This window comes from Neoarius graeffei, chromosome 4 (genome assembly GCF_027579695.1).
Source record: "Neoarius graeffei isolate fNeoGra1 chromosome 4, fNeoGra1.pri, whole genome shotgun sequence".
Taxonomy (NCBI): Eukaryota; Metazoa; Chordata; class Actinopteri; order Siluriformes; family Ariidae; genus Neoarius; species Neoarius graeffei.
The window spans coordinates 63,469,874-63,531,911 of record NC_083572.1 but is presented as its reverse complement, the minus strand read 5'-3'; the positions used below and the strand labels follow the sequence as shown (position 1 = coordinate 63,531,911).

General features: G+C 41.1%; 2 protein-coding genes across 2 annotated transcripts; one reads left to right on the top strand and one right to left on the bottom strand.

Annotated features, from left to right (window-relative positions):
- Window positions 1–6,819: 6,819 nt before the first annotated feature.
- LOC132885132 (CD9 antigen-like) lies at window positions 6,820–38,334 on the top strand. Its single transcript, XM_060919463.1, has 8 exons — window positions 6,820–6,978; window positions 19,368–19,470; window positions 30,908–31,005; window positions 31,577–31,651; window positions 31,743–31,829; window positions 31,918–31,983; window positions 37,680–37,763; window positions 37,853–38,334. Exons 1-8 carry the CDS (start codon window positions 6,910–6,912, stop codon window positions 37,916–37,918), a joined length of 648 nt encoding a protein of 215 aa, XP_060775446.1. The 5' UTR covers window positions 6,820–6,909; the 3' UTR covers window positions 37,919–38,334.
- A 613-nt stretch (window positions 38,335–38,947) lies between these two features.
- Window positions 38,948–44,908, bottom strand: slc25a55a (solute carrier family 25 member 55a). The gene is made up of 10 exons (XM_060919462.1): window positions 44,811–44,908; window positions 44,161–44,262; window positions 43,275–43,400; window positions 42,578–42,633; window positions 41,355–41,445; window positions 41,136–41,254; window positions 40,776–40,968; window positions 40,533–40,687; window positions 40,383–40,458; window positions 38,948–40,108 (listed from the first exon to the last, which is right to left on the bottom strand). Exons 2-10 carry the CDS (start codon window positions 44,178–44,180, stop codon window positions 39,949–39,951), a joined length of 996 nt encoding a protein of 331 aa, XP_060775445.1. The 5' UTR covers window positions 44,181–44,262; window positions 44,811–44,908; the 3' UTR covers window positions 38,948–39,948.
- Between the last annotated feature and the right edge of the window lie 17,130 nt (window positions 44,909–62,038).

Here is a 62,038-nt window from a genome sequence, read left to right as displayed (position 1 = left end):
AGAACATGCAAACTCCACAGAGAAAGGCCCTCGCCAGGCTCAAACCCAGAACCTTCTTGCTGTGAGGCGACAGTGCTAACCACTACACCACCGTGCCACCAAAATCAGAAATCCATTATCTCAAATTATTAGAATATATCATTTTGAGTTTGCGTAAAACAGTATAAATACAGTGTATCTCTCGGTATAGTTCAACACACAACCACAATCATGGGGAAGACTGCTGACTTGACAGTTACCCAGAAGATGATCATCAACACCTTCCACAAGGAGGGTAAGCCACAGAAGGTCATTGTTGAAAAGGCTGGCTGGAAAAGGTACACAAGCAAAAAGGATGACCGCAGCCTTGAGAGGATTGTTAAGAAAAGTCAATTCAAGAACTAGGGAGAGCTTCACAAGGAGTGGACCGAGGCTGGTGTCAGTGCATCAAGAGCCGCCACCACACAGACATCTTCAGGAAAGGGGCTACAACTGTCGCATTCTTCATATCAACCTACTCCTGAACCAGAGACAATGTCAGAAGTGTCTTCCCTGGGCTAAGGAGAGAAAGAACTGGACTGTTGCTCAGTGGTCCACAGTCCTCTTTTCAGATGAAAGTAAATTTTGCATTTCATTTAGAAATCAGGGGTGGCACGGTGGTGTAGTGGTTAGCGCTGTCGCCTCACAGCAAGAAGGTCCTGGGTTCGAGCCCCGGGGCTGGTGAGGGCTTTTCTGTGTGGAGTTTGCATGTTCTCCCCGTGTCCGCGTGGGTTTCCTCTGGGTGCTCCAGTTTCCCCCACAGTCCAAAGACATGCAGGTTAGGTTAACTGGTGACTCTAAATTGACCGTAGGTGTGAATGTGAGTGTGAATGGTTGTCTGTGTCTATGTGTCAGCCCTGTGATGACCTGGCGACTTGTCCAGGGTGTACCCCGCCTTTCGCCCATAGTCAGCTGGGATAGGCTCCAGCTTGCCTGCGACCCTGTAGACGGATAAAGCGGCTAGAGATAATGAGATGAGATGAGATTTAGAAATCAAGGTCCTAGAGTCTTGGGGAAGAGTGGAGAGGCACAGAATTCAAGGTGCTTGAAGCCCACTATGAAGTTTCCGCAGTCTGTGATGATTTGGGGTGCCATGTCATCTGCTGGTGTTGGTCCAATGTGTTTTATCAAGTCCAATGTCCGTGCAATTGCCCACCAGGAAATTTTAGAGCACTTCATGCTTCCAGCTGCTGACAAACTTTATGGAGATGATGATTTCCTTTTCCAGCAGGACTTAGCAGCTGCCCACAATGCAAAAAATACCACCATGATATTGCTGTGATTGATTAGCCAGCCAACTCACCTAACTGGAGCCCCATAGAGAATCTCTGGGGTGTTGTCAAAAGGAAGATGAGAAACACCCAACCTAAAAATACAGATACACTGAAGACCACTATCAAAGCAACCTGGGCTATCAAAGCAGTGCCACAGGCTGATCACCTCCATGCCACACCACACTGATGCAGTAATTCATGGTAAAGGAACCTCAACCAAATATGAGTGTATAAATGAACATACTTTTCAGAAGTTGGACATTTCTGTATTGTAAATCCTTTTCTGATTGATCTTAGGAAATATTCTAATAATTTGAGATACTGGATTTCTGATTTTCATGAGCAATAACCCATCATCAAAATAAAAACAAAAAAGGTTTGAAGTATTTCACTTGACATGCAATGAATACGGACTATATGAAAGTTTCCCTTTTTGAATTAAAAAATGAAAAGAATTAACTTTATTCCACAATATTGTAATTTTTTTAGATGCACTAGTATTCTTTGATGACTCAGCAATCGGCACAGGATTCCCTGTTCATTTGTCACCATGAATTGCAGACCAAAACAGTACTAATCACAGTGTGAGATTTATGCCAGAGCATCTAGTGGCTTGATTAGGAATGTAATTTCTTTTTCCGGATTTACTTTAACAAGATAAATAATCTTATATGTAATTATTCATGGAAAAGCTACCACGGGAAAAAAGATTAATGAAATTAATTTGATTTGAGGATTCAATTATAATCACACAAGTTTATCTATAATGTATATTTTATAATCTAACAAGTCTATCACTCTCGAAATGGAAAGCCAGTGTAAATTTATGGCAGGCACATCATCGCCCCCTAATGCTGCTTCGTCACATTTGGTTGTAAGGAAATTGATTTCCAGAAAAGCCATACTGTAGGTTTGGATCGTTGAATATTCATTGTTGTATTTTACTTCTCTGTGCACTCAAACTTTGAAAGTATTAAAGCCAACATCAGCAGAAAACATGTAAAGTTGTTTGCAAGAATTATAACTAGATAGATACACTACCGTTCAAAAGTTTGGGGTCACTTTGAAATTTCCTTATTTTTGAAAGAAAAGCACTGTTCTTTTCAATGAAGATCATTTTAAACTAATCAGAAATACACTCTATACATTGCTAATGTGGTAAATGACTATTCTAGCTAAATTCTACTAAATGTCTGGTTTTTGGTGCAATATCGCCGTATAGAGGCCCATTTCCAGCAACTCTCACTCCAGTGTTCTAATGGTACAATGTGTTTGCTCATTGCCTCAGAAGGCTAATGGATGATTAGAAAACCCTTGTACAATCATGTTAGCACAGCTGAAAACAGTTGAGCTCTTTAGAGAAGCTATAAAACTGACCTTCCTTTGAGCAGATTGAGTTTCTGGAGCATCACATTTGTGGGGTCGATTAAATGCTCAAAATGGTCAGAAAAATGTCTTGACTATTTTCTATTCATTTTACAACTTATGGTGGGAAATAAAAGTGTGACTTTTCATGGAAAACACAAAATTGTCTGGGTGACCCCAAACTTTTGAACGGTAGTGTATACAGTAAATATCTCACACATGTAATGCAAAGCAAAGATGCCTTCAAAAATAATGAAAAATTAAATGAGAAAATAAATAAAAAAGCTTTATTTTATTAGAAACATAAAAAAAAATTCTGCAACATTGAAGTTTCTGAAATAAATGTTTAAAAGTCTGCGTTTTTCTTCTTTACTGACACATTAATGCTGAAGGCATAATATAGGCATTTAAATATAGGAATTTAAGGCAACATTTACTGCATATAAAAAAAACCTTCAGGGTTTATTGGGTTATTGATCTGTGAAGAACATTTGATATGTTGAACCACTAGGGGGCGACTTACTCCTGAGAAAAGGTTCAATTCTGTCACACTTTGGGGAAAAAAATTACAGGATAGGAAACTTAATCAAGATTTATAAAATAAAGTTATTATTTGACCAACTTTGTGACACTTTCTATAATAAGATTAATCCTGTGTCTGAGGTACAAACAGATGATACATGTTCTCTAGGTTTAAACATATTAAAAGTATAAAAAAAATAATATTTTTTTGAAATGGTGGCTGGGTTTCCTTTGTGCTTGTCTATTCCTTGACACAGTATGTGTTCTAGCAACCGTCAAGCAAAGACAATCAAGACACAATTAAGTTGACTTGTGCGATATATAATACCTTCAATTACTATTCATGTCCTACAGTCTCAGTAGCCTCACTTAAGCATTGTGTATGGCTTATCACTTGTATGTAATTAAATTTCGGGTAGGGAAACAGGACTTTTGGCAGTTGACAAAAAAAAAATCAAAACAAAATAATTCATCAGCTGTGCAAGTAAAGTGTTTCTGAGGCTCTGTGAGATGAAACAAGTTGATATTCAAAACTTTATTAGGAACCCCTGGACACCTGCTCATTCTTGTAATTCAGTCAGCTAGTCATGTGACAACAGTACAATGAATAAAAGGATGCAGATACAGGTCACAAGTTTCAGTTAATATTAACATTAAACATCAGAATGGGGAAAAATCGTTTAAAAAAGTAACTTTGACTGTGGCAAGATTGTTGGTGCCGAACATAGTGGATAGAGTATTTCATAAACTCCTGGGATTTTCAGCACACAACAGTCTCTCAAGTTTACACAGAATGGTGCAATTCTCTCCAAATGGAGAAAACTTGGAACAGTGGTGATTCTTATTAGAAGTAGCTGTCCTACTAAAATTCCTCCAAGAGCACATCCAGGAAGGAAGAATAGAAATCCAGACATACATCTAAGGAACTGCAGTCTTTGCTCATCTCAGATAAGGTCAGTGGTTTTTTTTTTTTTTTTTATGTTGTGTGGATAATTTGCTGCTTCAGGGCCTGGGCAAGTTGCCATAAATGATAGAGCAATGAATTCTGCTGTTTACAGGAAATCATGAAGGAGAATGTCTGATCATCAGTCCATGATCTAATGCTCAAGCACAACTGGCTTATGCATCACAAGAGCAAATCCACCTTTAAATTTTTTTTAACTCACCTGCCACTGCCCATTCTGGAAAGGACCTCTTTTGCGCTATACTTTGTGGCATGGATTCCACTAGGTGTTGGAAACATTCCTTTAATATTCTGGCCCATGTTGACATGACTGCATCACATAATTGATGGAGATTTGTCAGTTATATATGCTTCAAATCTCCTGTTCTACCACATCATAACCATGTACTATTGGGTTCAAATCTGGTGACTCGGGAGGCCAATGAAGTACACTAAGCACATTCATGGAATCAGTTTGAGATGACTTGTGACATGACACATTATCATGCTGGATACTGACATAAGTTGGGTAAACTGCAGCAATAAAGGAATGCATGTGGTCAACAACAATACTGACATAGGTGGCATTCAAACAGTGCTCAACTGGTATTAAGGGACCCAGTGTGTGCTAAAGAAACATTCCCCACACCATTACACCACCTCCACCAGGCTAAACTATTAATACAAGGCCATTTGGGTCCATGGACTCCATGGGTCCCTGCTGTGGATACCAAATTCTGACACTACCATCTGCATGTTGCAACAGAAACTGAGATTCCAATCTTTTGACAGACATACATTGTCATGTTTTTATGAACCTGTACCCACTGTAGCCTCATATTCCTGACTAACATGATGTAAATGATAAGCCATGTGTGCGGCCCATATGTAACTTTCTCATCTCATTATCTCTAGCCGCTTTATCCTGTTCTACAGGGTCGCAGGCAAGCTGGAGCCTATCCCAGCTGACTACGGGCGAAAGGCGGGGTACACCCTGGACAAGTCGCCAGGTCATCACAGGGCTGACACATAGACACAGACAACCATTCACACTCACATTCACACCTACGGTCAATTTAGAGTCACCAGTTAACCTAACCTGCATGTCTTTGGACTGTGGGGGAAACCGGAGCACCCGGGGGAAACCCACACAGACATGGGGAGAACATGCAAACTCCGCACAGAAAGGCCCTCGCCGGCTATGGGGCTCAAACCCGGACCTTCTTGCTGTGAGGCGACAGTGCTAACCACTATACCACCGTGCCGCCTATGTAACTTTAACTAACCTATTATCTTAACATAAATTAACAAAAAACAAAACAAAAAAGTCAGTTTGGGCCAGTTTAATACCAATGAATATATGTGTGTGTGTGTGTGTGTGTGTGTGTGTGTGTGTGTGTGTGTGTGTGTGCGTGCGTACGTGCGTGCGTATACACATATAAACTGACACTCAAGTGCCAGTTTTTCAACTATACCCACAGTGTACATTAATTGGCTATTATAGTCATTTTATCATTTTATCAGGTGCACCTCCCACAGACATCAACTTCATAGATATATCTTCTGACTGGAGCCCACCTGCAACTATGCACAATTTGTCAGCCACTTTTCACTCCATCTATATCCTTGAGTGCTGTAGGACTGGCCATGAATATGTGCTAAACAGTGGTTCTCTGGTGGTGGTGTCTTTCCATTGATGGATAAGGCATGAGAGGTCTGACAAGCTGTGCATCTCAGCAGAGTTACATTAGTAATTATATATACCTGAAAGTGACCTGTGTGTTAGGTGTGCTTGAAGGGGAAATGAATGATGATATGAGCTGGATACAAAATAAAATATTAACAGTTTCCATTGTGTGTAATGTTTAACTCCAAGCCTAATTAATGGAGTGAGAAGAGAATGTGAAGTGTAGTGTGTGTGTGAGAGAGAGTTTAGTGTATAATGCAATGACATTAAAGACATTCTATTCCATCCATCATCTGTAGCCTACCCCAGCTGACTATGGGTGACAGGCGGGGTACACCCTGGACAAGTCACCAGGTCACTGCAGGGCTGACACATAGAGACAAACAACTATTCACACCTATGGTCAATTTAGACCAATTAGCCTAACCTGGATGTCTCTGGACTGTGGGGGAAACCCATGCAGACACAGGGAGAACATGCAAACTCCACACAGAAAGGCCCTCATCGGCCGCTGGGCTCGAACCCAGAACCTTCTTGCTGTGAGGTGACAGCGCTAACCACTACACCACCTTGCCGCCCTCTATTCTATTGTCCAGGGAGAGAGAGAGAATTTTGTGTGTAATGCAATGCCAATATGCAATGACATTAAAGATATTCTATTCTATTCTATTCTATTCTATTCTTCAGTGTGTGTGTGTGTGTGTGTGTGTGAGAGAGAGAGAGAGAGAGAGAGAGAGAATTTTGTGTGTAATGCAATGCCAATATGCAGTGACATTAAAGATATTCTATTCTATTATTCAGAGAGAGAGAGAGAGAGAGTGTAATGCAATGTCATTAGCAATGACATTGAAGATATTCTTTTCTATTCTATTCCATTCCATTCTATTCTATTATTCTATTCTATTATTCTATTCCGTTCCGTTCTGTTCTATAGCGCAGGGAGCAGTGGGCGGGGCTTACAGAACGGTGTCGCCCGCGCTCGTGCTGTTAGGAGGAGACGTGCTCAGTGAGGCTCATAGTGACTTTTCACCTCGATCGAGTTGGATATTAATCCTGCGACTTTAAAACAAACAGAGGCACGGGGCACGAAAACCGGCAAAATGAGCAAAGTGCAAGGAGGCACGAAATGTGTGAAATACCTGCTTTTCCTCTTCAACTTCATATTCTGGGTGAGCCTTTCACTCCTAAACCATTTCAGATGGAATAAACTGGTATTGAGGGAAATGACAGGTGCTGTAGGCTGTAAGTACACCAGGCTGTAGGTACACCAGGCTGTAGGTACACCAGGCTGTAAGCTGTAGGTACACCAGGCTGTAAGTACACCAGGCTGTAAGCTGTAGGTACACCAGTAAGTACACCAGGCTGTAGGTACACCAGGCTGTAAGTACACCAGGCTGTAGGTACACCAGGCTGTAAGCTGTAGGTACACCAGGCTGTAGGTACACCAGGCTGTAAGCTGTAGGTACACCAGGCTGTAAGCTGTAGGTACACCAGGCTGTAGGTACACCAGGCTGTAAGCTGTAGGTACACCAGGCTGTAAGTACACCAGGCTGTAAGCTGTAGGTACACCAGTAAGTACACCAGGCTGTAGGTACACCAGGCTGTAAGTACACCAGGCTGTAGGTACACCAGGCTGTAGGTACACCAGGCTGTAAGCTGTAGGTACACCAGACTGTAGGTACACCAGGCTGTAAGCTGTAGGTACACCAGGCTGTAAGTACACCAGGCTGTAGGTACACCAGGCTGTAAGTACACCAGGCTGTAAGCTGTAGGTACACCAGGCTGTAAGTACACCAGGCTGTAGGTACACCAGGCTGTAAGTACACCAGGCTGTAGGTACACCAGGTTGTAGGTACACCAGGCTGTAAGCTGTAGGTACACCAGGCTGTAAGTACACCAGGCTGTAAGTACACCAGGCTGTAGGTACACCAGGCTGTAGGTACACCAGGCTGTAAGCTGTAGGTACACCAGGCTGTAAGTACACCAGGCTGTAGGTACACCAGGCTGTAAGTACACCAGGCTGTAAGCTGTAGGTACACCAGGCTGTAAGTACACCAGGCTGTAGGTACACCAGGCTGTAAGTACACCAGGCTGTAAGTACACCAGGTTGTAGGTACACCAGGCTGTAAGCTGTAGGTACATCAGGCTGTAAGTACACCAGGTTGTAGGTACACCAGGCTGTAAGCTGTAAGTACACCAGGCTGTAAGTACACCAGGCTGTAGGTACACCAGGCTGTAGGTACACCAGGCTGTAAGCTGTAGGTACACCAGGCTGTAGGTACACCAGGCTGTAAGCTGTAGGTACACCAGGCTGTAAGTACACCAGGCTGTAGGTACACCAGGCTGTAAGTACACCAGGCTGTAAGCTGTAGGTACACCAGGCTGTAAGTACACCAGGCTGTAGGTACACCAGGCTGTAAGTACACCAGGCTGTAGGTACACCAGGTTGTAGGTACACCAGGCTGTAAGCTGTAGGTACACCAGGCTGTAAGTACACCAGGCTGTAAGTACACCAGGTTGTAGGTACACCAGGCTGTAAGCTGTAGGTACACCAGGCTGTAAGCTGTAAGTACACCAGGCTGTAAGTACACCAGGCTGTAGGTACACCAGGCTGTAGGTACACCAGGCTGTAAGCTGTAGGTACACCAGGCTGTAGGTACACCAGGCTGTAAGCTGTAGGTACACCAGTAAGTACACCAGGCTGTAGGTACACCAGGCTGTAAGTACACCAGGCTGTAGGTACACCAGGCTGTAAGCTGTAGGTACACCAGGCTGTAGGTACACCAGGCTGTAAGCTGTAGGTACACCAGGCTGTAAGTACACCAGGCTGTAAGCTGTAGGTACACCAGGCTGTAAGTACACCAGGCTGTAGGTACACCAGGCTGTAAGTACACCAGGCTGTAAGCTGTAGGTACACCAGGCTGTAAGTACACCAGGCTGTAGGTACACCAGGCTGTAAGTACACCAGGCTGTAGGTACACCAGGTTGTAGGTACACCAGGCTGTAAGCTGTAGGTACACCAGGCTGTAAGTACACCAGGCTGTAAGTACACCAGGTTGTAGGTACACCAGGCTGTAAGCTGTAGGTACACCAGGCTGTAAGCTGTAAGTACACCAGGCTGTAAGTACACCAGGCTGTAGGTACACCAGGCTGTAAGCTGTAGGTACACCAGGCTGTAGGTACACCAGGCTGTAAGCTGTAGGTACACCAGTAAGTACACCAGGCTGTAGGTACACCAGGCTGTAAGTACACCAGGCTGTAGGTACACCAGGCTGTAAGCTGTAGGTACACCAGGCTGTAAGTACACCAGGCTGTAGGTACACCAGGCTGCAAGCTGTAAGTACACCAGGCTGTAGGTACACCAGGCTGTAGGTACACCAGGCTGTAAGCTGTAGGTACACCAGGCTGTAAGTACACCAGGCTGTAGGTACACCAGGCTGTAAGCTGTAAGTACACCAGGCTGTAGGTACACCAGGTTGTAGGTACACCAGGCTGTAAGCTGTAAGTACACCAGGCTGTAAGTACACCAGGCTGTAGGTACACCAGGCTGTAAGCTGTAGGTACACCAGGCTGTAGGTACACCAGGCTGTAAGCTGTAGGTACACCAGTAAGTACACCAGGCTGTAGGTACACCAGGCTGTAAGTACACCAGGCTGTAGGTACACCAGGCTGTAAGCTGTAGGTACACCAGGCTGTAAGTACACCAGGCTGTAGGTACACCAGGCTGTAAGCTGTAAGTACACCAGGCTGTAGGTACACCAGGCTGTAAGCTGTAGGTACACCAGGCTGTAAGTACACCAGGCTGTAGGTACACCAGGCTGTAAGCTGTAAGTACACCAGGCTGTAGGTACACCAGGTTGTAGGTACACCAGGCTGTAAGCTGTAGGTACACCAGGCTGTAAGTACACCAGGCTGTAAGTACACCAGGTTGTAGGTACACCAGGCTGTAAGCTGTAGGTACACCAGGCTGTAAGTACACCAGGCTGTAGGTACACCAGGCTGTAAGCTGTAAGTACACCAGGCTGTAGGTACACCAGGCTGTAGGTACGCCAGGCTGTAAGCTGTAGGTACACCAGGCTGTAAGTACACCAGGCTGTAGGTACACCAGGCTGTAAGTACACCGGGCTGTAGGTACACCAGGCTGTAAGTACACCAGGCTGTAGGTACACCAGGCTATAAGCTGTAGGTACACCAGGCTGTAGGTACACCAGGCTGTAAGCTGTAGGTACACCAGGCTGTAAGTACACCAGGCTGTAAGCTGTAGGTACACCAGGCTGTAAGCTGTAGGTACACCAGGCTGTAAGTACACCAGGCTGTAGGTACACCAGGCTGTAAGCTGTAGGTACACCAGGCTGTAGGCTGTCAGTACGCCAGGCTGTAAGCTGTAGGTACACCAGGCTGTAGGCTGTCGGTACACCAGGTTGTAAGCTATCAGTACACCAGGCTGTCGGTGCACCAGGCTGTCGGCTGTCAGTACACCAGGCTGTCAGTACACCAGGCTGTAGGCTGTCAGTACACCAGGCTGTCGGTACATCAGACTGTAAGCTGTTGGTACACCAGGCTGTCGGTACACCAGGCTGTAGGTACACCAAGCTGTCAGTACACCAGGCTGTAGGCTGTCAGTACACCAGGCTGTCGGTACACCAGGCTGTAGGCTGTCGGTACACCAGGCTGTTGGTACACCAGGCTGTAAGCTGTCAATACACCAGGCTGTAGGTACACCAGGCTGTCGGTACACCAGGCTGTAAGCTGTCAGTACACCAGGCTGTAGGTACACCAGGCTGTCGGTACACCAGGCTGTAGGCTGTCGGTACACCAGGCTGTTGGTACACCAGGCTGCTAACCGGTACACCAGGCTGCTAACCGGGCTAGCAGTCACACAGGTATATGAACTGCCTCTGTCTGTGGGAGAGTCATACTTCCAGCTCATCTGTTTTCAGACTTGTAATCAGCCTTCTGAAAATAATTTCCTCCTCATTTCACCCTCTCAGTAATAGTAATAGTAGTGACAGAAATTCAGTCTCGTGCTAATTGGCGTCCTGGTGGTTATGAGGTTTAATAGTAACTACAGCTCTGTGACTAGCTCTCACAGCTTGTGTAATTTTCACCCTTCACTTAATTTTCTGGGTTTTTTATTTAATTCATGAGTTGCAAACTGGTTATTTGTGACAGAAGGGCTATGACAAGACATATTTGTCCATTTTTGGTTTTATTTGTATTATTTTATGACAGAACTGACTGTTATGACTGTTCAGTATGAATTCTACTGAGAGTTTTTAGCATCTGGAAATTTTCACAGAGCCCCGATTTTGAAATTCCTCTTCCTTTAACACTGAAAAATCCCCGTGTTACATTTTCAGCTATAGCGTTTAGGGGCAAGCAAATGAAGTGAAAGCATGAACACAGCACTTTAGATGTTAATTCACCACAGGGGATTTTGATGTGCACTTTCTCACTGAAGTCCAGGATATTGCAGTCCTTACAGCTTTCTCACAGCACTGCTTCACTTTGACAAGGAAGAAACTGTATAATAAAGGGGAAATGGTCTATTTTCTGTACATTTGCACAACTATTTCCTGGGTGGTGACTGGCTGTCAGTTTACTGTGACATTTCCTTCTTTCCTTTTTCATGGGCAGCATGGTGTTGTAAGTAGTTAGCATGGTCGCCTCACAGCAAGAAGGTTCTGGGTTCGAGCCCAGCGGCTCTGTGTGGAGTTTACATGTTCTCCCTGTGTCTGCGTGGGTTTCCTCCAGGTGCTCCGGACATGCAGTTAGGTTAATATGGGATGGCCTTGGGCTGAGGTGCCCTTGAGCGAGGCACCTAACTCCCAGCTGCTCCCTGGGTGCTGTTAGCATGGCTGCCCACTGCTCTGGGTATATGTGTGTGCATGTGTGTGTTCACTGCTTCAGATGGGTTAAATGCAGAGAGGAATTTCACAAGTGTGTGATGAATAAAGTTGTGCTTTCTTTCTTAACTTAACTTTGTAGTCCATCAAAGTCAGCCAGTCCCCATTGATGGCTCATCTTTTTAAAATAATGATATGCCTATGCCAAGGAGTGCATTCACATGAGAAATTATAAATACATTGACATTCCACCTCAATTGCACCATAATTGCACATCATTGGACATTAATTAGGTTTAAATGATGGTTGACTGTAGATTAAGTGCCAGCCACTAAGGTTGTACAAGCAGTGGATACTTAGTGCCGGTCCAGAGCCCGGATAGATTTCCTGATCCAAAATCAGGAAGGGCATCTGGTGTAAAAACCTAGGCCAAATCAAATATGCAGAACAGATCCGCTGTGGTGACCCCTAACAGGAGCAGCCAAAAGAAGAAGAAGATTTATTAAAGAGCAGTCTTTAATTCGCTAGTGTTTGTTACATATATACTTAGCTTATGGCTTTAAAATGGAAAGTTAATTTCTGATATTGTTATTAACCATTTAGAACCGTTGTATCCTTTGCATACTGGTAACCTTGCGTCCAGAATTTATTCACTAATTTTTCATCTATCATTTAGGTTATTTCAGATTTTAATCCTGATTTTGTGAGCACTTAATTGCTATTATGTTGATGTTGCAATATTTTCTGTGTGTTCTGTCTAATTTTGTGTAAATAGGTCACAGGTATAAGCTTATTAAGTATTGAGGTCTGGCTTTTTGGGAAGAAAAAAAAGATAATCTAAAATGACATCCAAAAAGCCAGTGTCCTTAATATAGCTTGTAGTTTTGAGTTCAGAACCAGTTGGAATCCACTTGAGATTTTTTTTTGTGTGTGGTTTCAGTTAAAACATTTTAATGTTTGGCCAACAAATATCTGGTTTACCCATATGAAGCATTGTATTGCAGCAATACAGTGATGTACCCAATAATAGAGTATCGTGATCCGGCAAGTCACATGTAGTCAAGTAAAAAATAGCTTTTATTTTGCCTACGACTGATGGAAACTTCATGGTTCACTTCTGAGCAGTTTTACTTTGCCTAAAGGAGTCATGCTTTTTTTATTTAAATGAATCATCACTGTCTTTTAGAAATCTTTTCACTTAAGAGATACAATTAACATGTTCAACTGCCGTTATTCTTTGTAAAGTAACTAGCTACTTTTATCTTCTGTGAGTTATTTGAGTATACACTAATCTGCAGAGGTGTAACGAGTTCTAAGTTATACTCAGTTAAAAGTAACGCTACTATGGTGAAATTATACTAAGGTAAAATTACTTGTATAAAAATCTACTCAAATAAAAGTAAAAAGTAACTTACTTAAAATGTATTTTGGGGAAGAGTTACTCCGTTCCCTTTTTTTTTTTGGTAATATACTGGGTGGTTGGTGATGTGCAGTTTCATTATCCTCTAGGACCTTTCCCACACAGTGCAGACAGGGCAGGAGCATGTATATAACACATTACTTTTTAAATTTCAGATCACCTTTTTCTTACAGCTGGAATTTATTACATTCATACAAAGCTTTTCATATTGACATTGGATTAAAGCACATTTCTTACTTACAAATATGTCTAAAGATAAAGTTAGAAACTGTTTGAAAGGATACACATTAAGTCATAGTATTTACTTTATAAACAATTGATCTCATCCCATTTCCATATTGTAAATTATAAGCATGGTACATGCAGGGTGCACATGTAACTTTCATTTAGTCTGACCATACATTAATAACTGAAATAAATTGAGCAATGTTATGCCACCTCAACTGACAGCCAAGCTGATGGATTTTTGTACCATGTCATCTTAAGAATAGAAATGATAACAGAAGAAAACTTTTAATCAATCAATCAATCAATCAATCAATCAATCAATCAATCAATCAATCAATCAATCAATCAATCAATCAAAATAGCAAGCTGATGTTATTATGGGAAAGTTTACGTTGCATTAAAATGTTGATTCCCATCATTTATACTCCTACACAGCACTACCTCTATCAGATCTGAGATCAAATATAGACAAGAACGTGACATCAGCCTGAAGTAGTTTTGGCAGACCATGTTTTTTGGGAAAACAATGTGGTAAAATTGACTGGTGGCACATAGGAGATAGTGATCATCATCACGCCTCACAGTTGCTATGTTGTGTTCTGCACCCTCAACAGTAAAACACACCCACACATTCATTTATGCTAGCTACAGTGTAGGGGAAGGGAGTGCAAAACACAGATTTTATGGCAGCTGTAGGGACTTTCTATCGATATAAATTACAACCTCATATCAGCAAAAGTTTGGATGGTATGGAAAATGCAAATTTAAAAAGAAAGAAAGCAGTGATTTCTAAATTTACTTTGACTTGTATTTCATAGTAGACAGTATGAACCAAAGATATTTCATGTTTTGTCTGGTAAATTTCTTAACATTTGTTAATATACACTACCGTTCAAAAGTTTGGGGTCACCCAGACAATTTTGTGTTTTCCATGAAAAGTCACACTTTTATTTACCACCATAAGTTGTAAAATGAATAGAAAATATAGTCAAGACATTTTTCTGGCCATTTTGAGCATTTAATCGACCCCACAAATGTGATGCTCCAGAAACTCAATCTGCTCAAAGGAAGGTCAGTTTTATAGCTTCTCTAAAGAGCTCAACTGTTTTCAGCTGTGCTAACATGATTGTACAAGGGTTTTCTAATCATCCATTAGCCTTCTGAGGCAATGAGCAAACACACTGTACCATTAGAACACTGGAGTGATAGTTGCTGGAAATGGGCCTCTATACACCTATGGAGATATTGCACCAAAAACCAGACATTTAGTAGAATTTAGCTAGAATAGTCATTTACCACATTAGCAATGTATAGAGTGTATTTCTGATTAGTTTAAAGTGATCTTCATTGAAAAGAACAGTGCTTTTCTTTCAAAAATAAGGACATTTCAAACTGACCCCAAACTTTTGAACGGTAGTGTGCATCCATTCCTGCATTTCAGGCCTGCGACACATTCCAAAAAAGTTGGGATGGGGGCAATTTAGGACTAGTAATGAGGTAAAACAATTGATGGCCTAGTCTTTGAGGAGCAAATATGGGCCGAGAATCTCCAGTTAGACAACAAATGCATGAGAAAATTATTGAAATGTTTAAAAACAATGTTCCTCAAAGAAAGATAGGAAGGGATTTGTATATTTCACTCTCTGTGGTGCATAATATCATTAAAAAAGTTCAAGGAATCTGGAGGACTTTCGGTATGTAAAGGGCAACAGAGCAAGCCTAAGCGAAACATGGAGAATATAGAATTATGGAGACTCAGTGGTGCAGTTGGAAATCTCAGGATATGATACCTCCATCCACTGAGTAGGATCATTAATCCTTTCTAATATTCGGGTAAAAGGACACTGTCCACCAATACCGTGAAGTTTATCTAAATACTGACACCAGTCATCAGCCACCAAAGTACTAATGCAACTCTCCTGATATGTCATTGCAACTATACTTTAACCATATATTACATTTTAATGTATTTCCTTGTCAAACACCTGCAGACTCCATTAGCTGCATTCAAATTCATGACAATTCCTGGATGATTGTTCTGATCACATCATTTCCTGGCATGTAGTTCATGGAGACGTTTTTTTTTTTAAACTTTTTGATGGAGGCAATTTATATTGCAGTGGAATAAAATACCTCAAAATAAACAGGCGTAAGTAAAAGCAAAATTACAGTTTAAAAAATACTCAAAAATTATAAGCAAAGTAAATATATAATATATTTGACAAGGGCAAAATTGTGATGGCTAGATGACTGGGTAAGAGCTTCCCCAAAATAGCAGGTCTTGTGGGGTCCCAGTATGCAGTGGTTAGTACCTAACAAAAGTGGTCCAAGGAAGTACAGCTGGTGAATTGGTGACACGGTCATGGGCACCCAAGGTGGCCGGGTGCGTGTGTATCGCTTAACCGAAGAAAATGGCACCAGGATGCACTTAAGGAAGAAGATAAGTGGACAGAGGCAGTGTGATACTCTGGGCAGTGTTTTTCTGGGAAAGCTTTCGTTCTGGCATTCATGTAGCTGTTATTTTGACATACAGTGGTGCTTGAAAGTTTGTGAACCATTTAGAATTTTCTATATTTTTGCATAGATATGACCTAAAACAACATCAGATTTTCACACAAGTTCTAAAAGTAGATAAAGAGAACCCAGTTAAACAAATGAGACAAAAATATTATACTTGGTTATTTATTTTTTGAGGAAAATGATCCAATATTACATATCTGTGAGTGGCAAAAGTATGTGACCCTCTAGGATTAGCAGTTAATTTGAAGGTGAAATTAGAGTCAGGTGTTTTCAATCAATGGGATGACAATCAGGTGTGAATGGGCACCCTGTTTTATTTAAAGAACAGGGATCTATCAAAGTCTGATCTTCACAACACACATTTGTGGAAGTGTATCATGGCACGAACAAAGGAGATTTCTGAGGACCTCAGAAAAAGCGTTGTTGATCCTCATCAGGCTGGAAAAGGTTACAAAACCATCTCTAAAGAGTTTGGACTCCACCAATCCACAGTCAGACAGATTGTGTACAAATGGAGAAAATTCAAGACCATTGTTACCCTCCCCAGGAGTGGTCAACCAACAAAGATCACTCCAAGAGCAAGGCGTGTAATAGTCGGCGAGGTCACAAAGGACCCCAGAGCAACTTCTAAGCAACTGAAGGCCTCCCTCACATTGGCTAATGTTAATGTTCATGAGTCCACCATCAGGAGAACACTGAACAACAATGGTGTGCATGGCAGGGTTGCAAGGAGAAAGCCACTGCTCTCCAAAAAGAACATTGCTGCTCGTCTGCAGTTTGCTAAAGATCACATGGACAAGCCAGAAGGCTATTGGAAAAATATTTTGTGGACGGATGAGACCAAAATAGAACTTTTTGGTTTAAATGAGGAGCGTTATGTTTGGAGAAAGGAAAACACTGCATTCCAGCATAAGAACTTTATCCCATCTGTGAAACATGGTGGTGGTAGTATCATGGTTTGGGCCTGTTTTGCTGCATCTGGGCCAGGATAGCTTGCCATCATTGATGGAAGAATGAATTCTGAATTATTACCAGCGAATTCTAAAGGAAAATGTTGGGACATCTGTCCATGAACTGAATCTCAAGAGAAGGTGGGTCATGCAGCAAGACAACGACTCTAAGCACACAAGTCGTTCTACCAAAGAATGGTTAAAGAAGAATAAAGTTAATGTTTTGGAATGGCCAAGTCAAGGTCCTGACCTTAATCCAATCGAAATGTTGTCGAAGGACCTGAAGCGAGCAGTTCATATGAGGAAAACCACCAACATCCCAGAGTTGAAGCTGTTCTGTACGGTGGAATGGGCTAAAATTCCTCCAAGCTGGTGTGCAGGACTGATCAGCAGTTACCGGAAACATTTAGTTGCAGTTATTGCTGCACAAGTGGGTCACACCAGATACTGAAAGCAAAGGTTCACATACTTTTGCCACTCACAGATATGTAATACTGGATCATTTTCCTCAATAAATAAATGACCTAGTATAATATTTTTGTCTCATTTGTTTAACTGAGTTCTCTTGATCTACTTTTAGGACTTGTGTGAAAATCTGATGATGTTTTAGGTCATATCTATGCAGAAATATAGAACATTCTAAAGGGTTCACAAACTTTCAAGCACCACTGTATACCACCTGCCTACATATTGTTTCAAACCATGTACACCCATTCAACAGTATTCCCTAATGGCAGTGGCCTCTTTCAGCAGGATAATGCACCCTGCCACACTGCAAAAATTGTTCAGGAATGGTTTGAGGAACGTGACAGTTCATGGTGTTGAGTTGGTCTCCAAATTCCCCAGGACTCAGTCCAATAGAGCATCTGTGAGACATACTAGACAAACAATTCTGATTCATGGAGACCTCACCTCGCACCTTACAGGACGTAAAGGATCTGCTGCCAAATACCACAACACACCTTCAGAGGTCTTTTGAAGTCCATGCCTTGATGGGTCAGAGCTGTTTTGGTGGCACAAGGGGGACCTACACAATATTAGGCAGGTGGTTTTAATGTTATGGCTGATCGCTGTGTATTATTGTACAGTATATGGTTTCACATACCTCAGGAGTTACATGGCTTAACTATGTACAACAGTAAGGTTTATTTTTACAGTTCCAGGCTTTGAATGTCTGTTAGAATAAAGGTTATTTGTATTATGTAGAGGAATGCATCAGATTCATGTGAATTCTGATTTTATTCAACGTCATGTTATTTTCTACCCAGCCACCGAACATAAACAGACTTGTACATTCTCTGGCATAATGATTTTTATCATCAAACTAATGAAGTGATCACATTAGATTGGCTCAAATGGTCATTGTAAGAATGCTGTAATGAGGGGTTTTGTTGGAGTGATTGGTTTTCTCTGTACTGATGTCCAAACAATAGACAGCGACCCCTTTGTCTTGAAATTTGTATGATAGAGAAGTGAACTGTTGTCTTGGCAGCTTGGCATAGTGGCTTGGTAGGGTGAGTGTCAGGGCTGGAGAGTTCCAGCAGGAGTGACAGTGGAGGCCTGTGAGACTGGCACAGCCTGCATGTTGATGATGACAGTGGGGGAGTGGCAGGACGACCTTAAATGAAAGGTTTCCCCTTTGCTCAGAATGCTACTCTTTGCTTAATCACTGATTTGTTTTGTACTCTGTGAGGAAGGCTCGAAATGGTATTCTTTGGTATTCTGTGTCCTAAGTTTCAAGTTGTTAGGAAAACGGAAGCACAACAGGACAAGCCACAGAATATATCCTAATCCATTTCAACTGACGTTGTAAAGTCGTCTGTGAGTTGAAACACTGCAGACAAAGTCCAAGTGCGCTTGGGTTGAGAGTTTGTGTTTAAAAACTCTCCCACAGACAGACTAAACAAATACTGCATGGTATTTGTTATAAAATTTTACAGTTCTAATAGAGCCAGTGAGCATTAAAAAAAAAAAACCTTACATTTTTTGAACCTCCCACTTAGGGGTTTTTGACAAAAGAACTGTAAGAGGTTGATGGAGAGCTAAAAGGTTTGAATCTAAACTTAACTGCTTGTCATCAGTATTTACAGCAGAACAAACAGTTTCGAAGGCAACGTAGCACTAATCTTTTCTATTAGAGAGTTGATGGATAAATGATAAGAACTCAAAAATTCACTCGTTTGGATTTCAGCCTGGTTTTGCCAGCCACCACAGCATTTATTACTCAAATGTGAATAGTAAATTTGAACGGTACTACTGACTTGACAGAAGACAATCATCAACACCCTCCACAAGGACGGTAAGCCACAGAAGGTTATTGCTGAAAAGGCTGGCTGGAAAAGGTGCACAAGCAACAGGGATGACCGCAGCCTTGAGAGGATTGTCAAGAAAAGTCTATATATATATGCGCAAACTATACACACAGTATATAGGATAATTTAGTGTTCTCTAGTCTAGGCATCATGTTGGAAGTAGATTATATTGCTTCACTATCCAACTATTCGTATTGTGTCCAATAAATAAATGTGTCAGAAGGAAGATGATGATGCAATCTCAAAACTGATAGCCATAACCATTTCTCATGTTGTGTCCAGCTCTCTGGTTCATTGGTGTTAGCAGTAGGACTGTGGCTGAGGTTTGATCCTAGTATATCCTCATTACTGAAAGAAAATGGAGTTCCCCAAACCTTCTTTTTTGGTGAGTAGCATACAACTTTTACATTAAAGACCTCTCTAAGCAAAAAAAAAAAAAGTTATGCTATATGAAAAAGAATGTTATGATGTAACATAATCACAAAGTCAAGTATATTATACCTTTTCAGATCTTCTATGGTGATTTTCTGGGATTAACTTGGGATTTTAAGTGGCATACTTAAGTATGTTATATAAAGTATATTAGCTATACTTTAGTATGTTATATAAATTTGAGACGGGTCAAGACTAGTCAGATTGCATCCAAATTCAATTTTGGTGTGGTCAGCTCACAAGGCACCTCATAGTTTGTCTCAAATGGGCTATAAAAGCCATCATGTGAGTGCCGGTATTATTATCAAAGAACAAGAAGCTGCAGCCCCATTAGGGCGACTGATATCCACTGAATTTCACAAAACATATATATACTGACTGCTGTTTACTGTGGCGAAACTACATGACCTAAAGGTGTCATTGAAGCCCATGATGTCTGCTATTTTTGTACGTTGATACATTTTCGTGGTCAAGCTGCATGATGGTGTGGTGTGGGTGGGTGGGTGGGGGGTTGGGTTGGTTGGTTTGGTTGGGTTTTTTTTTTACATCCTGCACTGGGCCCCCTATTTATATCTATCTCTATCTATTGATTGTCTATAAAATCTACAGAATGTCCAAAAAGTCATGAACCGATAAGAGTACCAAGAAGTACCAATACTTCTTGGTATGAGAAATACCAGTCTCTCACCTTTTATCCAATGTTGCTGACATTTTTCACCTGTAAGGAAAAACACATATAAAAATATGTGCAAATAAATAAATAAATAACCATGCATGCTCATGTAGTTTAACTCCCATTGGCTCATCACGTTTTTCGATAACCTTTATGACCTTCTGATGGCCAAATGAACTGCATAATGCTGACGGATAGTTCACTGATTAACAAACAGGGAAAAACAAACTGGATGGGATGCCAGTACATACATACATTTACACACTTGTTCAAACTTCACTAAAAGAGCCAGTTTTAGCATAGCCAATCAACTGGCAAAACTGGCTTTTTTTTTTTTTTTAGGGTGGGAAGAAACCAGAGGAAACCCACACAGCCATTTATGATACATACAGGACACTTTTTCGATGGAATAAAGACATGTATTCTATTCCCTTCTAGTGGGGTTCATTTATTTGGTTTGATAGGATGCAATATCGTTAGCATCTCGCTTATCCTACATGTATTATGCCACTCTCCCCAATGGAGAATGAGCGTGCAATATTGTTACACTATTGCACATTGTCAAGACAACATGACCTGACACGTCAGAGCTGATGCGAATATCCAATGATAAAACTTTTCTGCTGCGCATGCACACAACCATTTCTTTGTCCTCCAAGGAAAAAGACGAAGCTAATCCAGTGCTACTGCTAGGATTAGCTGTGCTATAATTAGGCACTAAATAAATAAGCAAACTTAAACTAAAGACGGTGAACCCCCGAAAGGCTACCAAAATTTCATTATATATTCTTTACGCATATTTACAAAAGAAAAACATACCAATGGACAATGAAAAAACTCGAAAAGAGACACGTCAGAGACATAAAACTTCTGTGCTAGTGAGTGACTGTGACAATTTATAAATAAAAATGGCTGCGAGTTTCGATCATTAAAAGCAGAAGATTTACATGGGTGCAAGTTTTCCGGCATGTGCCGGAAGCTCCGTTTTTTTCGGTTCTGAAAAAGTCATTTTTCCAAATCCTGTAAATCCGTTGAGATTTTCGGGGGGGGGGGGGGAGGTATAGGGGTGGCCCTCTCACTGTCTCACTCTCAGCGTATTACCGGGTTACCGCGGTACTGCACGAGACAAATCTTTTCATCTCGTCTTCGCCACAAACCTCATTCAATTTATACGCCGCTCACCGACGAGCGGTCCTGACTAGCCCGTTGTTTCACGGTGTTATACATGTGTGATATCATGTGTCACGCACGTATCTGCTTTTATAAACATGTTTTTTTTTGACATTTGATTACCTTTCAATTATTAAATAAAAGTAAGGTAGGTCTTGCAATAAGTTTGTTAGCTTTTTTATCATCTTTTCTAATGTGATTGTTAGGTTGAAAACTCATTTGTAGTCAGTAATGGATTATAAAATATAGATATTTCGTTTATGGAAAAGCTGAATCTGGTTTTTTCTAAAATCCAGGAGTTTCTGAGGACATCAAGACATGTGGCCCCTTATTTTTAAGTCTGACTGTCAGACTTTTCAGGTTTTTGAAAATTTTATACTTGCACCCATGGATTTAGAGAGAATTTTGGCTGCCAGGTCGTGCCATTGTGTGTAGCTGTCGATGTTGATTTTAAAGTAAATTACACAGGGAAATGAATACTTAAGGATGGATGAAAAATACTGTGGCGCGCATGTGTGGAAGAAGAGTCTGGAGACAGAAATCCTGTTTTCTCAGTCGTTAGCCTGTGCTACTAGCCCTCGATAGCACTGGCTTGACTGCGCTAACGTTGGCCTTCACGAACACTACTGCTGAACACTACACCAGCTGGAAGGTGAGTATGCTAATATGAAGAGAGTGTGTATGTATAATAATAATATTGACTGGCTTTTTTTCATGGTCTATTAGATATATTCTATTCAGCTAGCATGATATCGAACTCATCTTCAACTCATTCAATAGCATACAGTGGTGCTTGAAAGTTTGTGAACCCTTTAGAATTTTCTATATTTCTGCATAAAACATGACCTAAAATATCATCGGATTTTCACACAAGTCCTAAACAGAGATAAAAAGAACCCAGTTAAACAAATGAGACAAAAATATTATACTTGCTCATTTATTTATTGAGGAAAATGATCCAATATTACATATCTGTGAGTGGCAAAAGTATGTGAACCTCTAGGATTAACAGTTAATTTGAAGGTGAAATTAGAGTCAGGTGTTTTCAATCAATGGGATGACAATCAGGTGTGAGTGGGCACCCTGTTTTATTTAAAGAACAGGAACCTATCGAAGTCTGATCTTCACAACACATGTTTGTGGAAGTGTATCATGACACAAACAAAGGAGATTTCTGAGGACCTCAGAAAAAGCGTTGTTGATCCTCATCAGGCTGGAAAAGGTTACAAAACCATCTCTAAAGAGTTTGGACTCCACCAATCCACAGTCAGACAGATTGTATACAAATAGAGGGAATTCAAGACCATTGTTACCCTCCCCAGGAGTGGTCGACCAATAAAGATCACTCCAAGAGCAAGGCGTGTAATAGTTGGCGAGGTCACAAAGGACCCCAGGGTAACTTCTAAGCAACTGAAGGCCTCTCTCACATTGGCTAATGTTAATGTTCATGAGTCCACCATCAGGAGAACACTGAACAACAATGGTGTGCGTGGCAAGGTTGCAAGGAGAAAGCCACTGCTCTCCAAAAAGAACATCGCTGATCATCTGCAGTTTGCTAAAGATCACGAGGACAAGCCAGAAGGCTATTGAAAAAATGTTTTGTGGACGGATGAGACCAAAATAGAACTTTTTGGTTTAAATGAGAACCGTTATGTTTGGAGAAAGGAAAACACTGCATTCCAGCATAAGAACCTTATCCCATCTGTGAAACATGGTGGTGATAGTATCATGGTTTGGGCCTGTTTTGCTGCATCTGGGCCAGGACGGCTTGCAATCATTGATGGAACAATGAATTCTGAATTATACCAGCGAATTCTAAAGGAAAATGTCAGGACATCTGTCCATGAACTGAATCTCAAGAGAAGGTGGGTCATACAGCAAGACAATGACCCTAAGCACAGAAGTCGTTCTACCAAAGAATGGTTAAAGAAGAATAAAGTTAATGTTTTGGAATGGCCAAGTCAAAGTCCTGACCTTAATCCAATCGAAATGTTGTGGAAGGACCTGAAGCGAGCAGTTCATGTGAGGAAACCCACCAACATCCCAGAGTTGAAGCTGTTCTGTACGGAGGAATGGGCTAAAGTTCCTCCAAGCCGGTGTGCAGGACTGATCAACAGTTACCAGAAATGTTTAGTTGCAGTTATTGCTGCATAAGTGGGTCACACCAGATACTGGCAGCAAAGGTTCACATACTTTTGCCACTCACAGATATGTAATATTGGCTCATTTTCCTCAATAAATAAATGACCAAGTAGAATATTTTTGTCTCATTTGTTTAACTGAGTTCTCTTGATCTACTTTTAGGACTTGTGTGAAAATCTGATGATGTTTTAGGTCATATTTATGCAGAAATATCGAAAATTCTAAAGGGTTCACAAACTTTCAAGTACCACTGTACCAGCTGAATGGATTATATCTGATAGACCACTCAAAGCCAGCCAATATTATTTAAATATTTCACTCAGCTCCGCGATGTATTTCATATGAAAAATGTGAGTTTTTCAACACAAGAAGATAAACTTTATATCCTCAAGCCAACGTGTGATTCTATTTTATTGTATTGACACATTCACAAACAAAAATTTATGAAAACAATTAACTGATTTCCTCACAAGTGACACAGAGAGATTTACTGTATGTCACGGTTGCCATGTAGCTCGTATGAAAAGTACTCATGTCCATGTAATAAATCCATGTATGTATGTATGTATTATATCGCTGTATACTGACCTGTGACTGAATCTGAAAAAATAAGGCATATATAATGACAGGACTAATTAACTGCTTTAATGTATGGCAGAGCCGCTGTAATGGGGAATGGAGGGTTAACATTGGACTCAGTCATCATGAATAAATCACTTATAAATCCAGCAAATGGCTAAAGGGTATTTCTCAAAGACATTACACATAGCGGTGCCCTGTGAGTTACAATGGGATCGTTTTCTTATTGACTCTACTCAGAGCTCTCTCGGAGGACTTGGAGGACTGCTGAGGACCTCTATCTACTTACCTCATAAATCTTTATCTGTGGTCTCTTAGTCTTCAAGTTGCAAAAAGGTGGTTTATAAACTAGTTTTACATTTCATGTTGAGAATTGTTAAGGTTTCAGTTCGGCTTGGGGTTCAGGTTGTAGAAGTGCACAACCAGTAAACAGTTGATAACTTCAACAAAATAGACTTGATGTCAAAACTCTAATGAATTTCCTGGTTACACAATTGCACTTTTTGACCATAGAGCACACAGTTATAGAAGCGAGTTATTTATTTATGATCACACAATTTGTTATCACCCAATTGCAGATGGGTTCCCTTTTGTCTCTGGTTCCTCTCAAGGTTTCTTCCTCATGTCCTCTCAGGGAGTTTTTCCTTGCCACCATCACCTAAGGCTTGCTCATTATGGATAAATTTATAAATTCATAAACTTAATTTCTGTTAAGATGCTTTGTGACAATGTCTATTGTTAACACTATGCAAATAAAAATTTAATTGAATTCAAGGGCACTTGTAGTTACTGGTTGTGGGTTGGCAAATGCACTTCTGTGTTCTGTACAAATCAGGCTAACATATCAAAATGAGAACCACAGATTTTTTTAATTTATTTGTTTATTTTAAGAGAAGTGTGGTTTTCGGTGTGGGTATGAAGTAGGACAACTGTAGTAAAGCTGTTTGCAAGATATTTACAAAAGGTTCTTGTGTTAATATTCTATGATGTTACACATAAAAAGACAGGGAGTAGTCAATAGCCAGTGCCTGAGACATTGGTGCTAACAACTATGAAAACACTGAGCTAAAGAAGTAAGTAATTAACTAATGAGTAGCTCTTATTTTACAACCCCAAATCAGAAAAGGTTTAAATTTACTTTGACCTGTATTCCATTGCAGACAGTATGAACCCAAGATATTTCGTGTTTAATCTGGTCCACTTAATTTCAGCTGATAATATGCATCCATTCCTGCAACACATTCCAAAAAAGTTGGGGGGGGGGGGGGATTTAGGGCTAGTAATGAGGTAAAACAATTAAATAATGATGTGATTTGAAACAGGTGATGTCAACAGGTGATTGTCATCATGATCTGGTACAAAATCAGTATCCAGGAAAGGCCTAGTTATTGAGGAACAAAGATGAGCTGAGGATCTCCAGTTTGTCAACAAATGCATGAGAAAATTATTGAACTGTTTAAAAACAGCGTTCTTCAAACAAAGATGGGATTTGGATATTTCACTCTCTACACTGCTTAATATTAAACATTTAAAGAATCTGGAGGAATTATGTGTGTAAAGGGCAAGAACACCTGTGATCTCTGATCCCTCAGACGACACTGCATCAAGAACCATTATTTATCTATAGCTGATATAACCACATGGACTCAGGATTACTTTGGCAAACCTTTATCAAGCACTACAATATGGAGTTACCTCCACAAATGGCAGTTGAAACTTTACTGTGCAAAAATGAAGCCTCATGTTAACTGTGTCCAGAAGTGCCATCGACTTCTTAGGGCTTGGAAGCATCTGGGATGGATCATCACGCAGTGGAAACGTGTATTGTGGTCAGATGAATCAATATTCCAGGTCTTTTTTTGGAAGAAATGGATGCTATAAGCATGGGACAAGTGGGACAAAATAACACCTGAAATGCTTCATCACTTGGTGTCTTCCATCCATCCATTATCTGTAGCCGCTTATCCTGTTCTACAGGGTCGCAGGCAAGCTGGAGCCTATCCCAGCTGACTGTGGGCAAAAGGCAGGGTACACCCTGGACAAGTCACCAGGTCATCACAGGACTGACACAGAGACGAACAACCATTCACACCTACGGTCAATTCAAAACCACCAATTAGCCTAACCTGCATGTCTTTGGGGGAAACCGGAGCACCCGGAGGAAACCCACGCAGAGAACATGCAAACTCCACACAGAAAAGCCCTTGCTGGCCACTGAGCTCAAACCCAGGACCTTCTTGCTGTGAGGCGACAGTGCTAACCAGTGAAATCGGAGCACCCGGAGGAAACCCGCGCAGAGAACATACAAACTCCACATGTTAGCACATGTTAGTTGTTAGCACCAATGTCTCAGGCACTGGCTATTGGCTACTCCCTGTCTTCTTATGTGTAACATCATAGAATATTAACACAAGAACCTTTCATAAATATCTCGCAAACAGCTTTACTACAGTTGTCCATCACCGTGCCACCCCCACTTGGTGTCTTTAGTCCCTAAATGTCTTTTAAGTGTTGTGAGAAGGAATGGCAATATTACAAAGTGGTAAATGTCTTACCGGCCCAAATTTTTATTTTTTGAAATGTGTTGCAAGAATTAAAATTGAAATGTGTGGGTTTAAAAAACAACAACAAAAACCTGAGGCAAAATGTCAAATAATGTGCTGTTGTGTTGTTTTGAGTGCAATACTGGTCAAAGATTATTTACATATCATTGTTTTCAGTTTTAATTTCAATTTCAATATACCTTCCCAACTTTTTCTGTCACTTCTGTTTGCTTAATATTTATGCGTATCAGAAGTGTTACACGGGCAGCATGGTGGTGTAGTGGTTAGTGCTGTCGCCTCACAGCAAGAAGGTCCTGGTTCGAGCCCCGTGGCCGACGAGGGCCTTTCTGTGCGGCGTTTGCATGTTGTGTCCGTGTGGGTTTCCTCCGGGTGCTCCGATTTACCCCACAGTCCAAAGACATGCAGGTTAGATTAACTGGTGATTCTAAATTGACCGTAGGTACAGTATGAGTGTGAATGGTTGTCTGTGTCTATGTGTCGGCCCTGTGATGACCTGGCGACTTGTCCAGGGTGTACCCCGCCTTTTGCCCGTAGTCAGCTGGGATAGGCTCCAGCTTGCCTGCAACCCTATAGAACAGGATGAAGCGGCTAGAGATAATGAGATGAGAAGTGTTACACTACCACAGCAGGTAGCGTTGCCCTGTTACAGCTCCATGGTCCAGAGTTCAATCCTGAGCTTGGTGTTACTGTCTGTGTGGAGTTTCATGTGTTCTGCCCAATTATGGGAATGTCTGTGTGAATGGCATTCCCCATTTTAAGTGGGAAAATAGTAACTGGATGGTGTTGCATTGGCATACTAATTGTGGTTACCGCATAAATATTATCAGAAGGTGTATAAAACCAGACCACATAGAAAGCTTGAACATGATGACACAACATTCCTCTCAGGTGGCTGTTTTTCCATTTGTTAACCTCTGTTTGCTATGGAGCTCATGGTGTTATTAAGGTATTGTTTCTGTGTTACTGACACCCACTAATATTCATACTTTCTCAGAGGTAATTCCCATAGCATTTGATTATTTGAAAAAGGCATCATCATAAATTGCTGTGGCTATATGCAGTGCGAAGCTGTGTATCTGAAATCCACAAGTAGTATTTATATAGGCTAAAATGATGGCTGCTTCTAGTGCCAAGTTTTCTATCCCTGTGGCAGTAAGAATGTAAAGAGAGTAGCTGAAGCCTGATGTTTTCAGCTGTTATACTCACAGTGGACTCATTTTATTCGTCATCATGTTAAAAGGAAAACTAAAGCTCAGTGCCTCCCCTGAGTTTTAATTAGACTAGGGAGTGAAGTGCCTGAAGCCCTTTCTCAGCGGCTATCTAATGTAAATGGGAAAATGACTTTGCGTCCTTTTCCTATACCTCTAGCTGAGATGTTTTTTCTTGAAGACTGTCCTTGCTTGATTTGTTGGAAAAGACAAAGACAGCGATACTTAATTATCCATGATTTAGATTTATTTGGTTAAGGTGAGGCTTCATTTTCACTAAGGTAGTTATACTTCTGTGTGTATCTCCTTTAAGGTAATCAGTTTGTGCTTTTCATCAGTGATTGCGGTTGTATTTGAGTCTAAATGCTATGCAGATGATGGCAAGGTGTTGCAGTTACAGATTTGATGCCACCGTAGCAATAGTGTCCTCAAAGGAATTTCCATCGGAAGTGCAGACTTTTTTCTGTGGACTGCGCTGGCAAGAGAGAATTGTTGTTATGGTTGTTATGGATGTGATCACTAATGGCAGAGGGTGGGGCAGATGGGGTCATTTAGCAAGAGGTGAACAATGAGGAGAATATATCTCATCTCATTATCTGTAGCCACTTTATCCTGTTCTACAGGGTCGCAGGCAAGCTGGAGCCTATCCCAGCTGACTACGGGTGAAAGGCGGGGTACACCCTGGACAAGTCGCCAGGTCATCACAGGGCTGACACACAGACAACCATTCACACCTACGGTCAATTTAGAGTCACCAGTTAACCTAACCTGCATGTCTTTGGACTGTGGGGGAAACCGGAGCACCCGGAGGAAACCCACGGGGAGAACATGGAAACTCCGCACAGAAAGGCCCTCGCCAGCCACAGGGCTCGAACCCAGACCTTCTTGCTGTGAGGCGACAGCGCTAACCACTACACCACCGTGCCGCCCGAGGAGAATATAATGCTTCAGAATGAAATGTTGCAAACACACCATAATCCAGTGGTAAAATAAAGAAAATTCCTCAGTTAAATCAAACTAAAAGGTGCAGTTGTAATTTCTAAGATTCAGTCAACAAATTAATTTGTCTGAATGTTGACCACACTGGAAAGTGTGTTGAAAAGCTTGGTTTTAACCAAACTAATTTTGTTCTGAAATCCTGATTCAGCTGGGTAGGGAGCTGGCAGAGAGTGAAAATGTGGACCCTGATGAATAGGTTGAGAAACTCTGTAGGATATAGGGGTTTGTCTCTAAGAACAGTACAGGTGAAGCTTGTGTTGCCCATATTAAGCGAGAATGTTTTCTATATACAAAGACTGTTTTGTGCTGCCCTGTATCAATGAGGGCCTTTGACTTTTTTGTGGTGCCTGTGTTGAGAGGAACCCTGTTTTACATACACCAGTAGCCTGTAGCACAGCAGACTCACTGCTGCTACAATACTTCTGCACATTATGGTCCCTGGTGGAAACATTTATTTATGCAGGGGGAAGTACATAATATTCAAACTGAAACTCATTCTGCCTTTCTGTCAGCCATTACCCACTAAATGCTTAAAAAAGCCTGTTCCATTGTTATTGACTTCACCGCAAATGCCTGGTAGAATTACAGCTCTTATATATAATGGTAGGGGAGAGCGGGGAGACTTGGGACAGGGAGACATGGGACAGTTTGTATTTCCATAAACTAATTTCAACCACTCAGGTTTTAGATTACATCAAAAGTTAGATATTGTCCCTTACAGTAACCTACTTCCTTTGTAGCCATGAAGCTGGACACTGCAGTAAGGTCTGTGCAGTTGGATATTTTTGTCAACCAAAACTTGTATTTTCTATTTCACAGTCCACCTCTATTCTGTGGTGTAATGTCTGCTGGTGAATTCAGGATTTGTTAGGAATTAAAGTATGTAGCCTAGAGTTAGCATATATAGTATTATTTATTAAACTTTAAATTATGGGGAAAAACATTTAAGAATTTTTTTTTCAAAATGGCCAGATGGGGAGAGTTGGGACAGTTCGTGTTACAGGTTTTTTTTTTTTCTTGTGGTTTACAAATATAAAATTGTTTTAAATTTATTTGTTAAAAATGTGTGAGTGTACCTACATGAGGATTAAACTTATTTCATTCCTTTTTGAGAATGGAACTGTTTTGTCTCATCAGGTTTTGGGTAAACTGACATTTTTCTTTCTCTGTACCAGCATTGTATGTTCATACAGTTCATATGTTACAAGTTCTGATAATAAATAAAAATGAAATGTGTAGGCCTGTATTTTATTTTTGTTCCAAGTCTCCCAACACAATGTCCCATATCTCCCAATGTCTCATGTCTCCCCACAAAAATAATGACAGAAAAAGTGAAGCCTGAAGGCCAGTACATGTCACAAGCTGAGAAACTAATGTTGTGGCAAGACGGTATAGTAAATTCTGTTTAATGCAATATGAATGTGAAGCTACCTGCAAAGAATTTCACACAATCTACAAAAGCTGAAAACTTGTCCTAAGTCTCCCTGCTCTCCCTTATATATTGTATTACTGGTAAAGGTAGGCAGATGGTGTTTGTTCCTCTTTTTAATTTCTTGTAAATCATATCTGGTTTTCACCTTTGTGACCAACCATGAGAAATTTCCGAGTGTGAGTATTTTATAGATGAAAGGTTCAAAGAGAAGAAATATTAATATACAGAATTAACTAAAATTAGGGCTAGGTAATATGACATCCATACCACAATAAATTACATCTCTGTTTGTGTTTTTCATTGTTAAATATTTTTTTGTATATGACATCATAATCATAATGGAGTTTTTTTCTGCTTAGTTATTCAGATGGTTTGTAAATAGAACCATCATACAATATTGTGTGTCATGTCAAGTATCAGTAAATAATATTTTTGTCACCCATCTGAAATACACAGAACTTTGTGGCTCTAGCATAAAGATGTATAAATGTCCTTTTGCTGCCGACTTCTGGTGAGATTTTGAATTGCACAGATGTATTCACTGGAAGGGAATTTATAGAAAATATGAGATTGTACTTCTCTAAGGTCTCCAGCTACCTTCTCTCTCTCTCTTCTGTTTCCAGCTGTGTATATTTTGATTGGAACAGGAGGAATCATGATGCTCGTGGGGTTTTTTGGGTGCTGTGGAGCCGTGAAGGAGTCACCATGTCTTCTGGGACTGGTGGGTAAGAGCCATGTACCGCTCCACTAATCACAGCCATTCAAGAGTTTGCTATACAGACCTGTTTTGTTTTTAATTTAGTTAATTGTGGATGGGAGTCCAAGAAGCAAAATTGTCTGTTCTCTGGGTGAGATAACTGTCTCCCCTGTCAGTAGAGACACTACCCAGTCAAGTCTGTCTGTGAGCTCATTTATGCAGAAGAGGGCAGTTAGTGCTTTCCTGTGAATGTGACGAGGATAAATTTGTAAATTCATATGTTTAAAACTTGTATCCAGAATTTATATATTTCTGTAAGGCTGCTTTGCGACAGTGTCTATTGTTAAAAGTGTTATACAAATAAAGTTGACTTGAATTGATTCGTTATGCTGCCCTGTGATGTAACATGAACAATTTTTTGAAAATATGTGGTGGCTGGTTTCAAGTGTCTTGGAGGGAAACATATGCTAGTCCTTATGCTTACTGGTTGGTAGTTGTTGTGGGATAGGGAAAGAGTTAGTTAGTGGGTGAGAATTGGGAGAAAATAAGGGTAACAAAACCTAAAGTAAACGTGAATTTCCTGTCTGTTCTCTAGTTCTTTTCCTGTCTATTGATCATTTTTGGTGCAGAAGTGGCTGCAGGAATTTTTGGCTTCTTGAACAAAGATGAGGTAATTTACTTCCTGTGTGACTCAAAAATGCTGTTGTCTCCGTGCTAATGATATCTAATGACATATGGATGCTCTGTCTTACATGTTTCAGATTATTAAGGAGGTTCAACACTTCTACACTACCTCCATCAGTGGAAATGGCAATAGCACCACAATCACCTCCATGTATCATGATATTGTATGTGTACCATTTTATTCCTAAACTACTACCATAGCTGCTTTAATTCAGGATTTCTCACTCTATTCCCTGTGTTACTCTTTTACAGCTTGAGTGCTGTGGAGGCCGAGATGGAAAATCTAATGAATCGCTGTGTCCTGATAGTAATACCAAGGTATAGTGATGTTATGCTTGTAGCAGCATTATGTAGGAATTTTACCTTAGAATATCAGCTTCAAAATCATTTTTACTGGTATACTGACCTGTAATAGGAAGAATGGTTTGACGTCCATTCCGAGTCCACATCCGGTTCGTCAGTTATAACACTATGTAACTCTGGTGGTGCGTCCACCAGAGAGATCTGCGTAATGCTTTACGGGACCACATCACACATCAGCAAGAGTGCTCTGAGAGCACAATATCCTCCACTGGCAACTATGCCATAACTCTGGTAAAATACAGCTGAATTGAACAAAATTGCAATATACATATTACCGACATATAACAATGCCTCTTGTCAAGTTTCGTGAAATTCCTCCAAAAATTGTGAGAGGAGTTGATTTCAGAAGGTGAGGACCCTTCCTGGGACAGACAGACATCACCACAACATAATCTCCCTTCGGGCCTTTTGGCCAGCGGGGGATAAAAATTGTGAGGAAAATTGATTTCAGAAAGCAAGCACACCTTGATGAAATTGCCAAAGTACAAGTTTGTTAATAATCAAGGGCATAACTCTGGTAAAATTTGCCCAAATTAAACGAAATTTCAATATGCGTATAACTGTCATATAACAAAGCCTTTTGCCAAGTTTGGTGAAATTCCTCCACAAATTGTGAGAGGAGTTGATTTCAGAAGAATGTACACCCTCATGAAATTGTCAAAGTACAAGTTATTTAATCAAGGGTCAAAACTCTGGTAAAATTTTCACAAATGAAATTAAATCGCAATATGCAATATCCGTCATATAACAAGGCCTTTTGCCAAGCTTCGAGAAATTCGTCCAAAAATTGTGAGAGGAGTTGATGTCAGAAGGCAAGCTCACCTTCATGAAACTGTGAAAGGACAAGGTTGTTAATCAAGGGTCACAACTCTGGTAAAATGCGACTGAACTGAACAAAATTATAATATGCGTACTACCAACATATAACAATGCTGCTTGCCATGTTTTGTGAAATTCCTCCAATAATTGTGAGAGGAGTTGATATCAGAAGGAAAACACACTCATGAAATTGTCAAATTATAATTTTATTAATCGAGGGCTGTAACTCTGGTAAAATGTGAACGAATTGAATGTAATTGCAATATGCATATTACCGACATATAACAAAGAATCCTGCCAAGTTTCGTGAAATTCCTCCAACAAATGTGAGAGGAGTTGATTTCAGAAGGTGAGCACCCTTCCTGGGACAGACGGAATGAATGAATTAATGACTCCATCCCCCTTTGGGCCTTTAGCTGCCGTGCTATAGCTCATGTTTTTGAACTTGCTTGATGTTTGTCTTGGTTCGCAAAGTTGTTGACTCAATAGTTTTTGATCATAAGTCAAGTCAGTCCATTTTGACAGAGGTTTAGCTGCCAGCTTTCTCAAAGCACTGTTGCAAACTTGCTAGATAACACTCAGACATCAGCACTGGTAATGTGTTCTTGTATTGGTTGCTGTCCAGCTTTGTTGGTGAGCTTGCCACCCAAGTTTGCATCACTTTGTTTCGGGGCATCCAGGTTTATTAAGGTTAATTTAGTTAACTAGTTGTTCATTGTCTGTTAGCATCCCCCAGCATTAGATATGTTGGGGTTTGTACAGTTCTGGTTATGGTAGTTTATGATACTACTCTTCTGAATTGGGTGCAGTACTTGTGCAAACTTTGACTACAGCGCGGCAAACAAAATATCAAAGCATGCATGCTTCAAGACAAAAGTAATGATCTGTCTCACAAATAATGGGAAAACAATGACAATCTGACAGCAGAGTGTACATCCCTGCTAATGTTATTTGTGAAAGATATAGACTGTAACGTTATCAGTGTTATCCCTGTCTCATGAAGATTTGTAGTTTTTCTGGATGATTAAATCATCTAACTTCAGTCCTGTCTCAGGCTAGCACGCAAATAAATAAATTAATCTCAAGCCAAAACCTTTGGTTAGTCTTTGTCAATCTCATGCCACATAAGCATTGAAAATGTACAACCTTGCAAACCTGTCTCATCTAGTTTGTAATAAATTACACTGCCCAATGTATATTATGTGCAATATGTACCTATATCATGTTGCCAACATTTTATTCAATTACACACATACTCCATATTTAAACACTTGGCAAACAAAATGCTGAAAATGCTGAAAATTCAGCAAAACTAAAAGTTTGTCATTCTTTTTTGTTATTCTTTTTATGTTAGTATTCATCTTCAGTGTCACAATAAATAAATCTATGTAGTCATATTTGTGTAAAATCTTGTAATATTATCGTCAGCCCTGTGATAACCTGGTGACTTGTCCAGGGTGTACCCCGCCTCTCGCCCATAGTCAGCTGGGATAGGCTCCAGCTTGCCTGTGACCCTGTAGAACAGGATAAGCGGCTACAGATAATGGATGGATGGATGTAATATTACTCTACCTTGTTAGTCGATAACTACCTTGTTATGGTTCTTTGGCTTCTGGCCTTGTTTTTGCTGGTTCCATATTCAACTGGTTCAATTTGTCAAGAAATGCTCAGGTACAGCTCTCAAAGCATGATTTGTATTTATGACAGTGGCCTAAAAGTGATTTTACACTCCACAACTGTAGGGGGAGCCCAGGGTCATCCATCCATCCAACGTCTATACCGCTTATCCGTCCAGCTTGCGGGGGAAGCTGGAGCTAATCCCAGGTGGGGTTTGCCCTGGGCAGGTTGTCAGTCTATCACAGGGCTAACACAGAGACAACCAACCATTCTCATTCCCATTTACACCTATGGGCAATTTAAAGTAGCCAGCTGACCTAATCCACATGTCTTTGGACTGTGGGAGGAAACTGGAGCACCCAGAGGAAACCCATGCAGGCATGAGGAGAACATTCAATCTTTATAATTTCAGTTCCTATCTATTAACTTCTTCTTCTTATTAATAATAATAATAATAATAATAAAGAAAAAGGGGCGGCACGGTGGTGTAGTGGTTAGCGCTGTCGCCTCACAGCAAGAAGGTCCGGGTTCGAGCCCCGTGGCCGGCGAGGGCCTTTCTGTGCGGAGTTTGCATGTTCTCCCCGTGTCCGCGTGGGTTTCCTCCGGGTGCTCCGGTTTCCCCCACAGTCCAAAGACGTGCAGGTTAGGTTAACTGGTGACTCTAAATTGACCGTAGGTGTGAATGTGAGTGTGAATGGTTGTCTGTGTCTATGTGTCGGCCCTGTGATGACCTGGCGACTTGTCCAGGGTGTACCCCGCCTCTCGCCCGTAGTCAGCTGGGATAGGCTCCAGCTTGCCTGCGACCCTGTAGAAGGATAAAGCGGCTAGAGATAATGAGATGAGATGAGATAAAGAAAAAGATTTAACAAGCTGAAATGACATTAAGGAAAACATTTCATTGACTATTAGGAACACTCTTCCTAAAAAATAGGGACATAGAATTTTAAATCTATTTAAAGTATTTAATTTTAAATGAATTAAAGCTCTGAGATGTTAGTTTTGTTTAATAGGTAAGTAGCCATTTTATCCTCAGATAATGCTTGAAATACTTGAAATACTGTTTCAGGCCATTTTCTCCAGCAAATGAAGTGAGAGCTTTCTATGCCATAAACTATGTTGGTGGATATTACAATTAGAATTTGGCTAAAAATGATTTGAATCACTATTTGAACCTTGTGTTACCACTGCTTGTCTGCTTGGGTTTCCTCCAGGTTCTGCATAATGCCCTGTGATGGACTGGCATCCATTTCAGGGTGTATTCTCACTTCATGGACAGTGTTTTTGGGAGAAGCTCTGGGTCCTCTGTGACCCTTAGCAAGATAAAGCAGTTACTGAAAGTTTGTGAGCGAGTGCTGATTTCCTTGTATATCAGAAGTGTGGGGAGCACATCAAGATTTTGTCACGAGACCAACATTTAATTGAGATTGTAATGGTCCACTTATGATAACATCATATGTTGTTGCACAAGCTCTCTCTCTCTCTCTCTGATGCATGAGCAACGTGGGTTAGGCATGCTATTTTTTCAGCAGATTCAAGATTGCTTTATTGTCATTGTGTAAGACGCACAATGAAATTCAGTGCACTGCCTTGCGAAATGGTCCTCAATATATACATAAAAGAGATTTACATAAAAGATACAAGATTTACAAACATGAAGATGGACAGACATAAGGGTTTACAAATTTACAAGATATGGACAAAATTTACAAGCAAGAAATATATACAATGTACAGACATTCACATAACATACACTGAGCACTTGTGAAGGCTATTGCTCTTGGCAATAGGTATTGCACTGGTAATACAGTGGATATAAAAAGTTTACACACCCTGTGAAAATGATAGGTTTTTCTGATGTAAAAAAAAAAAATTAGAACACGATAAATAATTTCAAAACTTTTCCCACCTTTAATGTGACCTGTAACCTGTATAATTCAATTTAAAAACAAACAAATCTGTTAGGAGGAAAGACATAAAAAATAAAAAATGTACAATAAGCTGGTTGCATAAGTGTGCACACCCTTAAACTAATACTTTGTTGAAGCACCTTTTGACTTCATTACAGCATTCAGTCTTTTTGGGTAGGAGTCTGTCAGCCTGCCACATCTAGACTTGGCAATATTTGCCCACTCTTCCTTGCAAAAGAACTCCAAATCTGTCAGATTGCGAGGGCATCTCTTGTGCACAGCCCTCTTCAGGTCACCCCACAGATTTTCAGTTGGATTTGGGTCTGGGCTCTGGCTGAGCCATTCCAAAACTTTTTTGGGGGTCATTGTCATGCTGAAAGATGAAATTCCTGTTCATCTTCAGCTTTCTAGCAGACACCTGAAAGTTTTGGGCCAAAATTGACTGGTATTTAGAACCGTTCATAATTCCCTCCACCTTGACTAAAGCCCCTGTTCCAGCTGAAGAAAAACAACCCCAAAACATGATGCTGCCACCACCATGCTTCACCATGGGTATGGTGTCCTTTTGGTGATGTGCAGTGTTGTTTTTGTTCAACCTTGGTTTCATCAGACCATAACACATTTTCCCACATGCTTTTGGGAGAGTTGATGTATTATAACTTAAACTGTTGATGTATATAACTTATATGAATATAACTTTCATTGTCCAGTGGTCAAGTGTTTGAGATACAATGCCTTGCACTTCTGATCAGGTTCCCTGTGGCGGTACACGTATGTCATTCGTATGTTCAGACATCCTACGGTCATGAAATCCATCAAAAATCAGGTCGATACATTACCATATCCTCTTAAGTATTGTAACTCTGCTATGACCACTCACGACAGTGTTTATGTACACAAAAATACATAGCATTCCTTTACTTATATTGGCCTAATTAACTCTTAGTAACTCCAGTAGATGGCAGTGATGGCCATGTTTATGAGTGATAAGTACTGAGACGTGAAAGGGAGGGAAACTCAGCAGAGAGAAGAGCACCAAGGACAGGAGAAGCATGTAGAAATGTTAAAAGGAGAGGGAACTGATGGCAAGATGTTTCTTGTGTCACTTGACAAAAGCTCCAGTGTTTTATTTACATCAGGTGGACTGTCAGCTGGCTGCTCTTTTTAAAATCCTCGGTTTCTGTAGGTCACTTGTTCATAACGAACAATAATGTTAGAGCACCATATTAAGGCCTGACAAAGTCAGTATTACACATTTAATCAAGAAGAACACTCAAATAATTCAATCATTTTATCCCCCCCCCCCAGGACTGCTTCAAAGCCATAGAGGATTTTTTCAATGAGAAACTCATCATCATTGGATATGTGGGTATTGGCATTGCAGGAATCATGGTACGTATATGGAACTGTCTGCATATAGTGCTGTAATGTGTGGGGGGCCATGTCTTATCATTCTAAAATGTTACTGGTTTTATGTGCAGATAATTGGCATGATCTTCAGTCTGGCTCTATGCTGTGGTATCCAGAGCAACAGGGAAGTCATATAGATGCTTACAGGCTTCATCCTTCAGACTGAACAGGCCTGAACTCACTGTGCAAACGCATTTGAAAGGCGCACGGAGTAGGATAAGTGCAGCTAATTCTCTTTTCTTTGTGTTTTGTGCTGAATTATCACAGCATGGATTGAGCCTGTAACCAAATTAACATGTCCTTATTTTAATTATCTGGGAGACCAGTTATGATTATAACTGGATTTTTATGACCAGTTTAGACATTACCAAGCAGAAGCTTGGGCAATGTTCTATTTTTCCTCTTCCTCTTTTGCTTTATATGCAAGAAGACTGGTAATGTAAATAGTGTATGTAAAGCACAGGTTCTGCTTATCTGTTGACTCCTTGGAATGTTTAATGTGCAAATGTACTCCATGTTTGCTGTAGTAATACAGAGCTTTATTCAACCTAAATGTAAGTGTTCAGGTGGTTTGTAAGCAATTCATGTTCATTCTACCATATTGCAAAATCATGATTTGAAGATGACCCCACCAGCACAGTATTGAGGCATTTACAAATATCAGTCACACAGACACGAAATTGCCAGGGTGGTTGTAGTGTGAAAACCCTTGCCCTGCTAAACTGTCCATCTTTTCTAAAATGTCTTACACACTCCTTATAAATTCTTTCATGAATGCATCAGCACTGCCTCTATACGGATAGTTTATTATTTATTAAATCAGTTAATATTAACCACAGCTTTGTAGGGATAAATCATAGTATTGTAGTTCTTTATTTACAAGCACAGCATGGGTTAATTAATACCTGTATTGCACATTTAGTCACATGCCTTTCTTACCTAAGCATGCTATGGATGTGATATGCAGTTGCGCACCTGTTTATTTATATAAACACTAATTTTATAAATAAATGCGCTTATTTCTCCTAAAACATTAACTTACTTCATACTTTAGCCTGTTTCAGGGACAAAATCCCCTACTGCAATGATTTCCATAGCTGTTTTGGTAAAGCAGTTTCTAAATGCTACCATTTTTCAGGGTTTTTAATTAATTAAAAAAAGGCACATTTTGTAGTAACATGTTCAAATTTATTTTAAATAGTTTGCAAATATAGTACAAAATGAACTAAACACTTGAAATTACTGCAGTCTTGATGTTTCACTGAAAAGTCATGGTTTATGCTGATTACCAAATAAAAAAAAAATTAAAAAAAGTTATTAAAATGTGGGAGGCAGTGTGCTCTTTTTTTTGGGGGGGGGGGGGGGGGAATGGATGGATTTACACATTTTAGGTCATGGCAGTGATTAAGAATAACAGAAATAACATGGTTTGCTTCAAGTACAGTTAACCATCATGGGCAGTTAACACCATAGCATGGATCTTCTATAAAACAAGAGGGGGTGGGGGGGAAAAAAAAAAAAAAAAAAAAAGAGAGCTTCAACTGCTCCATAAAATCACAGTACTGATTTCATCAAAAACTAGAAAAAGCACTCCGAGAGCACAGACCTCCACCAAGAACCCCTAAAAAAAAAAAAAAACGGGATCCAGAAGGTGATCTGGATCACTGCCAAAATTTAATGGCTTGTTACTTGTGCCCAGTCACACCTCTGGAAAAAATTTCAGAGCAATCCATTCATAACTTTTTCCATAATGTTGCTAACAAAACGCTACCGAAAACAACCTTGGTGGAGGTAATAAAAATTCACAGTTCAGAAACTTTTTTTGGGGGGGGGGGGTAACAGCACAGTTGTAGCTAAATATAGTGAACATCAGAACAAAGTCAAGTAATCCAGCACACAAATACATGACTGACAAGACAGGAAAAAAAAAAAAAGTTGTGCCTCCAAAGCGACACCATCCTCCCTCACTGAGGGGAAATGCTTACAGATCCTTCTAGAACGAACGATCTAGAGCACCATTTCACAGATGCACCTCCTGGAAAAAGCCCTTACCAACAAGTGCACAGTATTGGCCACAGCCACATAAGTGAGTGAGCAAAATCAGACAGGAAGTGCAGTAAGGCCAGACATGACCGCATGTCTCATGTCCCCAGTTCAGGAAATTTGCTTAAGGAGAAAGGAAGTTAAATGCTCTTTGGCTCAGAATGAATTCACCAACTCCAACAAAATACATAACTTGAGCAATGCCAAAGAGAGGGGCAATCACAAGCGCCCTGCAGCCTGCCCCCTTCAGGAAAGCAGATGGTCCTTCCTTCTTCATGACCTTGCTATAAAAATGAAAGAACAGCCACAGTTCATGAAACCATTACAAGGAAACACAATGAGACTGCAAAAAACAAGCATTAAATTAGAGATAACCTGTTTAAAATATTAATATTGTCTCAATGATTTTAATGTCCCAGTATAGCAGAAACATTTCTGCTAGTTTTCCTGCTCCAATTTCCCATCCCCTGAATATTATATTGACCCAATACCAAACCAGCATCTTTATTAAAGATGGAATTTTTTGAATAATCTTTAGTTATTAGTCGTTCAACTTACCTCACACAGTCAAGAACTCCATTGTAGGTCTCTTCATTAGCACCTTTATTCAAGGACTGAAGCCTGGTTTTTACCACTAAAACAAAACAGGAAGTGAGCTTGTGTAGAAACAGGAAATAGCAGGGTAACACCACACACATCCTTACTCACCATCACATGGGTTAACTGCAACAGCAGCAGTCGAACCAGCTACACAGCCAGCCATGAATGACCAATAGAATGGCACCACGTCATCTTCAGAACGCTTACCCAAACGGTTAATGTTAGCGAAAAGAGGAAAGTAGACAATGGAGAAGGGCACATCTCTGGAGAAAGACAGGGGATAATCATCACACAAATGTGTCACAGATTGCCAAGAGGTACTAAAAACACATCCAGTACACACATGCCTACCTCATGAGTGTTGCTCCTAGCCCTTTGTAGAGACCTTGGATGCCCTGTGTGTATAGCAGCTCTTTAGCTATCTGCGTTGCAGAGATGGTTTGGGCAGCAGAACCTGGCACAACATTATAGGAGCGGCTCAGCACAGCGTTTGTCTTCACTAGTTTGTTGTGAGCCAGAATACCAGGCATTCTCTGCTGAGCAGCTACAAGGAGAACGTCAATTATACAATGACGTTAATTTACAAATATTTTCTAGAATAGTACACATAGGCAGGCACACAACCGGTACAAATCAACCTAAAAAAAGGTCAACTAGTGGCTTTATGTTTAAAAAAAAAAAAAAAATTTTAAAAACACCCCACAAACGTACTTAGTCTTCCAGCATCTTGCAGCTGAATTTTCAACATCTCCATAGGAGTGGTAATGATGACTTGGCACATTCCTGCACCACAGCCTGCTAACATTTCTTTAAACACTGTCAACCCCTTCCTGTAAAACAGCAAGTGTTCTGTAAAAAAAATGGTCATGGGATGCTACATGTATAAAATCATTGTTCCCAGAGTTTCTTAAAGAATTGAGAATTGCATACCCATTCTTGGCAAGGTGGTGACGAAAGTAGTCATTAGCTGCCAGCTTGATGGCCTTTTCAGGTGTGACAAGAGCAAGATTCACTGCAGCACCTAAAAGACAAACACACAACAGGTTCGCCAAGAGTAGCAACAGATTCACATACACATTTCAGAGAACCCATTCCCCACCACCATCATACCAAAGACAAACAGAACCATGTTATATATAAATAAAAACTCAGATTAGTAAATATCCAATAGGATCAAAGCAAAACTCATGTCTATGGAATGACCATGGAGGGGGATTTGGCATAATAAAACAGAACCAATAAAACTGAATACAAAAAAATAAATAAATAAATTTCAGAGAACAAATGAGATTAGAAACCAGAAAAGCAGGAAGAGAAAAAACAGTTTAAGATCCTTCTGCCTTAAAGAGCAAAGGACAGTGGCAGATAATGTAAAGCCATATGTACAAAATTGGTGGGAGAGAAGTAAATAAAAAATCAATCAAGATAGTTAGAAGGGAATGTAGTTCTACAGTACATAGCCAAGGGAATTAGTAATAGAGGGAGGGAAAAAAACAAAACAAAAAGACAGTAAACAGAGATCAGAAGCTATAAAAACAAAGGAGCAAAAAGTATTCAAACACATTGTGCCTAATTGTAATAGAGCAGAGCGTAAAGAACCATGATAAATGATTTGCCTCCAGCGTGGCTGCGCCTTAAATCGGCTAGCCTTCACTATCCCAGGGGGGACCCATGTCTGTAACATGAAAAAACACAGATGCAAACAGCATTCCTCACATCAAGCAGCAACCCAATACAAACATGGGTTGTTAAGCTCAAAGTTCTGCTACCTCAAGTTCAGTTCATTCCAGAACTACAAAGCACACTCCAGTAGGGTTTGTGTCCCTTAACAAGTCTACAATTTAACTGTTAATGAAGTGCAACAAATTACCTCTAGCCACTGTACAGTAGTGGGCATTGTGGTTTGTACATCTACATGGATACATGCATACGCTACATAGATCCATCTTACCAACCACCGAAAGTTTTTTTTTTTTTTCCCTACTGTAGAATAGCATAAAAATCAGGTAATCAATTCTGTCATTATGAACCACAGGCAAGTGGATTTGACCACAGCTTAAGTGTTAAAGCCATAGGCTACTATAGCTTAAAGATAATGATCATTTGTTTTTAACATTCATATGGTGAAATGCTCAATACAGAATGATTCTTACCTCTGTATACACCAAAATACCCCTCTGAGCGCACCGTTTTGACAAGACAATCCATCCTTTAAAAAAAAAAAAACCCACACAAGGTTAAACTGCAATCAGTATTCAAAGACCATGTCATAACAGTCATGCTTAGTTATACACAAATTACAACCTGGTCCCAGGCTTTTAATGAGAATTTCAGCTTCTGAAGAGATGTCTATGAACAACAAGAGTCCTCAGGAGAGGACCTATATACACCCCCCAAATTTTCCTAAGTTGAATTGGTTGCCATGGAAATACAAGGAGAGGAGAAAAAAATAATCCCAAAATGTCAAAAGGCACAACTCCTCTAGTCACTTAACATAACTGAGGTTTTGTGAAAAATTCCTAATTAGTTTGAGTTGTACTCCAGAAACTAAAATGTTTATAGACAGAGCAATAGCTATATCCCCCACATTATACACCAGAGCAATAAAATCTGAAAGAGAACACTGTTACACATTCCGATAAGATTAACCATTGACACTGGAGTGAATGGACCCCTGGGGCTAAAACCACAAAGTCAACTCTGATGACCAATCAGGGAGTGGCTACAAGCCTGAATATTAGACGAGGTGTGTCCATGGCAACAGTGGCCTTGTAACAGGGGAGAATAGGATCACAGACTAAAACAGGTTGATACACTAAACAGGAAATAGCAAAAGAAAGGACTGCTTACATGTTCTTGTAGACCTGGTGACCTTGTCTCTGGTTCTGTAGTCGAGTCTTAGCCAGATCAACAGGGAACACGCAAGTGACACCAACAATACCAGCAATACCGCCATTGATGAGTTTAGCTGGGAGGCTGAGTATGAATAGGAAATAAAAGCAAATTCATGAAATAAAATGCAGAGGCAATGAAAAATGAAAGACAAATCACAGCAAGCTGAAGACAAAAAACCCCAAACAAGCCAGTCAAAACTTGAAACGGTATCCAATGGTTTAGCCCCATGTTTAAATGTGAATCAAGTTGATCAAACGTGTATCCATGATTATAGAAAGAGAACAGAGCTTTTTTTTTTTTTAAAGGAAATTTTGAACTTGAAGTTTTTGACTGGATTTCATTTGACCTAGATAAACCAACTTAAAAGTAGTTGAATAAACTCTGACTGGCTAGCTGAATCAGATCAATGGGTTGCATGTTTAAATATATACTAGCTCAACAGAACAGTTTCATGAAGACCAGAAGATCTTTAGAATATTCTTAGAATGACAATCAGACCTTAAAAGATCTGATCATTCCAAGAATCATATTCTAGTTCGCCGGTAATAATTCGGCGCGATATCAAATTCTCATCTTTGGTACCGTTTGACGTGAATAATCGCCGGTAATAATCTGGAGCGATTTTGAATTGCTCGTCTTTAGTATGTTCAATTGGGTCAGATGTTAAATACAAGCAATAATCCTTCCTCTAGAGTACGATGAAAAAGCTTAACTCTAAAAACTGAAGTTACTGTTATTGGGGTCATGGAAGGCAAAATTATGATCAAGCTCGGTTCAATTCAACGATGGGGCTAAAACAACTGAAGGGCTAAATCACCGAAAAATTCCTTCTAGTACATACCTGATATTCTGCTGAGACATGGTAAAATACCAGAAATGTGGATAATTGGCAGAGAAACGCTACTGGAATGCCTGATTACGCAGGGCGTGAACGCTTATGGACCTGAAAGTAGAAGAAAAAAAAAAAGAGATAGGACGATATAAGCCTGGGTTGGCGCACACACAGCGCGCACGCGCAAAACGTATGACCAATATCTTACTCTCGCGCGCCCGCCGGAAACGGCCTTGTTAATATTCATGAGCTGATGATAGTCATGTTTCACAAATTCCCTCAAAGCTATCCAACTTACAAAATAAAAATAGTTCAGAATTCATTTAATCCATAAAGTACGTACACACACACACCATCAGTTTAATATTTCGTCCGCCATATTTAGTTTTATTCCTAAAAATGCCCAATAGTCTAGATCAAAGCCATGAAAATTGATAGTTAAAAAGTTATTTACCCGATAAATACTGAAGAACGGTTTGTAAATAGCAAAGATTACTAAAGTAATGCGGAAATAAACCAACACAACCGAATAACGGAAATGGACATGAACGGTTAACAAATTACGCCAAGTAGCCAACCAACTTTAAACCAAACAAGTTTAACAAATTATTATTCAGGAAATTCTTAAAATTGCATAACTTACTTAAACGAACACTTACCCTTTAAATCCACTAACTATAATTAAATAAAATGCGCCGAAATTCAGTTTCCAGCCGTTACACTCGGAGAGAATTTGAATGAATGGCTGACTGGAAAATTCCACTGGCATTTTAAAGGAGAAGGAGGAGTCGACAAGCCATGTCAACACACCTTACCCAATCAGAACCTTTATATTTGCATATTGACAGCTAAATGGCTGACTGCTGTTACAGAGCTCGTGTGTGGTGTCAAATTACACTGTCGTGGCTTTATTCGCTTTTAACATGTCTGTGAAGATTCTCAGTCATCCAGGTCATGGTAAACTGTGGGTGGAAAAAGAGAGCAACTGGACTTGGAATCTTCAAGCAAGTCCAGTTGCTCTCTTTTTCCACCCACAGTTTATTCGCTTTTAATCATGATTTTTCTCCCAGTATCAATGCTGGAATTATTTATTGGCTGTTAAAGCAGCGGATATGGATATTAGCACCTTATTATAGTTTTGTAAGTGCCTTGGGCTTGCTTGCAGTATTTTTCTGGAAGGTTTCTGGTTATTGCTGATTTTAAGGATATGGGATGGGCGCGGCCGCTTATCTGAAAAAGGACCTCGTTCTTTCATTCTTTGTTTACCTTTTAAACTCAAAAATTGACCAACTTTATAACAAGGACAATCAACCAAATGCTTTAAATGTGTTTAATATTATGTTAGTTTCTTCACATGGGGTGTAATGAGAGTAATGTCAGTGACATTACTCCCGGTTTTTCCTGATTGTCCCGGATTTTCATGGTCTGTCCCGGGAAAAAAAAAAAAATCCGGGACACTGAATGTCCCGGTTTTTTGTACATGATGGGCAAAATGTGTATTTCAACTTGCGAGCCAGCTGAGAACCAGTTTGCTTTTCCATAGCTCGCCGTGCTAAGCGGAGCCACGTCATTACGTCGCTGTATATGTCACTTACGGCGCTACGTTTACACAAACCTTGGCGCGAATATCAAAGCAAAAACAACACGGGAGAAGCAGCAGCAACAACAATAATAATAATGGATGACTCCGTGTTTGTACAGCTGCGGCTTCTCGTCGCTTAAAAATGGCGATCTTTCGTGGTCTTGTTATTGTTGTTGGTCTTAACAACTCCGCCCCCCCCGTTGACGTAAGCGGTTCTTTCCTCTGGCCCAGCAGAGAGTTGGTGCTAGCCTGGAACCGGTTTTTCTGGCCCCAGAGCCAGTTCTTTGTCAGTGGAAACAGAAAACCCGGTTCCAAACTAAGCACTGGCCCCAAACCATAGAGCCCTGCACAGGGGCGCAGATAGGATTTTTGAACTGGGGGGGACTGAGCTGTCAGCAAATGATTCCATTTTGTGTGTATATATATATATATATATATATATATATATATATATATATATATATATATATGAGTGATTCCACGCTTATGGGTACTGAAATGGGGACATGAACTTATTTTTAAAAATTCACCTAAAACCATTTCTTTTTTTACCATCAGGTCACAAAACATGTAATCTTTAATGAATGATATGTTAAAAGATAACTTTAATTTTCTGAAATGTAATAAAAACATTTATATGCCAAAGTCAGAACGTAACAGAAGTGTTGTGGACATGTATATTCTCAATTTTAACAATGTAGAATTACTTTTTGAAACATAGGAAGGTGATGTTTTAGCAAATATAATTAATAAACATGTGTAGTGGAATAAACATACACATTCTTTCAATAAGATTAACATGGTATATAGCTAGATTGTAATTAATTTGTAACAGACGCGAGATGGACAATTGTAACAGAAGTAATGTAACAGACATCATTTTGGAACTCATAGGCTTGACTTTGGCATATAAATATGTTTTTATTACATCTCAGAAAATTAAAGTTATCTTTTAACATATCATTCATTAAAGATTACATGTTTTGTGACCTGATGGTAAAAAAAGAAATGGTTTTAGGTGAATTTTTAAAAATAAGTTCATGTCCCCATTTCAGTACCCATAAGCGTGGAATCACTCATATATATATATATATATATATATATATACACACACTACCGTTCAAAAGTTTGGGGTCACTTTGAAATGTCCTTATTTTTGAAAGAAAAGCACTGTTCTTTTCAATGAAGATCACTTTAAACTAATCAGAAATCCACTCTATACATTGCTAATGTGGTAAATGACTATTCTAGCTGCAAATGTCTGGTTTTTGGTGCAATATCTCCATAGGTGTATAGAGGCCCATTTCCAGCAACTCTCACTCCAGTGTTCTAATGGTACAATGTGTTTGCTCATTGCCTCAGAAGGCTAATGGATGATTAGAAAACCCTTGTACAATCATGTTAGCACAGCTGAAAACAGTTGAGCTCTTTAGAGAAGCTATAAAACTGACCTTCCTTTGAGCAGATTGAGTTTCTGGAGCATCACATTTGTGGGGTCGATTAAATGCTCAAAATGGCCAGAAAAATGTCTTGACTATATTTTCTATTCATTTTACAACTTATGGTGGTAAATAAAAGTGTGACTTTTCATGGAAAACACAAATCTGTCTGGGTGACCCCAAACTTTTGAACGGTAGTGTGTATACATGTTATTTCACCTCCCTCACTGCCATCACCAGGAACTACCTGCAGGCCAGGACAATGATAACATTTTAACATAGCCTATGGAAATCCAAAGTTTACACATTATCATCACGCACAGAAATTGCAAAACTGCAAAACTAGTTTTAAAACCGCTAAGTTCCAACTGTTAAACATAGCGAGAGGCTGGGCTACGTGTGTGTGTGTAAAGTGTAAACCAGTGCATCCTGACTTTCTAACTATGCCTGTGTGTTGCGTGAGCGGCAGTCAGTCAACAACTCATCGCAAAGTTTCCTTATGAAACAATATGCTCGCTGAAATTATGGCAGGGAATGCCAGATTAAACATTAAAACTGCCTTCTGAGCACTGTATCTACAAGCTACCACCGAAAGAAGGAGGATACCAGAAAGGCATCTCTACTCCGTACGATTTTACTTTCACTACGACATTACTTTGAACAGACTATCAAAAAATTGCAAGGTGATATGATAAAGTAAGGCACAGTTTACTTACAGTCGTTTTTTTTTTTGAAAAAACGATGCAATCGTTTTCTGCCTTTTGGCACCCTTCATCATGCCGTGTTGGGGTCCTGAACTAGGAGGCGCTGTCCCCGATATGCCTGTCAAACTTGTAACCATAGCAACCAAGCTCGAGCTCGCAACCTGTGCAGTCTCCGCAGTTGCAACTATGTATATACTGCCGTGCACCTCAATAAACCGAATGGTAATTAGTCTTTTGATTTTTCCGTGAGGTTTGCCTTATGCAAAGAAAGACAGCATAGACGTTTTTTCCTCCTTATAAGTGGGGGGGACCAAACGAGGTGAATTTAAATCTGGGTGGGACGAATCCCCCCCGTCCCCCCCTCTATCTGCGCCTGTGGCCCTGCACTCCTGCGGGAGTCCCGCGGGACCCGCCGCAAAGCAGTGCGGCGCAGGACAAATTTTGAAAGCTCATTGCGGGCGGGATCGGAAGTGCACATATGCACGCGCGGGCGGGAGTGCACATATGCAGCGCAGGTGGGAGTGCACATATGCGGCACGGGCGGGACCGGAAGAGCACATATGCACCCGCGGGCGGGACCAGAAGTGCACATATGCACCCGCGGGCGGGAGTGCACATATGCACCCGCGGGCGGGAGTGCACATATGCACCCGCGGGCGGGAGTGCACATATGCGGCACGGGCGGGAGTGCACATATGCGGCACGGGCGGGACCGGAAGTGCACATATGCACCCACGGGCGGGAGTGCACATATGCACCCGCGGCCGGGAGTGCACATATGCGGCGCAGGCGGGACCGGAAGTGCACATATGCACCCGCGGGCGGGAGTGCACATATGCGGCACGGGCGGGACCGGAAGTGCACATATGTACCCGTGGGCGGGAGTGCACATATGCGGTGCAGGCGGGAGTGCACATATGCACCCGCGGGCGGGAGTGCACATATGCACCCGCGGGCGGGAGTGCACATATGCACCCGCGGGCGGGAGTGCACATATGCACCCGCGGGCGGGAGTGCACATATGCACCCGCGGGCGGGAGTGCACATATGCGGCACGGGCGGGACCGGGAGTGCACATATGCACCCGCGGGCGGGAGTGCACATATGCACCTGCGGGGGGGAGTGCACATATGCACCCGCGGGCGGGAGTGCACATATGCACCCGCGGGCGGGAGTGCACATATGCGGCACGGGCGGGACCGGGAGTGCACATATGCACCCGCGGGCGGGAGTGCACATATGCACCTGCGGGGGGGAGTGCACATATGCGGCACGGGCGGGACCGGAAGTGCACATATGCACCCACGGGCGGGAGTGCACATATGCACCCGCGGGCGGGAGTGCACATATGCACCCGCGGACGGGAGTGCACATATGCACCCGCGGGCGGGAGTGCACATATGCGGCACGGGCGGGACCGGAAGTGCACATATGCACCCACGGGCGGGAGTGCACATATGCACCCGCGGCCGGGAGTGCACATATGCGGCGCAGGCGGGACCGGAAGTGCACATATGCACCCGCGGGCGGGAGTGCACATATGCGGCACGGGCGGGAGTGCACATATGCGGCACGGGCGGGACCGGAAGTGCACATATGTACCCGTGGGCGGGAGTGCACATATGCACCCGCGGGCGGGAGTGCACATATGCGGTGCAGGCGGGACCGGAAGTGCACATATGCACCCGCGGGCGGGAGTGCACATATGCACCCGCGGGCGGGAGTGCACATATGCACCCGCGGGCAGGAGTGCACATATGCACCCGCGGGCGGGAGTGCACATATGCGGCACGGGCGGGACCGGGAGTGCACATATGCACCCGCGGGCGGGAGTGCACATATGCACCTGCGGGGGGGAGTGCACATATGCGGCACGGGCGGGACCGGAAGTGCACATATGCACCCACGGGCGGGAGTGCACATATGCACCCGCGGGCGGGAGTGCACATATGCACCCGCGGACGGGAGTGCACATATGCACCCGCGGGCGGGAGTGCACATATGCACCCGCGGGCGGGAGTGCACATATGCACCCGCGGGCGGGAGTGCACATATGCACCCGCGGGCGGGAGTGCACATATGCACCCGCGGGCGGGAGTGCACATATGCACCCGCGGGCGGGAGTGCACATATGCACCCGCGGGCGGGAGTGCACATATGCACCCGCGGGCGGGAGTGCACATATGCACCCGCGGGCGGGAGTGCACATATGCACCCGCGGGCGGGAGTGCACATATGTGGCACGGGCGCACATATGCACCCGCGGGCGGGAGTGCACATATGTGGCACGGGCGGGAGCAGTGATAAGCTGCAGTCCTGCTAACTAAAAACATGTTTGAAATAAAATGTATAAATTATTAATTTATGTCTATCATATATAATTTGTGCTAGATATTTTATTTGGCATTAATAAAAACATTTTAAGATGCCTAAATTTGCAGAGAGAGTCAGATTGAGTGAGAAATGGCATCTTAAATTTGCCATTGATCACCCTAACGACTCGCAGTTCACACCCAGCTAGCAAGAGAACCATGAGTAAAGTGATTTATTGCTTGCGTTAGTCTACAACTCCAATCAGAGAGACAGGTTACACAGTGACGGTAGGCCTGACTCAATGCTATCCCAGAAATCCTTCCTGTAATATGCAAATTTGGCTGTCCAATCAGAGGCGGCCAAATTTGCATATTACAGGAAGGATTTCTGGGATAGCATTGAGTCAAGCCTACCGGCACTGTGTAACCTGTCTCTCTGATTAGAGTTGTAGACTAACTCAAGCAGTAAATCAATTCACTTCTCTTACTAGCTCTGGTTTGCAATAAAAAAAACAAAAACAAAACACCATTGGTACAAAGCAAGCCCATTCACTTTTTTTATGCTGATCAGAGAATTACAATGGTTTCTCATGTGATAAAAACGTGCAATTCGCGATTAAATATTTTAATCACTTGACAGCACTAATTATTATTATTACTAGAGACACTACATGCTGAATTCAGAAACAAGGTAAATAATAACAAACGTGAATGTGAGCTGTAGATATTTATGTTCAAATCCACTCAAAGTAGGGGGTGGGGCACCATCACGCTGTGTCAAGACAAGAACTTTCCTGAGAAATAACGCGAACGTCTGCATCATGCGGGATTTGCGGGTGGGAGCGGGACTGAAAATCATAATTTTTTTGTGGGCGCGAGCAGGAGCGGGACTGAAAATCATAATTCTTTGCGCGGGCGGGAGCGGGACTGAAAAATCCGACCCGCGCAGACCTCTACCGAACCAGCCCTGGAACTGCTTTGGTGGAAAAGGGGCAATGGAGGATGCTTGGACTGATAAAAGAAACAGACTCTCCGTTGCAATGGTGAAGGCTGAGCTTCAAGTCAGGCTAAACTTTCAGTTGTCCTGTACTGAGTTCAAGACATTCATTGAAAATCAGCCAGGACTCATAGCAGCAGCAAAGAAAAACACCAAATATAAATCATACATGAGCAATTCCAGCGTTATGGACGTGACACTTGAACTCAAAATGGCAACAAATGACCCAGTGCATGTTTTATTGTCTCCCAGTATTTAAACAGGTGTTGCATATTTTAAGGCTGTACCATACTGGAGAAGTGATAGAACAAGAACAATTCCCATAGTACATCTAGGGCATGCCAGAAAACGCCAATAAAAGATGCGTTATGGATGTGACAGAAAAAGTATCACTTTTCTTGGGTGACTGTACATTTTTATCAAACTCTGTGAAATTGTAAACCTAATGTCGAAATGGAGACATCCATTTGATAGAGGGGTCCGAGGTGAATATTAAAAAATCTTTGTTTAAAATATTTTGTATTTCATGCAGAGTTTCGGAAGGAAAAGTCAGCGTTATGGATGTGACGAAATTCCGTTATGGATGTGACGCGTCTGAAATAGACATGACATATGTTTAGAAAATCAGCAATTTAACCACCATAACCCTTTGAAAAACTCTCTAAATATCAGCTAAAACTATCAAAGTTCTTAAATAATATTTAGGATGGCTATTGTTTTGCTGTTTTGTGGATTTTAGCATACATTTCTGTGGCTTGTGGCAATAATATAGAATTGTACATGATCAAAGTTGATTTTAGCTTGGGTTTTACATTATAAGAAAGAAAGACTGACAGTGACATATTAGGTTGGTTACAAATTGGTTCAACTTATTCACATCTGTAAAATACAGGCCTAGGTGATATCTCTGGGAGTGGTTTTGATGTATTACATGTTGCTTTATTTTTGCATGGTGAGGTTGACATTTACATGGAATTGCCCACATGTCAACCTATACGGAATGTCCGTATTTTATACGGATTTGATTCAATAAACGTAGTATACGGGCGTATAAATAAAGTTATACGGATTCTTTAAAAAAACTTCAATATTTATTTAGAGCTATAATCAATTCCCACGATGATAAACGTACTGTACAGCACAGACAGCCAGTAAAGAGTCTTATGAAATCACGCGTTATCTTGTGGTAGCGAGACTTTGTTCCACTTTTGATCATGCGCACACCGCATTGCGAGAATCCCACCAACCGTGAAGTCATAGACATATAAACATAGACGCCGCCTTCTGCGTAGAATCATACGTCATCCATATTGGATGTGGCAAAGTGGAGATTCTTCAACCGTCTCTGGTATAGTGTCTAGACAGTAGCCGAGAATAAAGATGCCTCATTCATGTGCTGCGTTTAACTGTACCAACAGGTTTACTGTCCAAAAAAGATCACATGGGATTACCTTTCACAGGTGAGACTGGAAAAATACTTTGTATTCATTCTGAAGGTTTATTGTTATTAATATTGAATAAAAAGTAACTGGGATATATCATTGTTAATTATCATTCAAATTTTAGGTAAATTATTTTAATTTGCATCTTATACGGATTTTATAAGGGAAATACGGATTTTGGAGGTTGGTTATACAGGTTTGATTGACCAAAGGTTGACATGTATGATAAATGGAAGATTAGGTAAGGTTTTGGTGAATTAAATGAAATAGTGCAGTGTAGTACATACTCCTGTATGTACTGTATGTGCCCAGTGATATCAGTTACATGTCCTCCTATGTATTTGTTTAGCCAAGAGCAGCAAGCAGCAGAGGCACAGGCAAGCACAAGCAAAGCACACACCACACTCTAAGCAATCAGGTAAGCTGTTTGACACTACACCTTACATTGTTACATTCAGGTATTCTTAGATACAATGAAAAATTAGATTATTTTTATTCCACATAAGCAAACAAACAGAACTTAATTATGTATTCCCCTTTTACATGTGCCCACTACTGCCCCCAGGTGTCCACAACCAAAAACTGTTGGAAATAAACCAAAATAATGAAGACCTGCTATATTATGTAAAGCAATTAACTAAACAAATAACTAGCAAAAGCGTCATTTTTACTAATTAGAGTAATACAATTTCAGCGTAGAAGGGCGATTTTTGTCTTGGGTTAGATGTGCGAAGGGCGCCGTTGCTTACAAGCAAAAGGGTCGATTGGATGGTCGAAATGTCCAGGATTTTTGTCAGACACAGGTGGCAACCCTAAATGTCACCAATATATCGTTTGACTTCTAATGAGAATAACGGGAGCTTCAGGAAATACCCTTTTCAATCTAATCTGTTTACCTAAAAAAAGTTATAATCATCACATTACATCCTGCATCACATCCTAAAATAGTCCAGCCGTCATAGTCACAGTGCTTCTGGCAGTACACCGTTAGAAAGCTCTGTTACCTCCAGTGATGTGCCAGTTCATGTTTTACAGTATATCACTGTGAGACAATATGGTGATTTTTATATATATACAGGGGCCAACAGTGACTCTTAATGAAATGCTGACCAGTCACATTCCATCACTTTTATCAGCATTATGTTTTGTACAAAATATTATGTTACTGTTGGTAGACTAACCACAGCATTCTGATTGGTGAGACTGTGTTCAAGCTCATGAGAATCACTGAGTTATCGTAGCTGCATCTAAAGTGATTGCAGGTAATTTTAAAAAAGAAAGGAAGGAAGAAAAGGGAAAAATAACTTAAGAAAATTAATGAACAAAAGATAGAAAGAGGCTCTCAGATAATCGTTCATGTAAAGGAGCTGGCTCGTTTGAGACCGACACATCATGTTTTTTTCTCTCATGCCACGTTTATATGTGCAAGTTGTGAGTAGCGAGTTGAGGCAAGACCTCTCTTTGCTCAGACTTGATAGGGCTCATATTTGAGTAAACTCAACATGGCATAGAGAGCGTGCACGTGACGTCACGAGGTCACATGATATTTGTTTATCTGCCATCTTGGACGGCATGGCCGCGCATAGAACTTAGACGAACCCGTTCTAATTATCAAGTGTGTGGGAGTAGATCTTTCAAGAATGGTTATATCTTGTACAGCATTTGGTTGTACCAATAGACAGGGTCAAAAGGAGGGCCTGTCATTTTATAGATTCCCCGCAGACGAGGAGAGACGTGCAAAATGGGTGTCCGCTGTGCGAAGAGAAAACTGGTACCCCGGTTCTACCAGCCGAATTTGTAGTGAACACTTCGTATCAGGTAGGTGTAATCTTCTAATACATTTATATCTGATATTGAATAATAATTCTGCACAGATAAAGATAGCAGTGGTTTGTGATATTTTTTTTTCAGACAAAAACATACATATTTACAACCCTGTCATTATCTGGAACTGAGTTTAGATTTCAAACATTCTTACGATAAAACGTCCTGCATAGTCTCTTTATGATAAACGTCTTAATGCCACTTACCCGTGAGGTTATCAAGTAGACATTCTTCTTCGGAACCTTCCAGAGGTATACAACTCCAATTCCAAAAAAGTTGGGACAAAGTACAAATTGTAAATAAAAACGGAATGCAATAATTTACAAATCTCAAAAACTGATATTGTATTCACAATAGAACATAGACAACATATCAAATGTCGAAAGTGAGACATTTTGAAATTTCATGCCAAATATTGGCTCATTTGAAATTTCATGACAGCAACACATCTCAAAAAAGTTGGAACAGGGGCAATAAGAGGCTGGAAAAGTTAAAGGTACAAAAAAAGGAACAGCTGGAGGACCAAATTGCAACTCATTAGGTCAATTGGCAATAGGTCATTAACGTGACTGGGTATAAAAAGAGCACCTTGGAGTGGCAGCGGCTCTCAGAAGTAAAGATGGGAAGAGGATCACCAATCCCTCTAATTCTGCGCCGACAAATAGTGGAGCAATATCAGAAAGGAGTTCAACAGTGTAAAATTGCAAAGAGTTTGAACATATCATCATCTACAGTGCATAATATCATCAAAAGAGTCAGAGAATCTGGAAGAATCTCTGTGCGTAAGGGTCAAGGCCGGAAAACCATACTGGGTGGCTGTGATCTTCGGGCCCTTAGACGGCACTGCATCACATACAGGCATGCTTCTGTATTGGAAATCACAAAACGGGCTCAGGAATATTTCCAGAGAACATTATCTGTGAACACAATTCACCGTGCCATCCGCCGTTGCCAGCTAAAACTCTATAGTTCAAAGAAGAAGCCGTATCTAAACATGATCCAGAAGCACAGACATCTTCTCTGGGCCAAGGCTCATTTAAAATGGACTGTGGCAAAGTGGAAAACTGTTCTGTGGTCAGACGAATCAAAATTTGAAGTTCTTTATGGAAATCAGGGACGCCATGTCATTCAGACTAAAAAGGAGAAGGACGACCCAAGTTGTTGTCAGCACTCAGTTCAGAAGCCTGCATCTCTGATGGTATGGGGTTGCATTAGTGCGTGTGGCATGGGCAGCTTACACATCTGGAAAGACACCATCAATGCTGAAAGGTATATCCAGGTTCCAGAGCAACATATGCTCCCATCCAGACGACGTCTCTTTCAGGGAAGACCTTGCATTTTCCAACATGACAATGCCAAACCACATACTGCATCAATTACAGCATCATGGCTGCGTAGAAGAAGGGTCCGGGTACTGAACTGGCCAGCCTGCAGTCCAGAGCTTTCACCCATAGAAAACATTTGGCGCATCATAAAACGGAAGATACGACAAAAAAGACCTAAGACAATTGAGCAACTAGAATCCTACATTAGACAAGAATGGGTTAACATTCCTATCCCTAAACTTGAGCAACTTGTCTCCTCAGTCCCCAGACGTTTACAGACTGTTGTAAAGAGAAAAGGGGATGTCTCACAGTGGTAAACATGGCCTTGTCCCAACTTTTTTGAGATGTTGTTGTCATGAAATTTAAAATCGTCTAATTTTTCTCTTTAAATTATACATTTTCTCAGTTTAAACATTTGATATGTCATCTATGTTCTATTCTGAATAAAATATGGAATTTTGAAACTTCCACATCATTGCATTCCGTTTTTATTTACAATTTGTACTTTGTCCCAACTTTTTTTGAATCGGGGTTGTAGTTGGGATACCCATCCCGCAACAAAATATTTATAAGCTTCCAGGCTCTTGTAAGCTTTGAGGGCTTTGCCAGTGTAACACGATTCACGATTAACAAGAAAATTGTAAATGTCGTGGTAGGCCAGATCGGGCAAATCGCCGGCACCGCAGCTCCGAATTTCCCTGAACAAGGATTGCGGCAAGTTGTACGGGTCTGCAATCCCCAACCTGGAACACTTTTCCACGTAACGCTGCCTCACGTCACCTTCAAGATGCTGAACAAACTTAGACAAGTTATTGTGCGATGTAGATGGGGTATTTTCCGAACTTTCTTGGGGATTACTCCCTGGATCCATTACGCTCGCGCAAGGTAAACAATCCTGAAGCCGTCCAATATGGCGGAGTAAATACGGACGGGTCATGTGACTGCACATCCTCTATATAGGGGGCGACAACAACGGCCATGTGAAAGGAACCTGAACGTCATTTTCAAATTCAAAGCTGCAATTGGCATTTTAATCTCACAGACATTTCTGTAACCAAGATCAAGCACCTTAAACTTAAACATGACCAAATTTACTAAGCAAGAAAAACATCACCACAATGCCACTAATTTTATGAGCTGTTCAGTGTGGAGTCAAGTTTATTTTTATAGCGCTTTTAACAATAGACATTGTCACATAGCAGCTTTACAGAATTTTAATGACTTTAAACATGAGCTAATTTTATCCCTAATCTATCCCCAGTGAGCAAGCCTGTGGCGACGGTGGCAAGGAAAAACTCCCTTACAGGCTCGGACTGGTAATCTGTGATTTTGGGCATTATCCCGGTGGGCTGCTGTACCTCAGACGTGCTTTGGGCCGGCCCTCACAAGTTAACACCGGCTCTGCTCTCTACATAGAAATTACAAGTGACTACTAGCAATAGAAAATCCGCTATTACGTTTTCTACTACGCACATCATAATTTTTGAGCGGAGCGTGCAGTTTATATACCCCTTACTTTGATACACATCTTTGTCATGGTGGGCATGTGGCGTAATTTTATTTTTCTTCTTTTAACTGTAAAATCCTTACAACAAACTAAACTAAAAACTTTGTTGAAGTCAAACTACGATGTTCCTTTTGTATTTGGTGGATTTCTGTTCGAAGATTTTGCAAAAATGTGTAGCGGTGCATGATGGGGTAGGAATATTTCACTGACGTCACCCGAAACCGGAAGTAAACAAACCCTGCGCCATATTGGAAGACCAACAAACTCGTGATTAGGGGGAAATAACGGCGGCGCGCGGTATGTGAACCCACGAGGCACTTGGTTCATCAAAAGCCTACAATGGTAAACTTTTGTGCTGTGTTAGGGTGTTCTAACAAAGCTGATGGGAAAGGTGAAAAGAAGTCTTTCTACAGAATACCAGCTGTGATTGAGACACAAGGGGAGCAAACCAAGGAGCTTTCTGCCAGGAGACAGAGTATTTAGCTGCTTTATGCAGAGCGGATCTGAATACTTCAAATCTACAACAGTACAGAATATGTTCAGACCATTTTGTTACTGGTAAGTCACTAGGCTAGAGTACGGAAGCCGAGAGAGGCCCGTCATATAATCTTTTTTTATTCACCTTGTTATCCCGAGATAACGGCATAATTAATTCGAGATCTCGAGAAAACAAAACCGTTATCCCGAGATAACGACATAATTAATTCAGGATCTCGAGAAAACAACACAACTAATTCGAGATCTCGAGAAAACAAAACCGTTATTTCGAGATCTCGAGAAAACAAAACAATTATTCCATGATCTCGAGAAAACAAAACAATTATTCCGTGATCTCAAGAAAACAAAACAATTATTCCGTGATTTCGAGAAAACAAAACAATTATTTCGTGATCTCGAGAAAACAGCTGAGATTTCTAGCAGAGCTGCGTTCCCTCTCTCGGCTTCCGTACCCCTGTGGGTCAGACAACGAAACTGGCGGACAGGTAACAGAGTAGAAATGGCTTTTTATGATGCCTTGAGAGAGAGGGGGGTCCCAGAGGAGAACATCACCCGGACAAGGTGAGACAAATGTGTTTAAACCTCACAAATCGAAGGTGTTGGCTAATCTGTGCATTTCACGAAAGCTCACCTGTTGCATCAAGCCACAGGAGGCTAGCCTAGCATGCTACAAGTGTTCACACCCAGCGCTAGCCTGCTCTCTGGTGGTAGCTAAAGTAGTAGGCTAGCGATTCAATCTTTGCTCAAGTCAAATGCAGTTTAACCATATTTATATGTTCATGTGCTGGTTCCCTGTTTACATGGAGCTGCTTACATGCAGAGAGGTAGATAGCACTAGCAGACTAGCCGTAGCAAATATCAACCATCTGTGGCCATAGTGCTTCTACTCAAGTCATTTTTTTTGATATAGTGCTTGTACTTCTACTCCACTCCTCTGCTCCAGTACTTTATACATTTCTAGCAGGGACTGAGCCTGTGATTCAGTATTGCAAGGTGCTGTGTGACAGTATGTGTATGATAGTAGCCTAGTGCAAGTACATAAGGCAGTGCAGTGATAAAGTTAAGAGACCAGCATTATGTATGAACAATAAACACATGATGATGATGATGATAATAATAATAATAATAATAATAATAATAATAATAATATGTTTACACTTTCAGGTGGACCAAGACATCATGAATGCAATAGATGACGACACCTTGTCGAGGTATATTCCTCATCTGGGTGCCAGAGTGTTTGCCAGGAACTGGACCAGTGGTGAACGCAATGAAGAGAGGAAGAGAATCCTTGTGGATCGACTTCGGTCCAAAATGAGGCTATCCAGCACCAGTGGCCCAGCACCGACAGCCACTCAAAGCCGCAACAGGATTGGTGTGGGGAACAAAAATGCAGAGAGAGGCACAAGGAAGATTGAAGTAGGATGGATGAACTACCACAATGGTGTTATGAAACAGGTTCGACGTCCAACTGGAGGTGGCACAAGGGAAATCATAGTCAGGAAAAGTGACACTATGAAAAAAATACTTGAGGATGCAAAGAAGATGTTTTTCCCTAATGGGAAATCCACAAAAGGACATATGGACGAATTTGAATTCACACTCTGTGTTATGGGTTCAGATGAGCCTTTAGAAGAGACACTGTCTGTTACAAGTGTCTATGACACAACTCGGCATAAAATTCTTCGATTGTATGTCTGCTCTAAGAGAAAAGATACTGAAACTTCAACTAATTTGAATGCCACACCTGAGGCACCTCACCAAGACAACTCACTTGCAGAGAGTACTTGCACTACAGCAAGCAAGACTTCAACTCCAGACAGACTTTCTCCACGTGCTTGTTCTTCTACTATATCTGTATAGCTCAGCCCTATAATGTCTGCTCCAGTGTCTGAAATAGGACAGCTTGTGTCTACCTCCAGCCCTCCCATACCTGCACGTGTGATTCCACATTCAAATGAGGAAGATGAAGAGGTAATATTTCTTGGTGGGCCTAGGAATGTATCATGTGACAACGCAAGTGACACACTCGTGTATGACCCACAAATTACATCTCTGCCTCTATTTGACAATTTGCTAACCGACTTGCTTGCTGATAACGTGGTTGATGCGACGTCTGATGCAAACTCCAACTCTTTCTTTGAAAACCCAGAAAATGTTGCAGAGAAGCAGCTCCTCACTATTCGTTCAGCCCACTGCATTACAGATATGATTAATACCTTTTCTGACCCCAACATCCTGGATGCAAATATTACTTTTCAGCGGGTACTGGAAAATGGAGACATAGAAAATGGGGTGGGCAATGGCCTCGTGCTGGACTGTCTAACAGACTTCTGGTCGAAATTTTATTTGTCAAGGACTTCAGGCACCACATTCAAGGTACCCACCTTGCATCATGCTTACAAAGAAAGAGAGTGGGAAGCAGTGGCCCGCATCGTGGCCTTTGGTTGGAAGTACAGGTATCTTCCGATTAGATACTACTTTTGTTACTTAGTTTTCATACATGTGGTAATGTCAAAGTTTAATCTAAGCTAATGTACATCTAAAAAAAGTTGTAAATGCAAGTGTTACATCAAGTATATTGCATGATATTGGAAGCAGTTGTCCTGCAATTCATGTGTGGTTGATCTATTGTTTTGAACCCACTCCTAGTAAGGGGAGTGCTTTGTCAGATTGAGTTCAATAGGGAAAAGGGGAGAAAAGGGATTGCAGTTGTGCTCATGTTCTTAAAATATCTCCATGCAAATAACATGATGTTTATACCATTTTCTGTTGTTTTTGTTTATAGATTGGTACAAGCATGCAGATTTTCCTGTCCAGACTGGAACCATCGCAGCCATTCATGCTCTGCGTCAGGGAACAGAAGAATAAGATCCACAAGTTCTACATAATCATTGACAGTCAGGCAGTACCATGCAGAGCACAAACATCAGTAGCTGCATTTGACGAACTGTTCAAGGCACACTTTGTTTCCGGAACATCGTATTGTGAGGCACTTGATGGTTTTTACAGTTTCATTCAAACGGCAGTATACAATATTGATGTGGGCAAGACAAAAGAAAAACCAAGAGTCCAGGAACTGAGGGCCAGATATCTCAATGTGAAAAAGTAATTCGCCATAATAAGGGTCATAAATTGTATGATTTATGTTCACTTGTTTTATTTGCAAAACATTGCATTCAAACTCTTATCTGATTTGCCGTCATTTAAAATTTCATCATGGCCTTTATCCAGGAAAATATTTGCGTTTGAGTTGTGCAGAAACTGGATGTTCATCAGTATTTGGAACTTATTCTGGATTTAAAAAAACATTTAGTTCGGACTCATGGAAATTTGGTTCCTTGTAATGAACATGAGGGAGATGGAGGGAGTACGGAGGGTGCGTCACAAGGTGGATGGGATCATACTGCCTTTGAGGCTTTAGAGAGTAGCAATGCTGAAACTGAAGGATAGGCAATGGAGAGCTCTTCTGTTTGTGAAATTAATTTGGATGATATGTGTGGGTCTTTGGTTGCACAGTTGCAAGCTAACATGGTAGGTCAGAGTTCAGTTCAAGTAGCAGTTGAAACAATTGAAGAATTAGTTGATGGCATACAAACCCAGGCAAAGGAGGCAGTTCTTAGTAATATTCCATCAGAGCTTCATGAGACTGTTGAGCGATGTTTCCGTTCCATTGAAAATCCACTGATTAAATTTAATATGCTAGCTAAATGCCGGAGGTACTATGAAGAGAAGTGGCAAATTGTACAACCAGTGGAACATGTTCTAGGTGTTAGATTTGATGTTAGACGTGACAGGAAAACTGGAATGTACAGCCAGGTTCCTGTTACAGATAAGTTTGTGTATGTCCCAGTCCTTGAAACGATCAGGACTATGTTTAACAACAAAGAAATATTAGAGGCTTTTCATCAGACAAAAGAAAAAGTTTTTTTATGAAGACATTTGTGATGGTGAATATGTTAGGACTAACAGATTGTTTTCCTGTGAAAAAAATGCGTTACAACTTCAACTTTACTATGATGATTTTGAGATGGCTAATCCCCTGGGGTCCAAAAAAGGGATCCACAAGCTTGGGTGTATTTATTTTATTTTGAGGAATCTTCCTCCAAAATTCAACTCTGTTGTAATGAACATTCAACTAGTTTTGCTTTTTCACACGTCTGACATTAAGAAGTATGGTTTTGATGTTATTTTGAAGCCTCTTGTGGACGACTTAAAATGTTTGGAAAGGGATGGTGTGTCTACTCCTGTATCTGA

What these genes read in the sequence shown, in the direction of transcription:
- slc25a55a (XM_060919462.1), bottom strand. Translation starts at nt 44,180, where the DNA reads ATGTCTCAGCAGAATATCAG. An exon ending in ATGTCTCAGCAGAATATCAG is followed by an intron (nt 43,401 to 44,160) that starts GTATGTACTAGA and finishes ATTCATACTCAG; the next exon opens with CCTCCCAGCTAAACTCATCA. An exon ending in TGCAGTTAACCCATGTGATG is followed by an intron (nt 40,459 to 40,532) that starts GTGAGTAAGGAT and finishes GTTTTGTTTTAG; the next exon opens with TGGTAAAAACCAGGCTTCAG.
- LOC132885132 (XM_060919463.1), top strand. Translation starts at nt 6,910, where the DNA reads ATGAGCAAAGTGCAAGGAGGCACGAAATGTGTGAAATACCTGCTTTTC. An exon ending in TCCCCAAACCTTCTTTTTTG is followed by an intron (nt 19,471 to 30,907) that starts GTGAGTAGCATA and finishes TTCTGTTTCCAG; the next exon opens with CTGTGTATATTTTGATTGGA. An exon ending in CCTCCATGTATCATGATATT is followed by an intron (nt 31,830 to 31,917) that starts GTATGTGTACCA and finishes ACTCTTTTACAG; the next exon opens with CTTGAGTGCTGTGGAGGCCG.